This window comes from Tinamus guttatus, unplaced genomic scaffold (assembly GCF_059628265.1).
Source record: "Tinamus guttatus ecotype Peru unplaced genomic scaffold, ASM5962826v1 Tinamus_guttatus_pri_ptg000169l, whole genome shotgun sequence".
NCBI lineage: Eukaryota > Metazoa > Chordata > Aves > Tinamiformes > Tinamidae > Tinamus > Tinamus guttatus.
In genome coordinates, this window is record NW_028288703.1 from 1,692,189 (window position 1) to 1,762,941 (window position 70,753).

The 70,753-nt window shown below is 38.2% G+C and overlaps 4 protein-coding genes across 6 annotated transcripts; 2 read left to right on the plus strand and 2 right to left on the minus strand.

Annotated features, from left to right (window-relative positions):
* The first annotated feature begins 334 nt into the window (after positions 1–334).
* On the plus strand, positions 335–28,872 carry RAF1 (Raf-1 proto-oncogene, serine/threonine kinase). 2 transcript variants are annotated; one of them, XM_088522874.1, is made up of 18 exons: positions 335–468; positions 7,953–8,010; positions 9,989–10,204; positions 10,632–10,744; positions 11,831–11,933; positions 12,557–12,714; positions 13,705–13,803; positions 15,221–15,374; positions 18,505–18,532; positions 18,623–18,750; positions 19,147–19,264; positions 22,191–22,275; positions 23,244–23,420; positions 24,061–24,107; positions 24,673–24,791; positions 25,185–25,316; positions 26,768–26,902; positions 27,697–28,872. In XM_088522874.1, exons 3-18 carry the CDS (start codon positions 9,998–10,000, stop codon positions 27,835–27,837), a joined length of 1,944 nt encoding a protein of 647 aa, XP_088379000.1. In that variant the 5' UTR covers positions 335–468; positions 7,953–8,010; positions 9,989–9,997; the 3' UTR covers positions 27,838–28,872. The 2 variants fall into 2 exon arrangements, with proteins under 2 accessions (XP_088379000.1, XP_088379001.1); XM_088522875.1 differs by lacking the exon at positions 13,705–13,803.
* A 2,777-nt stretch (positions 28,873–31,649) lies between these two features.
* MKRN2 (makorin ring finger protein 2) lies at positions 31,650–38,171 on the minus strand. Its single transcript, XM_088522853.1, has 8 exons — positions 38,141–38,171; positions 37,681–37,809; positions 35,964–36,124; positions 35,000–35,304; positions 34,653–34,867; positions 34,192–34,302; positions 32,427–32,571; positions 31,650–31,824 (listed from the first exon to the last, which is right to left on the minus strand). The coding sequence occupies exons 1-8, from the start codon at positions 38,164–38,166 to the stop codon at positions 31,681–31,683; spliced, it is 1,236 nt and encodes a 411-aa protein (XP_088378979.1). The 5' UTR covers positions 38,167–38,171; the 3' UTR covers positions 31,650–31,680.
* A 378-nt stretch (positions 38,172–38,549) lies between these two features.
* MKRN2OS (MKRN2 opposite strand) lies at positions 38,550–41,217 on the plus strand. 2 transcript variants are annotated; one of them, XM_088522842.1, is made up of 4 exons: positions 38,550–38,663; positions 38,747–38,796; positions 39,252–39,414; positions 40,877–41,217. In XM_088522842.1, exons 3-4 carry the CDS (start codon positions 39,341–39,343, stop codon positions 41,094–41,096), a joined length of 294 nt encoding a protein of 97 aa, XP_088378968.1. In that variant the 5' UTR covers positions 38,550–38,663; positions 38,747–38,796; positions 39,252–39,340; the 3' UTR covers positions 41,097–41,217. The 2 variants fall into 2 exon arrangements, with proteins under 2 accessions (XP_088378968.1, XP_088378969.1); XM_088522843.1 differs by lacking the exons at positions 38,550–38,663; positions 38,747–38,796 and adding an exon at positions 39,089–39,105.
* Positions 41,218–42,195: 978 nt separating this feature from the next.
* TSEN2 (tRNA splicing endonuclease subunit 2) lies at positions 42,196–49,624 on the minus strand. Its single transcript, XM_010217323.2, has 11 exons — positions 49,290–49,624; positions 48,977–49,058; positions 48,229–48,265; positions 46,826–47,360; positions 46,630–46,707; positions 46,023–46,073; positions 45,213–45,351; positions 44,273–44,309; positions 43,485–43,596; positions 42,775–42,864; positions 42,196–42,261 (listed from the first exon to the last, which is right to left on the minus strand). The coding sequence occupies exons 1-11, from the start codon at positions 49,461–49,463 to the stop codon at positions 42,202–42,204; spliced, it is 1,395 nt and encodes a 464-aa protein (XP_010215625.2). The 5' UTR covers positions 49,464–49,624; the 3' UTR covers positions 42,196–42,201.
* Positions 49,625–70,753: the final 21,129 nt, after the last annotated feature.

The following is a 70,753-nucleotide window of genomic DNA, read 5'->3' on the forward strand; positions in this document are numbered from 1 at the left end:
TGCGCACTTCGCAAGGGCGGCGGAGCCGCGCTCCCCAACTGACCGCCGAGGCGCCGGGTGCCGATGTTACCTAACGAAAAGCTGCGGCCTCCGGCCGCCGCTTCACTAAGCTCGCCGGGCTCCGGGGAGCAGAAAGGCGGAGGCAGCCACCGCTCTCCATCCACCCCCCAGCGCGGCACCTCCCTCACAGCTCCCAAATGGCGGCGCGCAAAGAGAAGGGGGGCCGGGTAAGGGCAGGGCCTATCGACAGCTCGGCGCTCCGCACTCAGGCTGAAAGGAGGGGATGAGGAGAACGGCGGGGGGAGAAGGAGAGACAGGCGAGAGGGAAGGAGTCGAGCGCCGAGGGATCGATGGGCCGAGGATAAATGTATCACTGAGTGTGAAGCCGCCATTTTATATGAGGAACGAAACGATCGGTGCCGAGCGAGACCCAGGCCCGCAGGGAGCCGCCGGGGTGCGGCGGCGCAAGTAGGGGCCGGAGCGGGGTGGCGCGACGGGGGGCGATGGGGAGCTGGCGGTTCTGTCTCTTTCCTTGGCTGCCCCTCGCTGGGGAGCTGCGCTCCGGGCTGCTCGCGGCGGTGGCCGAGCCCCGGGCGCCTGGCTTGCGAGGGCGCGGATGGCCGCGCCTCCGCTGACAGGGCCGGGGCAGCGCGGGGGATCGGGGGCTCCTACCTGGCGGTCGGTCCCCCCTCCCTCTGCGCGGGGGCTGCGGGGAAGGGGCCCGGGCGGCGGCGCAGGTGAAGGGGGGGGGCGGGTCCCGCCGGGCGCGCCCCCGCGCCGCCGCCGCCGCTTTCCCGGGCGCGCCGGAGTTCGCGTCCGAGCGGCGTTAGCCGCGCTCCGGCGGGAGCGGCCGGCGCGATGGTGGACACTTGTGCTATTAATTTTTCGTACATTTTTCTGCAGTTTAAATAACGCGTTTTATAACTGCAGCAAGGTCTCCTCGTTGACTGATTTCTCCCCGAACTGTTACAGCTTTGGCATGCAGAGGTGTGGTGGTGTTATTCAGTGCTCTAGGACTATGCTGTTCCTGGACCCTGCTTATCTGCAGGCTTAATCTGCGCAAAATAATCTGCTTTTGCCGATAGCACCTCTCGTCCATTGGCCCCCTTGTCTAGATCAGCAAATCAGACAAAATAACTTGTGCTTTGTGTGTGTGTGTGTGTTATCCTTTAAGTGACATCTGTAATTACAGGGATCTAGGACAATAAGGCCTCACAAACAGTCCTAAAGGAATTGCTAGACCAGGGTCTATTCCTGAGGCGGTTGGAAGTTGTCACAGGGATGCAGAACAAGAAGGGAGCATAATGGAGTAAACCTGAAGTTCCATAAAAACTCGAGCCAACCTGAAATGCATGAAAATAATTTTTAAGAAATTGCACAGAACATTTATTTATTTATTCAAAAACAAAAAAGAAGATCAAATCCCCCCTAAATAGCCTTCATATTGGGGAACTGGGCACACTGCAAGTGAAGATGCCTGTTCTTTAGGGCCTGGGTAGGTGCAGAAGAAAATACTGAATAGATGATTTTGAGTGTGAATGTCAAATGGTTCAGTTAAATCTTTGTGTGGTCTCTCATTTAGAATGGAAGTGGCTTTAATTTAGTGTCTTAATGTTTTCTGTAGGCAAACTCTAAGGCTGAAATTTGCCATAAAAATATGTGGATTTGTATTTATATTCACAAGATGGATCAATATTTGACTGATCTGTTAAGCAATTTAATCTTGGATTGTTAAATCGGAAGAGAACTAGCTTGACTGAGTTGAAGTAGTGGTGCTTTCAAAAATCTGGAATTGTTCTTCGGGTGATTTGTTGCCATACTTAATATGTTCAGGACTGGACAATGTATTGTGCAACACTGCTGACTAACCTGCTTTGGAAGAAATCTGAAACTAGCAGAGAAATTGTGCTATTTTTTTCCAAAGATGCAAAACTGTTATTTTCAGTTAATGCTTTTGATGTTTACATACCGTATACCTTTGGTATTTCTTTTTTGACAACAGCAGAGTCTATCCAAATTAAATATGAAGCTTACAGCTGTCTTAAGGGCTAAACTTACTACAACTCATTAAAATAACCCATATTTTATAAACCATAAACATGACCCACGGAAGTCATTGGTCAGCATTTCTTGGTATGCTAAATCAGCACTAGTTTCTTCTGGGACATACACTCCCCTCCTCTCCCTGGCTTATTTATCTGGCTCATTCACTGTTGAGAAACCAGGAGTTGAGGAAAAAACAAGTTTTCCTTGTTTTCAGTCTTTGAAAACAAATTAAGTGTGTGATGATGAGAGCTGTTGGTTCTGAAACTTTTGCAGGACATGGGAACCAGAGCTCTTGGTTGAAATTATTTATATATAAATGGGTTTTTAATGAGTTTCAAATGCAAGAGTTGTGCTGATAAACTCACCTTCATATTATATATACAAATGCTTAATTTATTTTCCTAATAAAACAAAGCTTAGTTTTATACAGATTTTTGTTTGGGTCTCTGATCATCTCTACTCCAAACGTACCATCTTTCCTTTCCACAATACCTTATGATAGTTATTAGTACTCCTGGCTCCTGTCTTCAATTTTGCTGTGCTTAAACACCCAGCAGTTCTTTTCTGCTCCTCCTCTCTCGTCTGTTACGTGTTCCTTGTCTACGTTTTTGGCTGCCAGCTTGCAAAGAGGGAGCTTTGGCTCCAGTTGGTTTCGTCACGAGGCAATTGGCTTTTACAGCTGGCGCACCGAAAGTTTGTGGTGTCTGTGCTGATGAACAGGCGAATCTTCCTATTTCCATTGCCTGTGGGAATTTCATATCCTTGATGCCTCTGCCTGGTTGGCTAGCTGAAATAAGCTAATGTGCCCGAGAGTTATGGGAGGACTGAAGGGAAGGCACATGGATAGATGGATCATTTAAGGGTAGTTTGCATAGAAAGCAATGCTATATATATATATATATATTTTTTTTTTTGGCGCAGTTTAGTTTCAGTAACTTCTATGAAAAAGTAGCTTAAAACAGGAAGGAAATAGTGTATTATAAAAAATATGTTCATGGACCATCTTTAAATAAAAATACAGAAATTTAAAGACTGGAGCTACGTGAAGAGAACTATAAGTAAGCATTCAATTTCTTGTAAAAGATCACATTGCTTAAGTCAAAATTATCTTTGGTGGAGAAAGTAAAAAAAAAATAGTCAAAGCAAGATTAAAATGTGCACTTTAAAATTTCAAGCATGATAATTTAAGCATGACTTAAGTCAATGTTTTATGTAAGTTTAATTTGTAAGTGAGCAGATGTGTTTATAGCTTCATTGCAACAATTTGATACAATAATTGTTTATACAAAAGCCTTATATATTTTCTGTTATGAACTATATTGGCTCTTTCTTCTGAATTAGAAATTTTATTTAATAGTGGTGTGGAAAAACCCTGTCATCTGAACAAGGAAGAAGAACTGATATAATAGGAAGAAATTAGGTAGAACTGCTACCTTTATGACAAATTAACAAGGTATTTTAGCAATGAGCAAGCATTGGCTAATTAATTTTGAGACCGTGTGAATTACATGTATAATGCTTTGAAAGATGCCCTATTGGTGAAGGAGTTATGTATTTCGTGATGTTCCTATTCTGAACTTTCTGAAAAGAAAGTGTTTTGGACAGAGTTCTGTGAACAGTTAATTTTCAATGGTCTCTTGGCTCTTGCTGCATCTTTTTATAAATAACAGTTTTGCTTTGAAAAGCAGCTGGCGCAAGTTTAGTCTTCCAGGGACTTGAATACTGTGTTTGTACTACAAATGTCATCTGTTTCACACAAAGTTAATTTTATTGCAGCAGTGCACACTGACCTTTTACAATTTAATATAATATGGTCATCTTGTGTACTGAAATGCAGCACTGCATACAGTAGATGAGAATAAACAAAACGCTGTTCTTAACTAATTTGTAAATGAGTAAAGCATGTTTATGGCAGACTTTAGAGGTCAAAATTACAGTAGATAATGTTTACATAAGTGGGTATTCTTTTCCGGGGCTTTGGGTGGCATAGTGTAGTTCATTTTTTTTTTTTTCCTATATATTTTGTTTGTTTTTGTTTTTTGTTTCCTTGTGGGGAATGACATGGGTTAAGATTATAACGTAGAAAAACTTAGGATTCCTGTAGAACAATGCAATGGCACATCCGGGCCGCTGGATTTGTTTGCAGTTACAGGTGTGTCCGTATTCTGCCATTTCTCCTATGCATGTTCTGAATGAATCCTGTGCATGTGCATAAATGATGCAGAGCTAAATCACCACTGTTAGCTTTAACTTCAGGCAAAAGAGTTTTAAAATTGCCTTTCAAGTAATCTGTGAATATGGGGAGCGTGTTAAGTGATCTTGCCTTGTTTTCTTTGTATATATCTGTAAATGGGACCTGTACGTCCAGGTCCTCTGACGTAGACCCTTTGTTGTTCTCAGTTGCATTGCGCTGCCGAGTCATTTCACTTGCTGTGTTGTGGCGCCCTGCAGATGCTGGCTTGCATACTGTAATGTTGCCTGTTTTCTCTTACTACAACATTTTACTGCTTCATATCAGCTTATACTGCATATTTGCTATTGGTTTGACCCTGAAATATTTAATTTCTGACAAGCAGCTGACAAAAGTGTTAATTAATATTGCATTCCAATTGAAATACGTAGTATTGGTTAAGAGCAGTTGGGACATCTCGTGTATTTTTAGTTCACAAACTAGAGGGAGGTTGCTTCACTGACTTGCAGCTGGGTGTGGCATAGGGTTAACCATGTTAATTAAATCTGGCTCAGAGGTTTAGGCTTTAAAAATGGCTCTAAGCCCACATTATATTCTTCTTTTTGCATAAATTTTTCATAGAGAACAATCTGCAGTTCTTAAAATGAGTAGTGCACGAACACCTTCTAACTGGAGAGACTGGCAAGAGTGAGATACAAGGTACTAGAAGAAATTTGCCTTTTTTAAATCACTTTTTTATTTGTGCACTCTTTTTTTTTGGAATTTAACAGATTTTTGTAGAGCTTGTGTTGTAAAACACACATACAGATTAAGTACATATAAAATACCTGAACTCTTTGTGCTTCTGAGCTTTCTGCAGACCTATGTGTTAATTTTTATACAAACCAACAGTACCAGGCCTTTGTGTATAAATAAGAAACATTTTCATTGTGACAGAACTTTCAAACTTAAGCAGTTTTAAACACATTGACGTTCATTCCATTTTTCTCAGAATGAGGAAAATAGTAAACGAATTTTGTGCAAGCTATCGGATGTTACACCTTTTTATACATTTCTTTTCCTTGTGTACAACTTCACTCCCTCCCAACTCCAATAATTTTTAAAGGCTATATTCCATCAATACCAATGTGTAGGTACGAACAGGCTGAAACTTCCTTGTGGTGGTTTAGGTAAGGACAATAAAAATTTCTTTTGAACCTAATTAGAAAGCTGAGCAATTTCAATCATCAGTAAGTCAAAAAGAGCATACTATTAAAAAAGCAGTATTGTTCAAAAAGAGCGTGAATTTCCTTCAGCAAAGCAGCATTTCTGCTTTATCGCTGGCCTTATGAGTTTTCATAGTTGATATTGTGAATGATGCTATCCTTATGTGGATACAGCTGAAAAAAAAAAAAAAAACCTCACAAACCTCAGATATAGATGTGCTGGAATGACTGTTCCAGGGTGGGTTGAATAGAGAGGGGGTCAATGCACAATTTGTCCAAAATAGAGTTTCATAGGAGGACGGCGCATTTGCAGCTGTGGGAAGAATTTAGTAGCTGCAATGGCTTCCAGAATGCCTTGCAGCCAAAAGAACAACCAAAAGAAACAAGAAAGTATAACTGCCCCCCCCCCAAAATATGCTGACATTTAACAAAAAATAAACCCTTTTCTGAATTACATCATTCGTGTTAAATGATTTAGAAGTGAGCGTAAAGCTTACACCGTCAATAATAGCATGCTGAAGTGTTCATGTCAGAGGGATACGGTGGATTGATTTTTAGCTGGAACTGAGTTTCAGGGCCTACTCAGTCTTTAAACCTTTTAAGTTGCCCATGTAACTTGCTCATTGGCAATCAAGAGGTTATAAAAAGAGGACCAGCTGATGTTGCAATCTAAGCAGTGGCCATGTAGTGGAAAGACTCTACTTTGGCATGTTCACTAGTGCTATTTTTACCTATTCCAGTAAGATCTGTCCTTGTGATGTTAAATTCTAGGACACTACCTGGAATTATTTTCTTCTATGGAAGTGCTGTTGCATACTTTGGGTAACACTTTCAATGAAATTAGCAAAACATTTGAGATTTAAAATATCTTACAGTTGAAAATTTTTTTTCTCCTGTCACCATAAATAAAGTTACAATTGGAGCTGTAAGATTTTTCTTACTTTTGTTTGCATAGTTTTTTGTCTGGCAAAGTATTTTCAGTGTTGTTTTCCTTTTCTACATTGAGTGCTTTAATGCCTGCCTCTCTCTCTCTCTCTTTTTGTTTTTTTCTCCTGTCAATCTCTTGTGAAGCTTAGCAGGGAGAATACCTTCAGGAGTCTAGAAAGGCAATGTGAATTTAAAGATAGGAATAATTATAGTATTTTGTTGCTGGGTTTTTTTTTTAACTTTTAAAAAAGACAAAATTGGGGTTCCAATTGTTTCCTCACTATGAGTGGTTTGCTTCTCCCTTAGCTTTGCTGTTGTCTTCGTTAAACCATTCTACTTCTTGGATTTAGTAGAATCTCACATCTGCAAAAACAGCTGGCACTTTAGTCGGCTCACCTGTTTCTTAAACCTTCCTTGTTACCATCTCTGTTAGTAAATGTTCTTAAGGATTTTTCTTTCAAAACTGACAAACATGTCAATTTTTTATTCTTTTATGGCTATTCTGTCAGTTCAGACAGAAGTATTGCATCTGCTTCCTCTGTAACTCATCACACTTGTTTTATGATTCTTGTGTATGTTTCTTTGACAGATCTTGCAACATTAGTGTTTTAGGTTTTCAATCTAGAAAGTCTGTTCTTCCCCAACATTTTTTTTCCCCGTCTCTTTTTTTTTCATCTACCATACTGACTGGTTTGATTTTGTCCAGGTTTGTCCTAGACTGTTTTCAATTTGACTTTCATGTCATCTTTTTTTTTTCTTTACTTCAGGAACAGGTCTTTCCAAATCTGGCCTATTACTTAAATTTGAGGCTTGTAACTGTGTCTTCATTCTTATCAGTTTACTAATTGAAAACCACATTATTTAAAAAACAAAAAAACAGGGCTGTGTCGTCGGCTGGTCCTGTGCTTATATTTACAGTGTTTTGAGGCTTCTCCGTTTCTCTCTGCTTCTGGCCCTCTTGTGATGTCTGGTCACAGTACTTTCTACACCTTTTTTTTTTTTCTGGTTAATCTGTAAACAAATCCAGCTGTTGATTCTGTGTAGGTTATTTTCTAAATACTTTAAATATTTAGAAATATATACATAAATATTATTAAAATGTAAATACATATATTTTTGGAATATCTTTCTCTAGTCTTCATGTATTAGAACGAAAGAGCTCAGCTTTTTCTTTGGTGGGCAGAAGACAACATTCCTCCCCTTCCGCTAGTCTTCTCTTTCTTCCTCCTTGTATGTTTTTTATGATGGGAAACTGCATTCACAATTCTTCGTATGCTGGAATTTTAGTTTTAAAGATTCTTAACCTTGTTTCATGAATGAGATTGTTGTACTGGGATAGCATTTATTTGTCTTAGTGACCATACAGTATGGTCTTATAAAATACATTTCGTTTATGCTGTGACTTTGCATAAAATGATGGAAGGCCAAAAAAACCACTGAAGAGTAGAAAGAAGATAAATTAACTCACACTGATGTATTGCATGAAATAATTAGTTGATTATTAATTTGGTGTTGTGCATGTATGTAAATTCTATGTCTGTTAAAACTGTAAATCTCTGCTGGTTTTGTCTTGCATTCCACAGATGATGCACTTCATCCTTTGGCCATAGGACTTCAGTGACTCAAAGGAAAATTAAAAGCGTAAGTAACTTATTTTAACTTTCCTCGTACCCTTCCCCTCTTTCCTTCGCTTGTGCCATCCTTTCTTCCATGGTCCCTGCATCTTCTCTGGGGGAAGGGAATTTTATCACAATTAAGTGCAGTGCTTCTGTTCCCTGGTTAATAATAAAATCTGCTTTGTTGTTTTGAAAATTATCACAAAACTAGTACAGTTTTTCAGTGTTTGCTTTATGAGAAGTATGCGTTTACCTTAAATCCTTACTTTTGTCTGTCTCCATCGATATTTACTTGGTGGGAAAACTTCTATGCAATTAACATGTTTAAATCTTTGTAATTGCCTGTCTTCTCCAAATAGTTTTTGCCCTTTTTCACACAGCTAGAGATTTGCTGTGAATAGTCAAGACTTGATATAAATCTTAGCTGCAACATTATCTTAAAGTGGTTGTTGATTTTTCTGAATACCTCTTAACAACAAAAAAGTGTTGTGAGGGCTTAATCGTCTGAAGAGAATTTGAAATAAATCCCTGCAAACTCATATAAAGAGTTGGTGCTTTATTAAAAAAAATCAACCAGAACTATAACTTGTGGAAATATATAATTAGATACTGCAAGAGATTGTTTGCTAGGAAAAAGAGAAATAAAGTGGGAAATGATTTCTCTTTGCAGGCCATCAAGGTGCTAAGTGCCTGACATATAATAATTTTATTTTTGTGCAGTCTGTAACTTCTGATTAAATGCAGTGCATATTTTCTGTTTTATGCAGGCTTCTCTATAAATACCTGTGCATGGTAAACAATTAAATAAGTTTAGAGCAGTCCATATAGTTTAGCACTGAAATACTCAAGTATTGCCTTTTTAGGTTTCATTTGTATTTCAGAAACTTATCTTAAATTCTATTCCTAGGTGCATTTATTGGTTATAAATTGGGGGGGGGCGGAGAGGGGAGAGTGGCAGGAACAGGAGCAGGGACATTTATACTATTATAAACTTACAGAAAAATGTCTTCCAATCCTTCCTTGGTTCTGTTTGTTGTGTCCCCTTCCCTATATTGCTATATGACCAGGGTCTTAGAATTGCAGTATTAACCTCCTTGTGGCACTGCTAGTTCTGGGACAGTGCCCAAATTCAATAAATTAAATTTATTAGTTTAAAGCTCCTTTGAATGACTACAGAGAACATTGAACTCTGAGGCTAGTTTAAGACTGGCATGTGGTAGTGTCTTCAGTGTGCAACTGAGAGAGGACAGAGCCAGTATTTCTTTGTGCTGAGATTTTTGGTCACTTTTGTCCCATATTTGAGAACTTGAGTGGGAAGGGCATTTGGTGGATTGCTGACACTTGAGTAACTTTTTCATCCTTGCTGTAAAGTGGATGAGTTCCAGGCAATTCTAAAGACAGTTTGGGGCTTTCATACATGCTTGAAACAATTCAAGCATGTGTAAGTCCAGAATGCAAATAGGCACATGTTTGAAAATGAATGCACAGTCAATAAGGACTTGTGGTGGGAAACAAAATATTGTCCTAAGTCTGTGTTGACTGTTTAATGAAAATATAGGTGTAATCTCATAGCTAATTTTCAATTGGGCATCTGTTTTTTTTTTTTTTAAATATAGTTCATGGCTTCCAGCCTATGTCTGGTTTACAGGACAATTCTCTTGCTAACATTGAGTTACCTTCTTGAAGGCTCCTCAGGCATGGATTAAGATTGTCTGTAAACTGCTCCTCTGACACCATGGTAGCAGTCCAAGTGCAGTTATACACACATTGCTGTTGACCTGTGCATGTACTGAAAGTCAAATGCTTTCAAGATGAAAGCTAATTATGCAGATGTGGGTGAATCATGTATGTGTAGGTCGATCATGTCACAAAGGAGAAGGCAGTTTTCAGATATTTTCAAAAGAGGCTGTGAGATCCGCTTTGTTAAAAAGAGTGAATACCACTTCTTTGTAGCTAAGAATATTGTAATTTTCCCTTACTATCCTAATTTTATTGTTTCTTAGGTTGTATCAATGGAGCACATTCAGGGAGCTTGGAAGACTATCAGTAATGGTTTTGGACTCAAGGATTCTGTCTTTGATGGCCCAAACTGTATTTCACCTACTATTGTGCAGCAGTTTGGTTATCAACGCCGAGCGTCTGACGATGGCAAAATATCAGATACTTCCAAAACTAGTAATACTATTCGGGTTTTTTTGCCCAACAAGCAACGCACAGTGGTAAGTCTGCGTTACCTGTATGTTAGAAATCTGTTGCTAATCCTGTGACATGTATGTGACAATAGAGATGCCAAACTTCAAGAAAAGGTCTTTTTGTGATTAGATAAATTGTCAAGAGTTTAATTCTAGAAGAAATATTTTGAAAACAGTATTTCTTTATTTTGAGAGCTTACATTTTTCTCAGTGCTGTGTTTAGTTAATATACATGAACAAGGTTTGTTTCTTAAATATCTTAAATATCTAACATTCTATATATCTATCACTGTTTTCTTCACTTGGATGCCCGTACTGAATTGTTGTAGCTTAAAGCTGAATTGAAACTTCTTAGGGGATGACACTTCTGTATAAGTGGTGATTTGGTGAGGTTTTTTAATCAGCTTAATCTGATTCTGCTATCACTCATTAATGTTTTTTTCTTTTGTCACAGGTAAATGTGCGAAATGGGATGACCTTGCATGATTGTCTTATGAAGGCGCTTAAAGTAAGAGGTCTCCAGCCAGAATGCTGCGCCGTTTTTCGGCTTCTTACTGAACCAAAAGGGTAGGGGTCTATAATGTTATATAAGAATCTTTTAACTAGGTAATTTAAAAATCTAGTTTTTAGAATAGTGGCAATAATGTCTTCTTCCCCTCTACTGCTAGTTTCTTTTAAGAGTGCAACTGAATTGGAAAAATTGAATTGGAAAACCTTTTTATTGCCTTCCTTGCACCTCTTGCTTCCTGGAGTAATACAAAAAATTAATTTAATTTTAATTTAATATCAAAGCTAAAATAAATATCAAAGATGTGCAGAATTGAGAGGGCAACTTAAGTGCTTTTAGCATCTGGGAGGTTTTTTTTTTTTTTTAATCACACTCTAGGTTAAATAGTGTGGTATGCATTCATATCTGAGCTACAATTCTCTTCTGTGTTCATAGTAGTTCATAAATGTCACTGTTGGTGATTCTTGGCCAACTTGAATGCAAATCCCCTTCTGTTCAATTTTAAGAGTATACAGCCCTCTAGAACTTATCAATGTTTGGATTTAAATCTCACTTCAGATATTCCTTATTTTTTGTAGGACCAGGGATGCTGCTATTAGATACCAAATGATTCTTTTACAAGCTGAGGGAGTGAAAGTATCTCATGGAGTTAATACATTTAACTTCACACCTCAAAAGGCTTGGGCTTAATGCTCTTTTATGCCTCAGTCATGAGACGGTCATTTGTGGGTTTACATTTCTGTGTAATTTGGAGGTCCCAAATAATTTTAGTGCTGAAGCACATCATTTGGATTCCATGTCACTTAGTCTGCCATTCATAATTTATTATATGGTGTTTATAAAGGTATTTCTGTGACACCACCATAAATTCTAAATGCCTTATTTTACGTAAAATAATATATAAATGACTTCTGCGTTCAAACAAACAAAAAAGAGTTGAATTCCTATGTCTTCAAAATTGGTAATTCCTTACAGTTTTTTGTTAAAAGTTGCTGAAATATAGCTCATTGTAACAGATTAGCCCACTTTTGTATTTTTTTCAGTTTATTTAAAGTACAAAAACCTTACATTAATGATTAGACTTTACTTCTTTTTTTTCGCGGTCTCCTAAGTAATTTTTATCTCCCCACTCTTTCATTCTTAAGCAAAAAAGCACGCCTGGATTGGAAGACAGATGCTGCTTCTTTGATTGGAGAGGAACTGCAAGTGGACTTCCTTGATCATGTTCCGCTCACTACACACAATTTTGTAAGGTTTTTCTCTTCTGCACTGTAGTATAAATTGTATCAGATGACCCAGATATTCAGTCAATTATTTTTTCAGGCATTAGGTGCCTTTTGGCTTATAAACACAGGGAACTCCCAAAGTGATGATGCAACTCTCTTTCCTGCATCCCCAGTAGCTAAATACCTTTTGATAATGAAATGCTGGAACACAGTTTGTGTCTTTATACAGTTTTGGAAAATTACAAATACGTTGGTCATCTAAAAAGCAATATTGCTCTCGGCATCTCGAGAAGGCTTAAATTTGGAGTTCTAGAGGCAGGATCACTTTGGTTCTTTTTTTTTTAAATATATTTCTATTTATCTATCTTCAATATCTTCTAATATCTTCAATTATTCAGAAGCTTTGGGAAAACATGTCATTTTAAGATACTAATATTTCCATAAACTGTTTTACTTACTAAGGGTTTTTTTCTGCTTTTCTTGTTCAGGAGGTATTGATCGTATATATGACAAATACATATAATACTTAAGTGAGGCTTTGAGGCACTGATAAATTTTATTTGCTATTTAACTGTTTATGTCAAGTTGTAAAGATGTTAATTGCAGCTAATTAAGAGAGTTGATCATTTAACGTGTTTTTTTTAGGCCAGGAAGACATTTCTAAAGCTTGCATTTTGTGACATCTGCCAGAAGTTCCTGCTAAATGGGTTTCGGTGTCAGACATGTGGTTATAAATTCCATGAACACTGCAGCACAAAAGTTCCAACCATGTGTGTCGACTGGAGCAATATCAGGCAACTCTTGTAAGAAAAAAATCTTTTTTGGTATCAGTTGTAATTTGCCATGACAGAAGAGCATGAGTTTTTAATTGGTGATTATAGAGGTGAATTTGGATTGTTCAGAAGCATTATCACTTTCATCAATATAAAGAACTTCATGAAACAGCCAGCAATGACTGTCTATGCCCAGATGATGAAGGCCATTTACATTACATGCATTTTGTTCTTGCTGTAAATTTAATACTCTGGGACAAGCAAACGAAGGTCTTGAAAGATTAGGCAATTGCTCTAATGCTATATTGTTTCCACACAGGGAGACACAGTAATTCCTCTTGCATACTGCTACTATTTGAAGGTGGGGGAAGCTAATGGTTTGGTTGATCTTTAGCTATTGGAAAAATGAATGGTTCAGAATGACCATCTCTTTTTTTTTTTTTCATTTTGAAAATAAATGTATTTCTGAGAAAAGTGATAAGGAATAATATATTTCCAATATTGATTAGAGGGAAAGTTCAAAATTATTATGGTGGAAGTCCAGTTACACAAAAGTACTAAAACCTGTAATGGAAATGTCAATGATTTAAAATATGTTTTAATTACTGATTGTGTTTTTCTAACTAAACTTTGTCATGTAGTTGTGTGCTTTCTTACGTACACCAGTCATCAGACTACGTGTAGGATTAATTACGTTACGCTGTGCTGTACGGGTTTAGTAGAACTGAATTTAAGTTTGGTCTAGAAAACTCTACTAGGAAAAACTGAAACAGAGTGTAAAAGAGATTTGTGTCTTCAGTATTTAAATTCAGAAATAACTTTTGAAAATTTCCTTTGGGAGTCTGCAGACATAGATTTAGTCATATCACACACAGAGTAAAAAAGCTGCATAAAGGCGAAGCCATGTTCATGAAGTTAACTCTAATGAAAGAATTGGCCCTTTAAATCCTAAGCTTCAACAGCATTGTACAGGAGGTAGTGTAGCAGTTGAAAGTGTAATTGTTTTTGTTGATATTTCAGATTGTTCCCAAATTCAAATATCAGTGACAGTGGTGCCCCTGCACTACCTCCCTTGACAATGAAACGGATGCGGGAGTCTGTCTCCCGGATACCTGTTAGGTAAGCTAGTATTTCCTGTCATTTCTGTTTTGGGAAATACAATTGTTTAAAAACAAAAAATCAAAATGCCCCCAACTCCTCAAAAGTACAACAGTAATGTAAAAGGTCAGGATGGATGTGCAAGAAGGCAAGACCACTTCATTGTAGAGATTATGTAATAGCTTTACTTGTTCTTAGATTCAGGCAAAACATTCATTTGTGATTTTATAGTTCTAGTTTTTAACCTTAAGAATTTAAGTGAGTTATTAAAGGTTTTATTAAAGACTCCCTTTGATATCATGCTTATTAGTTTTGTATGTCATCTGATCAGGTAGTACATGTAAATGTTTGACTTACTTATTTTGCATGACTTGAATGCTTAACCAAAAGTAGTATTCTAATGTTATGCTACAAAGAGGAGCTTAAAAGGAGAACAGTGAGAACTGTGAAAATACGCTCCTCTTAAAGGAAAATCCGAGGTTTTAATTTCCTGTAGATTTATATGCTAAAATAAAAGTTGATTCCCTTCCTAAGGGGCCTGTGTTCTGATCCTGATTTGTGCTTGTATTCTTTTCCTTGACATTTTAGAGCCCGAAGAGGGCAGGCCATCTTTTGTTTTTTCTACAGCCTTTTGACAAATGTTGGCCTATTCAGGAATGAGGGATAGAGCACAAAGCTGACCTGTAAATGACTTTATTTGTTCATATATCTTAGAGGGAACTGCATCAGTAATTGATCTTATGTTCTCTTTGCCATCTTATTCTATTTCCATTGTTGAATAGTGATTGATTTACTTGATATTCTTTTAAGCTTTTTGTGAAGGCTGGCTGACTTCAGTTAAGCTACTTGAGTGTAAATAGGGTTGATTGGCCATAGCCATGATTATTAGCTCTGCTTTAATTGTATTTTACATTGTTGGCCTCCTTTTAACTGGTATTGGGTTTCATGACTTCCTTGCTGGCTGTTCTGTGTGACCCATTGAGCAGTCTTGCAAATCTTCATAAACTTAGGGCTTAGCAGGAAAGGAGCTTTTAAGCTATGCTTTTAATGGGCTTGAAATGAGGGGGTGGTTTAAATTTTGCAGACCTGAGTTAATCCAGCAGAGAGATTTTTATCAGTATATTAAATGTAATTTGATAGGGATTGAGGCAAACCACAGTAATTTTTGTAATGGCAGAAATGTAGAATAGTGTTAAAGATACCAGGCAGGTATGTTGACTGTCAAAATCCTTCCATCAAAATTCTAAAATTATTTCTGAGTTAAACTGGGCATGATTTAGCTGACCAAACAGTTTAGTTGGCAAATAATCCCAGCTTGTCCTCTGTTTGGAATTCTGTGTATATTGCTCTTGGACAGGATGCATTGAACAGTCTATTTCAACTGCTACTAGAGAGAAAAAGATAACCGTAACTTTCCCTTTCTCTGTTCCCTTCTCAGTTCCCAGCACAGGTATTCTACACCTCATGCCTTCACATTCAATGCATCAAATCCTTCCTCTGAGGGCTCCCTTTCCCAAAGACAGCGATCTACATCCACACCAAACGTGCACATGGTTAGCACTACAGTGCCTGTAGACAGCAGGATAATCGAGGTAATACTGCTGAGGGGAATAGTATGTAGTTAAACTAAAATTGCAACTGGCTCCGTAATTACTACTGGTTGGTTTTTAGAGTTTAATGTGCTTCTGTTATTTGCATAATGTGTTCCTTAGTTGTTTGACTGATGAAGAATATAGATGGGATATTTGCCCAAATAGCTAATAGTTCTTTCTTCATGCAGTGTTTATCACCTTTGCTGAAGTTCTAGGTAGGTTTTGGTAACCATTCTTTATAAAGATGTGAGGGATCTTAACACTCAAAAGAGTATATCTAAAATGTTATTTGAAACTTGCGTCTGAATTTATTCTAAGGTTTTTTGTTTATTTTAAATCTTACTGGATGTACTGTAGGTCCACATGTAGTTCACAGGGTCTCCTTCCTTAGACTGGGACAAATGAGGGACAATTTTTTGAAGTCAAGACTAAAGGAGAAGGTTTGTTTGTTTGTTTTCTTTTGAGATAACTTTGACAAAATAAGGAGTGATGTACTGGAAAACCTTGCAGAAACAGTGCTGCAGGACTGTGGAGAGAAGAGTGTTTGTTTTTTTGCTCTGGGATTATTTAAAAATTCTTAAACCGAACAAAATCCTTACACTGCTTCTTCAGTTTAAAAGCTGTATAGCTTTATAGGCTGAAATGTGGCAGGAAAGTCCTTGGGACCTTTGGTGGAGCAGAAGCAAAGAGTGTTACAGCACTACGAAGCTTTCTTGGAATGAAAGCTTTATGTCAGCCAAGTTTCACAGGGCAAGATATCCGACCCTTCTCCTGTTTTCCTAGGCTTGCCACTTGTTTTGTTGCTTCAGGAGCCTTCTGGATGATGCCGTTTTATGGCACAAGAAAGATCATGAAACCGTCCAGGAGAATATTAAATTCTATAATATGATGAGCTTTAAAGGAGATACTTTCTTTATATATTGCAGTAAAGAAATGCTTTCTCCTGTGCCCTTCTCGGTATCATAGAGAATTAAATGGAAGTAGCTGTCCTGTCTTAGGAGCAATACCTACTTTTCTAAAAGGCTTAAAGGCTTAAATCCTTTCTAGTAGGATATGAGAAAGACCATCTTAATAAAGCGATTTCCTGAAGTGTGGCTACCAAGTGGAGTTTTAGATTTGAGGAGGGTTGCTTTGTAAGTTTTACTGCACTAGATTATCATATAATAGCAGATTAGGTTACTTCTTTCATTTATCCTAACTTTTTTTTAAATTTTCTTTTTACACTCCCTCTGTTCTTTTCTTTCATTTGTTACTGTGTTGGCTTAGAATAACAGCCTGAATGCCTCTCCCAGTTCCTGGTGCAGACGATTTTGTCTGAGGGGAAGAGTAGGTATTTTCTTGGTGCCTCTTGCTTACTTGTGATTAACAGGATTGCTGTAACTTGTAAGCCATGGCAGTGTCCACATGAAATGTGTAATCTGGAATTGATTTAATGAAAATCTGTATGGCATGTTTATATTTAAATGTCAAGAACACTAATTGGAAGAGGCAGATCGATAGAGAAGCTTCATTTCTAATTTAATTGGATGAATTTGTATTGCAAAGCTTATTTGATAGTATGAACTTGAATAAGATCAGGTTAGAGATGTATTTGATCTTACATTGTTTCAAGTAAAACCATCTTAAACATATCTTATTGTGTGGCCTTTTTCCTCTGGAAATTATTTAATTGAAATAAAATGTATGAAAACCTAGATTAAAAATATGATATACTAGCTTTATTTCACGTCAAAGATGAGACTACAGCATTCATGTGTGTACTATATGTATTTTAACAACAATTCTGAACAACACTGATTTCATTTGTTATAGGATTTGTAAAAAGGAAGTAATCTTTAATCTAGGGCTGAAGTGCAACAATTTTTTTTCCCCTTAATATATGTAAGGATTATGAATGTAAGTATCAATAATTTAAAACTACTTACTGATTTTTATGAGCTCACTTAAAGCTAAAAGTTTGAAGCTGATTTAGAAAAAAAAATGTTATTAATACCTTTAAAATATTTTATTGCCCTCAAAAAGGACTAAATTAGTAAGTTAAAGTCCTTCATAATTTGTGCAGGTTTTAACTCACTCAAGTGGGTAGAGGAACTCTAGACAAATGCTGTAATATTTAGATTCAAACGTGGGAGAATGTAATTAACTATCTAAGACCGTGTATTTTGTGAAACCTTACAATAAGGGAAAATCTGGGTAATTTGGATGGCTTATATCTAGGTGGTTGTATTCCACCACTTTATGGTAGATTGTAGGCTTTTTCTGTCCTTCTGTGAAATCTTTATTATACTAACTAGTTAGAAAGTTTGAATTTACTTTCATTAACCTTTACAGTATTTAACATTTTTGTAGTGCATGTTCTTGCTTTGTACTTACACAGTACCTGGATATTTTACCTTTCCTGTATGTACTTTGGGATAATGCATAGCAGGTGAGAAAAGTTGTAAAGTTATGTTTGTCAGAGCTTAGTCGATCTTGTGCATGGCTGTAGAATTGTGTCGTAAAGTGCCTGTGGCATGAGGTGAGTGTTGTTGCACTGTATCAGCTGGTGAACTGTGTAAGGACTTGCTGTTCTTCAAATATCAATCTGTGGAAAAATGTTTTGAAAAATCAGATGTTTCTATCATAGAGCACAAGACTTAGCCTTCTGTGGGTTTCAAGTAGTGCAGTATGGATATTTCTAAATATATCTTGATTTGGAGTAGCTTAGAGTCTTTTAAAAGTTTCCCTGTTTGTAACTCAGAAATTTCTTTCAAAATGTGTCTCTTGAACATAGCTTCTGTAATGATCCTGTATCTCCAAATCTAAAATACAAGCATACAGGGTGGGAGTGCAGATAGCTCTTAAGGTGTTTTTTTCCTCTTCTATGCCTTTAAAGAAAGACAAGAAAACACCTTTTAATATCCTTTGAATATTTAAATATGTTGTAAGAATTCACAAATTGCATGTTTTCTAGCAAATAGGGTTTTTTTTTTAATGACTTGAAAATAACCAAACCAGCATCTTTTAGAGCGTACAGATCAATAAAACCATACGATACTTGACCAAAACTGTCAAGAGGTGTTTCAACATAAGCTTGTTCCTTTGTATGTTCTCATATATTTATTACATTTATTGATCTTCTCTGTTTTAGGATGCAATTCGAAGCCATAGTGAATCAGGTATGGTTACCAAAAATAAAATAATATATAATATTTTTTTTGTGCTTTTTTTTTGACTCATAACTTATTTCTTCTGTTTTTATATTTAAGCCTCACCCTCTGCTCTGTCGGGAAGTCCTAACAATATGAGTCCAACTGGCTGGTCTCAGCCCAAAACCCCTGTCCCAGCCCAAAGAGAGAGAGCCCCTGGATCTAACACGCAAGAAAAAAATAAAATTGTAAGTAATGTAGTATTTATTGTTTAAATTTTAAAATTGAATGGAAGTAATGGATTATAAGGACAAATTTCTGTATTTAAAGGCCAGTAAAATTTGATGGTTAACTTTTTGGGTTATTGCACACTTTGTAATACATATGTAGTAATGACAGATTTTTAACAAACTTTTGGGGTATTTAGTATTTTCTTAGCAATTAACATTTCTCCCTCAGTTCCAGGTGTCTTGTAAAACCTCCCCACCCCCTGCCCCCACAGATTACCAGATTATAAAACCTGTAAAGTTTCAGTCCATCTGAGGGTTGTATGGTGAAAAACTTAAATGCCTTTGGAACGTAAATGTATATATATGTTTGATTGCATAAATGTGATTTAAGTATTTATTTCACTTTTGTTCCAGAGGCCTCGTGGACAAAGAGATTCCAGTTATTATTGGGAAATAGAAGCAAGCGAAGTCATGCTTTCTACCAGAATAGGGTCAGGTTCTTTCGGAACGGTTTACAAAGGCAAATGGCATGGTAAGCACTTAACAACATTGATACTGTTTGAAAACATTGATACTACAATCCTAAAAAACAGCAATCATTAAAAAGATAAAACTGTTCTAGTGGTTTTGAGTACTTACAACTGAAATTGCTAGGTGAGAAATAATAATTAGCTAATTTAAAAATAGAAGGTTTGACAGGCTAGATGTCAAAATCTTTTTTTTAACATGCCATTTTGTACAAATTTCTGCAACAAATTATTTTCTGAAAAATGTGCTTACTTTTTATTAATAGGACTTGGACTGAGTAATTTCAAAGTCTCATGCTAAATTATAATTTTAATAGTCTGTGATTCAATTAGCATACCCATATTTATGGTGGCAGTGAGAGCAAATGAGTATAAATATACTGTGGAGCATCTCTAAGGAAAAAAATGGTTGATGTGAGAATTTAATGGATAAAATTAGCTGGAATAGTTTCTAAAAGAGCCACGTCAAAGGATTAGAATTGTGCTCCAGTTTTAGGGCTTTTGATTTAGACGCAAACATACCTCTTCAAACTCTAATATAAGTAACATTGTTGTTGTAAGATAAGCTTAAAAAATCAGCAAACTTGGCTCTTCTTTTTCCCTCTATTTTTAAAGCACAAATACTTTTATATCTTTGAGCCCAAACATTGCCAACATCAGTGGAAGGACTATTCTTATAATAAAGCTAATTAAACAGTTAAATTGATTTTTTTATTATATAAGCAAAAAGAAACACGGAAACTAAAGAAAAAGCAGACTGAGTAAGACTTAGTAATATGAAGTAGTCAATGTAAATTTTTAAGGAAAATGAATGTTAAAATTCACAACTGCCGTTGCTGCATCAAGAATTTCAGAGTGCCAGATAGGAAATGCATGCAGCCACAGGTTTGCAGAGCACTTGTGTTTTTACAGAATGACAGTTTGTAAAGCTGTCTGCTAATTTGATGTTGTAGTTGTGGTAACTGTATGTTCTCCAGATTCCTCTGTAAAGTCAAAAGTTAAACTCCTTCTGATTATACAAATGCAGCAACAAAATATTGCTAAATGGAATTAATCGAAGCGAGCAGATTGCTGCAGACTTCAGTAGAAATTTCACATTATGCTAGTGGTGACATGCCCAGCTGTGAGGGGCTATTGCAGTGAATCTTTGGAGCACTTGTGCAAGGACTGTTAACGAGGTTTATACAGCTAACTATATGCAAACATATTAGGTTTCTAATAAGCTTCCCTCACTTAGTCTTCCAAAGTGAAGGTGAAATTGATAGTGTCAAGGACAGTCTAACCCTGAGCAGTGTGTGTCTCATTGAACAGGTATCTTGCACTTCCATATTTTTCCAGATTGTTCTGATGGTTAAGTACTAATTTTGATATTTGCAACACTTCTGTTACAGACCCCCATTTGGATCCTGTAGTGTCCTGTAGCATGCTCCTAAATTTAAAAGGAGGAAAGAGAACCAAGGCAGTTTAAATGGGTTGGAAGACTACCTATCATAAACACATTTTCCCCTTGACCCTGGTAATCAGTTCTAGGTTTTTGGTGGTGGGGGGTGGTGGAAGATGATTCTCTTCAGATTGTGGCTGAAAAAAACAAGTGCTAATATGTCTCTATTTCTGTAGAGAAACTATTTGGGGAATGCATCAGGGCTACAAAACACTGGCAGCTCAGTAAAAAAGTGTGTTTTGTAACTGTTAGATTAAAAACATCTCTTAATCAATGGAGGAAATAGCAGAGAGCACATCAAAAATAATCTGAATACGTGTGGCTTGTAATTGGTGCTTATAGCAATTTACCTTAAACTCTTCCTAAATTTTTCAAATACTGATAAGTCATCTATTGGTCTCGTACATTAATGTAGTTGTGGCAGGAGTTGGCTAGTTTAAAGCCTCATTTTAGTAGCCTTGTGAAAATGTAGCCTTTCTATTTAGTGTGTAAGTAGAGAAATCTGTAAGCTGAAAATCTGAGATGGTTCTCTTTGGGAAGATTCCAGAAGGAATAGGAAGAATACTATACTGACTGAAGTTAAAGAACGCTATAAATGCGTAAAAATGTATTCAATAATCGTGTATCTTTGACTTCAGATTACACAGCAAATTAAGCAACTGTGATCTTTCTGTGTTCTTTCTCTGAAACTTTCAGTTATTGACTTGCATATCCTTTTCGTTGTCTGTTTGCCACAGGGCTAATGTTGTCTTTTTTGTTTTACTTTTATGTATGGTTGCTATCCCTATTGTATTCAGTTGATTGCTGTATAGAGAGCCAGACTAACATATTTTCACACTTATCTGTGAAAAGAGGCCATCTAAGAAAATAATTGGCAACTATACTAGGACAGGAGTCTGTCATGCTAGAGACTTAATAACATAGGTGATGGTTCAGTAATTCTTCAGTGGCAGCAGCTTTTAAGCTATGGAATAGGCCTATTTTGGAGTATAGCATCTCAGATCTGAGGACTGATAAAGTGTCAGTATTTCTAAGCTCCTTTTGCCTTTCTGATAGAATGTCAAGACAAGTTAATCCCTTGAACTTTAAAATGTTCTGTCCATCCTCAGTTAAAATGAATGTGGTGGTTCCCCTTTCACTGGGGAGCTCGTCAGTACCACTTTCAACTTCTGTTGGAACCGTCAACTCCATTTCACTATTGCACCTTTCCGAATCAATGTGATTCTGCTGACTTCTGAGCATGCATTGCAAAGTTGTTCGCAACTTTATTTCTGTACAATCTCTAAACAGATGGCACCAAAACATCACACATTCCTCTCTATTACCCTTCAACACATACTGGTATCTAAAGCAAACATTAACAATGAAAGCAAATCTTTTTTGAGTAAAATTTCAAGATTTTTAAGTAAAAAGCGTATTAGTGTTGTTTTGCAAAACAGTTTATTTTGTTGTTTGTTTTTTAGTAACTCTTATGATAAATGTATTTTCAGGGGATGTTGCCGTGAAGATACTAAAGGTTGTAGATCCAACTCCAGAACAGTTCCAAGCTTTCAGAAATGAAGTGGCTGTATTAAGGTTTGTGGTGTGTTTGCTAAATTCTGATATGCAAAGGCACTGTATTTAACTACTGCTCCTTTTAGTTATTTTGCCCAGTATACTGTGCTTCAGAGCAAAAGCACTTGTCCAGACAGAAAGAATAAATAAGAGTTCATACAATGATACTTTGAATACTGTTAAAGAACTAAAAGATACCAATCATAATTCGGAGTGTTTCGATGGTTCTTCGCTGTTTCTTAAAGTGTCTGGGTAAATGATACTAACTTCCATAATCTTCCAGGTCACCCTTGGCATGTAATAAAAGATGGAGACCAGTAAATTCGGGCATTATTGTCATCACTGTACAGACTACTTGAACTGTACCTTTCTAAATTGTAGTATAACTTCTTATTCAAAATCTATTTCTGATCCATGTAACTGTTTTCTGCTTTTAAGTAATGTTTCTGTAATATTGTTAACTATAATGTTAGAACTGTATCCTCAAGCTGAAACAGTTAGAAAATATAAAATCAGTCTTGTGTTAATTCCTTTACAGTATATAATTACCCTCCCTATCAGGATTTAATATTCTATCTAAAGTTGTCACTTTTTTCACAGCTTTTGGGGTGTTTTCTGTTAACTTGATCACTTAAACTTTTACTGTTAGTAATTTCAAAAAGCCTGAATTTTCACAACATCTTTCTTTTTAAAGAACAATAATAAAGATGGTTTTAAATAACCTTCTAAACAAAAGTATTTTCATTAAAAGGCAAAGAATCAGCTGATCTTTGTTTTGTGAAAATAGTTACTAACTACTGTGGGATGTTCTTTTTATTTTCAAAAACAAACTTTACATAAACATCCACATACTTCACAATTTATTTTTCAGGAAACTTTTATTTTGGGACTCAAAACACATTCCTTCATCTAGGAATGAATGTTTCAAAGAACTTCAAGGTGTTGTTTTTATAAAGATACTAATTTTTCTTTCTACTATTATTTATTAGGAAGACTCGGCATGTTAATATTTTGCTCTTTATGGGCTACATGACTAAAGATAACCTGGCTATTGTTACACAATGGTGTGAAGGAAGCAGTCTGTATAAACACCTGCATGTGCAAGAGACCAAGTTCCAAATGTTCCAGCTCATTGACATTGCCCGGCAGACAGCCCAGGGAATGGAGTGAGTAGGATAAACAATGGTGGCTATTTTAATTCCTTGGAATGATTTTCCCCCCTTTGCCTTTCCTAAGACACAGAGTTACTGCTTTAAAATAAATAATGGGTCATGAAAAGATGTCAATATTGTGTACAGAGTAAGGAGTTAATCTCTGAATGTTTGAATCAGTCTTTCAGAACTACTTAAATGTTATTTATATCTTAGTTACATAGATTTACAATTGTTTTATGTTCTGATCTGTGTTAAAAGACAGTTAAGAGGGTAAAGGCAAACACTCAAATGAAAAAGTAAAGATTCCGTGCAGTCTTATTTGAGCATTGTGTATGCATGCTTACTTTCATCCTTACTGGTTTTTTGCACGGACTCTTGCCTTACGTTAGATCCATAGTCTAATGCCACATATTAACTATCAGCTTCCTCCCCCCGTAATGCGCAGGGCAGGGGTTTTACGGGGAGCCAGCGCCTGCTACATTTCTCCTTTTCCCCAGACTAGACTTGTCCTGTAAATTGACTAAAGCAAGAGAGCAATGAAAATACAGCTGGGTATATCGTGAACTGACACAGTCTCTATCAGTAAATTAAAAAAATATATATATAGGCATCATGTATGAGAGCACTTTCCTGCTTTTTTTTCTCCCCACAGCTATTTACATGCAAAGAATATCATCCACAGAGACATGAAATCCAATAGTATCCTTTTCTAACTTCATCATATTGCCTTTAACGTGAGGGTGTTTGGTTGTAAATATGGAGTGCTCTTGTGGGGTTGAAATACCTGTTTCGAATGCATGCAGCTTTGCCTAACCTGCATGCTACTTTCCTGATTGTTGTAGTTAAAAGGAAATAAAGATGTGCGACGGTGCTACTTCAGACTTGACCCGTTTTCATCTACTGGTATTTATGCAATGTATTTCTATTATACAGACACCGTGTTGCACTCTTTGCTTGCTGGGGTGAATGCATGCTTATGTGTATGCACAGGCATGTGTTTTGTTGTTGCTTTCTGTATTTTTAATTACTTGAAATTCTGTCAGAAGTAAAGCCAAAAACCATAATGTAAATTTGGGAAAACTGAGGCTTTACCAATATATTTCTTACAAAGATAGGATTTTTTTAATATAAATGGAATAAAATTATGTAAACTGATGTTTTTTTACCTTTGAACATTTCTGCTTTAGAAACTGCTAAACAGAGTGTCTATTGAGATAGCTCCATAAACAGAAATTTTTACAGAATTTCTTTAACAAATATTTAGATATATTTCTCCATGAAGGCCTCACAGTGAAAATAGGAGACTTTGGTCTGGCAACTGTAAAATCCAGGTGGAGTGGATCTCAACAGGTGGAACAGCCCACTGGTTCAGTCTTGTGGATGGTGAGAGAAGTATTTTACTGCTTTTAAATGTTTTCTCTTTGTTAATATGTATTTGGCAGGTGAAGGCAGTAACTCATTGTATTTGTGAAAGCTTTAAATCATAATTATTGTTAATATATACTGTTTATGCTATGTAGACTTTTATTCCAGGGATTATAGCACAGGGAATAGTTGAAAGAATTTGTTGGTTTACTCTCAACTATATTGTTCCTATAAAATGTGGAATAGCAGTGACTGAGCTTTTCTACAGCTGTAGATAAAACTTGTCAGAGGTCTGACTAGTTTTCAGTTGAGTTCCCTCTCTCTGCTTTTCCATTCTACTTCACTTCTCTTGTCCATCCTGTTTCCATGTTATGTTAATCTTTTTTAATTAAAATTTTTCTTCTTCTACAGGCACCAGAAGTAATACGGATGCAGGATAGTAACCCATTCAGTTTTCAGTCAGATGTCTACTCCTATGGAATAGTATTATATGAGCTAATGACAGGAGAGTTGCCATACTCCCATATAAACAACAGAGATCAGGTAGGAATAATTTATTGTTGAAAATATTTCAAGTGCTCTGTTAATCCACTTAGTGTTTAAAGCTTTTGCTAAATCAGTAAAATCTCAGTATTTTATGTATTAGCTCTTACGTGAAACTTCCTTTTTGCTGTTAAGAGTGCTCTTAGAAAAACAAAGTTGGATTCTGTGCTTTTTCACTTACTAAGTGAAAAAAACAATAGCTGTTGTCATTCTTAGTTTGTGTGAATTATTCTTTACTAGATTTTATTCTTACCAAGTCAGTTAACAAGATAACTTTAAAGAAACACATTAAAGATTGAAACCTCAACTGTGCTACTCAGTTGAATGCTTTTGCTTAGCAAGGGTAGAACTAAACACCAAAGCTTTTCTTTTGCAGGGCATGGACTTGAAGTAGATCCCTTTCATCTACTTTGCTGATCCTTGGTGGTCTTTTTTTATTATTATTATTAACAGAGATCTAATAATGAAAACACAGTGGGGGGAAAAAAAACGCTAGACTTTAGTCCATAGGATGTCTTGCATGTTTGTATTCCAAGCAAGAGAGGCCCATTCTGTTAAGTTAGTTTTTGCTATTGGGCAGGTTATCTGCAATTTGGGAAACTGGTGTTTGTAATAGTGAAATTACATGCTAGCTTTAATGATCATTAGCCCTGCAAAATATGTTACACATGCCATTCAAGTAAGTTTTCCTGGGAAGGATAGATTATTTGCTGGAGGGCTATATTAGGACCTGATTTAGCAACTTGGTAGCATTGAACTGGCTCTGTGGAGATGTTAGATGTTGCAAGACAAAACAATGACACAGTTATTTGAGGGTTTTGTTTGCTTGTTTTAAAGGCACTGCTTTACAGCATTGATAGTCTCATCAGTATTGTGTAGTCAACTATTAAGGTAACTAAAAGTCTGATGAAAGTCATAAATAATAATTCTGGTAACTTTGACTCAGAGAAAACAGAGAATGCATTTTCCAACACACACAAAATCCCAAACAAACTCCTGAAACAAAGATGAAAAAACAAACAAACAAACAAAAAAACAATTCATACCTTCATGCTGCATTAGCTGTGATGATCTCCTTCAGCTTGCTAGCTATACATCTGTCCTCCCAAGGTATTTTACTGAAAATACTGGTGTGCTGACAGATTGAGCTGTCATGCCAAATTGGTTGGTGACTGGTTTCTGTTTTTGTTGAGGGATGTATGTCACTATTCTGAATTTGAGACACCTTCACTTGCTGAATTTTATAAGCTACATAATGTCACGTAGATTGAGTTGTGTCCTGTGTTTTACAAAAGCAGGACTGTTCTTTCAGTTAACTTATTTTGACAATGGTGCAAGGCTCTACCTGTGCATGTGCCTTGTGTTTAATCACTTCAGGACATTAAAGCCCATTATCAATGAAACAATTTTTACATCTTTGGTATTTTTGCTACTACTTTGTTCTCTTTCAGATTATATTCATGGTCGGTCGAGGGTATGCTTCTCCGGACCTCAGTAAACTGTACAAAAACTGTCCCAAAGCAATGAAGAGGCTTGTAGCAGATTGCTTGAAGAAAGTTAGGGAGGAACGACCTTTGTTTCCACAAGTAAGTGTTTTGTCACGAAGCCGGCGCTAGTTTCAAAGTGTTTTATTAATAGCCATTAGCTTGTGAACCATTCTATATAGATCCAAGAATCACTTTAGAAAATGAAAGTAGATGCAGGAATATAGTGCAACTAAGCTGACCAATTTAAAAGGCAAGTAAAAAAAAAAGGTCTGTCTTTATATCTGTTTTATTTTAGTGCAGTATTAAGGGAGGCAAGTGACCAATCCTACTTTTCTTTCCCACAACTTGAAGAAGCAAACAAAATCCATTAGGGAATCTAAATGCGTCTTGCAGTTTTCAGTATTTTCATACGGGATACTTTACCTTATCTTGCCCATGCAAGGATGAAGCTACTTTCTTGTACTCACTAAATACCTGAAATTAAATAAATGGTAAAATAGTAAAATGTTACAATCATTTTTTTTTTCCTTCTCTCTGCTGTTTAAAAGGTTCTCGCTAAATTTTGTTTCCTAAACAGTAAATCTTGGGGGCAGATTGTGCAGTTCTTTCTGTGTTACTGTCCTGGAGACCTATGTTGATTCTTGATATTTGATCATGGTGTAGAGAGAAGTATTTTCCCATCCTCTGAAACTTAATGAGCGTCTTCCTAGGAATGACATGGAACACTGTGATTGTTCAAAGTGGCATATTGCTGGAATATTGTTTTAAATGCCTCCAAATAGTGTATTGCTGCTTTTAAGAGATGCTTAAAGCCACAAATAAGATTCAAGACTAGACAGACTTTTCAAGTATCTGTTTCTAACAAGGCTTTTCTTCACTTTTGTTTTCCTCAGATATTGTCTTCCATTGAATTGTTGCAACATTCTTTACCCAAAATCAACCGCAGTGCTTCTGAACCATCTCTGCATCGTGCAGCCCACACAGAGGACATAAATTCTTGCACACTAACATCGACGAGACTACCTGTTTTTTAGGATCGTGCTCTCCTCCCCTGGTTCTCCCCAGTAATGGGAAAGGAACAGAAATAACGGGAGTTGCTTTCAACGCCTCAGTGTACAGGATCAGTGCCAGCAGGATTATCTGCATCCCAGTTTTAAGAACAAGCTGCTAAGGATTTCTGCAGTTCTTATCCTGCAGGACACAGCTCCACATTGCCTTTTTCTACAGTTTCTTTTACTGGGATAGAGTTAACAGACTATAATCAAGAGATCTATTACTATTTTTTTAATAGATGCACTTGAGCCTTATTTTTCCCATACCCGGAAGAGATGGATGTTTCTTTGGCAGTGTTTCTGGATTGATTTGAATCTGTTGATAAATTGGTATTTTTATAGCAAGGATGGCTTGACTTGATATTTGAGAAAAGATAATGCATTATGGTGTTCTTTGATTGTTCCATGCCATATGACACTCTAAGTTGGGGAAGTTTTGCCTGAACTGAGAATCTGCAAACAAGACTGAGGGAAGAGAAAAAACAAAACAAAACAAACAAACATTCTGGAAATCAGCTCCTGCCTAAGAGCTTTCATCAAGCCAATGAAATAAGTTAAAACGCTAATTCAACACAATAGTTTTGCAATAGTTTTGCACATAGAAGAAAAACTCTTGCAAAGGAATGGAATATATTCTAAACTGTACTGCTCAGAGAAGGAAGCTAGCCAGTCTTGCTATGGTCATCTTCAGTAACTTAAGCAGCTTATTTTGGTACTATTGACTTGTTTCTTACAGCCCAGTGAGGGGTCAAGTGCAGAAAGAGGGGCTTTTGTGGCTGAAAAAAAAAAGCTAATTAACATTATCAGTATACTTCTGCAAAATGAGCATAGTCTCCATCCCATCTGAAGCTGTCGTCAGAGAGATGCACTATCAAGAGGAAACTGAGCATATGCAGTTTTTCTTGCTGATTTGGGTTTTAATTTTGTTTTTATTGCTCCTGAGAAAATGCATTTATTGTAAGCCAAGGTTCCTCTGATTATCTTATTTTAATAAAATAAATTAAATTTTAGGTTTAAGATACAGTGTCGTCATTTGTATAGAACTAGTTTTGAAAGATTCAGAAAATGATGTTTGGAATATATTTTTAAAAGTTACTAGGTTAGATATTAGCATTTTCCTGTAAAATCACACTTGATATGGCAACATGTAAGTATTTTTCCTATCACTTTCATTTCAAGATGGTTCTTACTGTACTGTCATAATCTTACAGGAGCATCCACTCATTTAAGATACATAAATTAATGAACTTTCAAGTTAAATAACTGCATTGTTTTTGCTCTGCATTTCATCTTCCACAAATCCGTTTTTTTACCTACCTAGAAGTTAATGTTTTGTCATGCCTGAAGTCTGTAGAAAATAGGTGGTTTAATTTAGTAACTTTTGTTTAATAGCATTCTGTTTAAGTATATTCATTAGAGAAAGAATAGAAGCCAAGTTTCCATTTTTGGACTGGGAGCTTGGGATTTTATGTGCTTCACTGCATATGGGGCTGCTATCCTCATATGTTGCTGAAGTCTAATGAGTGAACAGAAATTATGCCTGTAACCACTGTTACCTGAGTGCAGATAGAGATTCTTGCTGTGAATTTTGCTCACTTACATCTGCAATTCTCAGCTGCCTTTAACAGAGTCACAATAGTGATCTCGGTTTCTTAATTTGCAGGAAGAGGGAAAAAAAAAAAAAAGCACAAAGCTATTATGACTGAAAGAGAAAAACTTCAAGTAATCAAGCTCGTTAAACATGAAAGGTACTTAAAATTTACATGTAGAATCTTTGTCCTCAGAATAAATGTTAGGACAAAGCTTAGTATAGAATTAGAAGGGCAGAATATTAACCCATAGATAATAATAGTGTGACCATAAAATTTGTATGCTAAAAACTTCCTAGAGGAAACCTGTGTTCAGACTTGTTTATGTGATTTAATGACACTCTTGACATTTTAACTGCAACCCTCTCTAAACTTCATTTATACCTCACTTTACACAATATTTTTAGTGAAAGTGATGGTAAAGAGAATTGGAAAGCATTTTAATTTTTTTTTAAATCTCTTAATTTTTAAAACAGATTATGTATCTCTTTAAATACTTTTGGTAAAAGCAAGAAGATTAATTTTGACCAGTACGGGATGTCAGCTTAAATAGATGAAAGCTGTTAAATGACAATTTTAAACAGTCTCATTTTCTAAGCCATATTACTCTTACAAAACTTACCTTGTTTTTCAAAACTGCCTAGGGAAAATATTAAAGGCATTTCTTTTTCCATTTCAAGCTCTCACTACCTGGTTTATGCCTCTCCCTAGGGTAAAGTAAATTTAAAAATATCTTGTTTAGCTGAAAGATAAAAGAACTTGCTCTCCATTGAGTACTTTACAAACCCCTATTCCAGCTTCCCCAGTTTGCTGCTGGAAATACTCTTCGAAACAAATGTGTATGCTAGAAATAAGCTTCACTGGGGAGACTAAGTGGTGCAAGTAATGTGAGACAGAAAATAATGTCTGGGCAAGAATTCTTGAATGTTTATCTGAATCTCACTCTTAGCAGTAATTCCTCTTATTCCTTTAAATACATCTTTTTTTTTTTTCCCCACAACGCAAAGAATTTGTCTCCTCAGCAGTCAAGCTTTCCAAGATGTTTGAGTCCTCTAACATGCCCAGTGCAGAGGAGCAGCCTTTCCAGGTACGCAATCCCATCCCATCAGTTAAATCTGAAAATTATTGAACCCTTACCTGTTGTGCATTAACAGTAACTGCTGGTTGTGCCTGGGGATCGGGGACACATAGAAATGGAGCTATTTAGAGTAAAACAGTTTCAGAAAGACGGATACCTTAGTATGTTAAAAACACAGAGAAGGAAAAGCCTAAGCATCTACCACCCACACAGCTACAATAAGCAACAGTAAAAACTAATTGTTTCTCCTGTAACCAAAATGATTTATTTTGTACAGTTGCAATCTATAAGATCATTGACAGGTCAGCAAATATTTTTGATTACTTCGTTTAATTGTGGCTAATTCATGTAACCCAAACCAAGGTTTTCCTTCATGTTACACATTTCAACTCATTAAACTGAACAAAAGTGTAAATATTGCCATTGTAATGAATATTGAAAGTTATCCATTCACATTATGTACTTTTAAAAACCTGATCAGTATTGTAACTTAATTCTGCTGTTATGTGGTGATTCCAGTGCCAGTTCTACTGCTCTGCCTGTATATATTAACTAGTATAGTTGTATTTATAACGAACGCTCTGAGGGACGCTTCCTCAATTAAGATAAAACAATTGAGATAAAACAATGGTAGGACATGAAGTCTTTGAGAGTCAGGCCTCACTGTAAAAACACAGGAAGCTTTTTCCTTACACTATGGTACTTTGAGGTATAATGTATTAGGCTTTTAAATCTCCTGTTGAAAAAGCTACACTCACCATTATTCCTACTGCATTCTCTTAGATATACTTTAGTTGACTTAGGAAGGAAAAATAAGCAAAAAAAAAAGCCAACCCAAAACAGATTTAGCAACAGGATTATTTTTAACAGTTTAAGCTTTAAAGGATAAGAGGGGAGCTGTATTTACACTACCACTCAACTTACAAGACAGTATGTTAGGCCAAAGAAAGAAAACACGCTTGTGGGATTCAGGGATTTTTCCATGCAATCAAATTTAGGTTTTGTATGGCAACAAAAATTCTAAGATACATTTTAAAAGTTATTTGAAAGATTTACCAGGACTCCACAAGTAAACCACAGGACACATTCATTCTATCTGTGCTGTAAAAAGTAAATAGATAGTTGGATTGCTATACACTAAAGCACCTTTCACTCTCTTTATTGAGAAGTAGCAGAATCCTCATCAGCCCCAGAAAGGTGCATGAAAAGATCTCCCAGTTCTGTTACTTCATCATCTGTGCTGGACACAGTCCTACTTTCTCTGTCTTCAATAAAGTCCCAGAGGCGAACAGAATTGAAGAACTAGAATAGAAGAAGGTCTGATTTAGCAGGAACCAGTGCTTGTCCCAGTTTAAACAAAATACTTTGCTGTAGTATTGTTTCATTAAAAAAAAATATCATGCCTGGAGTTAAATACTAGTGCAACTAGTTACTAACACCCTCCACCCTACTTGCAGTTATTTAAGTTCAAGGTGACAATGAGCTATATTTAACTATTCTTAAATTATTCTTAAATGAGCCAGCCTTGATCATTCAGAACAGTGGCCAAGTGATAGCAAATAACTGAAATGGCTTTAACCATTTTAGCTGGTCACAGACAGCTGTCTACAGTTAAATGAGATCAGTTTTTAATACTACAGATGAAAGCTCTAACTGTGGAATTCCTTTGAAGAAAAAGTTTGCAATGAGAAGGGTTGTTTTAAAAACTAAAATCAAACCAATATTTTTTTCTACTAAATGAAAGGTAACTTCTCCCCTCCTTAATAAGAAAAAGTTGGGTTTTTTCTTTTCTTTTTTTTTTTTTTTGTCTTCTTCAATGTTTCATATGAAGCATAGCCTTAGAGAAGCAACACTTCATATTCTAAGAGTGTTTTGAATTACAGTTGATTTGAGTATTTGCTTACCCGCACAGTCCCCTCGGAGCTGAGCTGTTTCCTTGGCTTTTCAGGTTCAGCTCGCCTCCCATCCGGATAAGCATGAAGGTAAAGACACTTTCCTCCAAATGGGCAAGTTCCCTTTCCTTGTTCAAAGTACTTGCACGCTTTTTTCCTGATTTGATTAGAAGAGAGAGTTATGCCTTCAGGCAGCAAGAGAGCAAATACAGTTCATGTTCCCTCGGTGCGGACATAAATCCCTAGCTGCTCATCTTGTCCTTACTTAGCGCTGCAGGGTGCAGCTCCTATTAACACCAAGGTAGTTTTGCACTGCTCTTTCTCTGATGGCAGTCAAATAAACGGTAACAGTAATTAAAAGTGACAAAGGCACTACACAAGCAGCACCTAATGTCTAAAACTTAAATGATGGATGACACCTATGCTGCACGGAGATGCGTTTTCATCATAAGGAAAAAATTTCTTGCTATTTTTCTAGCGTTCCTTCCCTAGAGTTCTGGCTGTAGAGCACAGTGCATTATTGCACTTGGGCTTTTTTTGCTAAAGCAATAAAGCACTTTATTTATCCCAATTCCCTCTTATGTAAGAGTATGGCAAAGCCAAAAATCCAAATTGTAGCACTATCTGCCATTCTAACAAGACAAGACAAAACAAAACAAAAAAGGCTACCTTATTTAGAACACAGACATTTTAAAACTGCTGAACTTTGAACCCAGAAACCATTACCTTCACACTTCTTAAAAATTTACAACAACACAAGACAGGTGAGATATTAGAAATAAACAGTATCCAAAGGTCCTTAGTCTTAGAGTGATACCGTTCAAATGTTTTTCCTCCATGTAAGATAAAAACAGGCTGAATAACATTTCCTTTGTAATAATGCTTTCAGCATTTTTTTCTGCTAGGTTATAATGTGACTTTAGAAACTTCAAGCTTTCCAAGAAGCATAAACACTAGCGACAACAGCTAAGCACAGATCTGAGCTATGCATATTTGTTCCATAAGAGGCCCTCAAAATAGCAAGTTTAAAGGGTCACTGCACATCAGAGAATAAAACCACACAACCTTTTTAAAAATACTCATGACAGGCTCAGTTCAAGCACCAAACAAACAAAAACCCTACTTGGTTATCATTAAAAGGAGTGGGCAATAAGAGAAATAATGGTATCTTACTGCCTTGTGAGCTAATGAATCCGTATGTATTCCAGGCAAGCAGAGATGTGCAAAGCCCTGTTAAAACTATTCCTTAGCAGAACCTTCCCATGCTCCAATAACCAGACAGATCTTTATTAGACTATAAAGGAAATTAATTCCTGCAATACTTTTTTTCCAGTTCCAGCAGAAATTACAACAGCTCTATGAAGTAGTATCCTATATTCCCAAGAGACCAACATATATATATATACACACACACATATATTTCCTTCCATATTTGTTTCCCTTAGTTACAGAAGGGCCTGGTATTCCAGACAGCAGAAAACACATAAATCCAACTTCAGCAAGTGGACTGAAATAGCCTCAACATTTCAGACCACAACAGGTTAGAATAACTTCTCATCTACAAATCTACAGTTATGGCAGACCTTTGCAGAGCAATTGCAAAGACTGGAGAAAAAAAAAGGCAGGGGGCAGTTGTGCCTCCACCAGAGATTAGAGTTCTGTAGAATGGTTTATAATAGTGCAATGAACTTGCAAAATACTTGTATTTTGACTGACCAAGTCTTGGAGTACCTTAAGCACAAAATAAAAATATAATAGTTGTAGTTAATGAACTTACCCCATTCCCTGCTTAAATGCTTCGATCAGCTTATTCTTCTTCTCCTGGTCTTCCACCCAGTATGCACTAGGAATGACAAACTCCGATATCACACGGCACTCTGGACAAGACCTAAATGTAGCCAGACAAACAGGCAAAACTGTTACTGCTGAGAGGACACAGGCCTCATTTATGATGAAGGCTGTGACAAAAAGTCTGTTTTGGCAAAGGATTGAAAATATTTTCAACCTTTGTGTCAGGGTATTTGTAACTAGAGAATTTTTTTTTTTAAGAGGTATTACAGGAAAATGCCCTAATTGGTTGGAACCAGGATTTTTTTTCTTTGAGTTCAGATCTTAACTAATGGCTATTGCTTACAGCCACAGAGTCCTTTACAACCAGATTTATTTCTGGACACAGAGCACACAGGTGAGTCCATCCCATGGCCCACAAAAAGAACAGTCTGGTTAACCTGAACTTACTTGATGATGGGATTCTCGAACTGCTTGGCACACCTCCATTGCCGGATGCAGGACAAACAGTAGGTATGATTGCAATTGGAAAGAATCCCAAACCTCCTCTCGGAAGCTGACGGCTTTTCATACACCACTTCCATGCAGATGCTGCACACTTTGTCCTGACTTGCCTGAAAGGCAAAGGCCTTCTCCATCTCATGCTCAAATGCCGCCATACACATCTGCCACGGAGACAGGTAACTGGTTATTACGGTCCATATACCAGCCCGAGTCTTGCAAAACAGTGACTATGAAAGGAACGTAATACAGGAGAAACAAAGAACACCAAGAATATCAGTTCATATCAACTTTACCATCTCGTGAGCCTTCCTCTGTTCTTGGTCGAAAGGGTGAAGCACTTGCAAGCCGCAGATTTCACACACGTCTCCGTGGAGGTAGAGACAGTGCTCGCCGAAGTGGCAGGCGCCTGCCGCAGCGTAGGGGCACAGCTGCTCTCCGTCCACGCACGAGCCCCCGGCTACCGGATCTTCCAGCCCGCTGCAAATAGCTTCCAAGTACGAATGGGGCTTCACTTCCACGCTCTCGTTTTTGTCACTGCAACATACCAAATCGCTTGTGGCACTGGGTTTCTGCTTTTCTTCATTTGAGCCACACAGATCTTAAAAAATAGAAACATAATATGAACCATAAAAGTCACACATGAAACTCCACACTTTTTTTTTAGTGATTGCCACCACAAAAACTTCTACAATCAAATTACCCACTGCAAAACCTGATTTTAAGTTTCCTGCAGCAGTCTGCTGTTTAAACCAGGACAAAACTCCTCCACATTCACACGAGGTCAATCAGCACGCCAAACACAGACAGGAGAACAGGGTGGGAAGGCATGCAGACATGCTAGCGACAGGAGGGTTGGCTCCCTTGCCCCGAGACATTAGGCACAAAGTGAGGTCTCTGTGCTTGTGCTCCCGAGAGTGAGTTAGCCCGACAACACAGCAACATCCAGACATAAAGCAGCCAAGTTCTTGCCATGTCAAATGCCTTCGTGTTGAGAACAATATGCAAAAAAAAAAAAACCCTGAACAGTAGGAAATCCTGAAGAAGAAGAAAAATCTTTCAGGGAAGACGAAGTTGGAAACCAGCCAGTTAAAACTGATGTGATTAAAAGGTACTGGCATGGGTCTCTATAGAGAAGGGGCCTCAGGAAGACGGAAACACCATGAGCCCCTCTCTGTCTGACAGGGAATTAACATTAATTAGAGGTGGAAAACTACACAACTGCTATCAAGGCTGGGAGGCGGGAAGAGCAGCACTCACTTCTGTCCCGCAGCACCAGCGTCTTCTTCTCACGCCGGCCGGACTCGCGCACTTTGCTCCGGATGACGGGCGCGCTGGGCTCCGCGCGGGGGCCGTGCGGGGCTGCCGGGGGCCGAGGCGGCGCCGGCCCCGCTGCCGCGGGCAGCCGCGTGTGGTCATACCTGCCGGGGGAGAGGCAGAGCGGACGCTACGGAGGTGGAACTGGGGCACAGGGGAAGCGGAGAGCTGCCTCCATTAACACCTCTGCCTTCATTTAACAAAACCAACCTGGAGAGCTGTCTTGAAAAAAGGGCTGTTTTGACAAGAAGTTGACTCAACAGCTCGGTCCCTTGCAAAGCCAGGCCACAAGGTTGCCCAGTCTCCCTAAAGCATCTAAGCAAATGGATGCCTACCTCACAGGTATTTTCTCCCCAGAGACAGGCTGCATGGCTGGGATAGCATTATTCATGTGCATATTGAAGTAGATCCTCGTCATTCCCCCCCACAAACAGGTTTGCTGACGTTTCTCCAAGAAGCAACGTCAAAAGGCAACGACTGACATTTTGTGATCGCTCGTGTTCCCCACACAAGCAGGGACACAAACTTTGTGCCCCCACAGAAGATGCAGTACTTGAACACAGGCTAAGAAAGGGCTCCGAGCATCCCACAGAGCTCTGGAAATGTTCTCCAGCACCAGCACAGAAGCAATCAGTGCAATACAAAGGCTGGTCCATCTCTGAATGGTCCAGGTGGTATCCATCCCTGAATCCTAGCCTATTTTTGAAGGCAACAAGGGAATTCTCCATGTTTGTTTCTAGCCCGTGTAGCAGCAGCACCCACAGATTTGCCATGCACATGAACAGCTCATGTGCATCAAGTGCCCTCTACAGCAGCAAAGCAGCTGCAGTGAAACACCAGCAGCTGCCATTGTTTCCCAGTCACCAAGCAATGGGGTCCCAGTGAATAATAAACTACAGTTCAGTCAGAGCAGCTAAAGGGACTCTCAAAATACTCTAACATTCACTCACCCAATCCAACCTAAGTACAGCAAAGCTGCTGGAACCACAACCATGTGATGACATCTCTCCTGTGAAGCTACAAAGCTTCTCATCTGGCACCAGAGTTTTTGCATGGAGGAGTCATGAGTTGCCCTGTGGCTCTAATGAGATGTAAAACATTCACCAATACTTAATATTTACTAGAGTATTTCTCAGCGTTGTACCACAAAGGCTTTAGGAAATGGCACATGTTCCACTTTCCCATAAAAATCCCTTGCTCTAACACAGAACTGAAAGTCCTCAAAAGCCCCAGCAGGATGTGAGAGAACCCAGCTGTGCTCTACGTGCTGTGAGCTGAGGGAAGCCCTTCCACAGCTCTGCCACAGCCAACTGCCTCAGCAACAGGGAAAGTAAACGATTCCAATGGGTATTCTTCTGTACAAAGGTACACATCATAGCTTCTGCTTCTAACATTTAACCATTCTTAAACCACTACGAAAAAAGTGAAAATACACTTGAAACCTTAAGTTTCATTTCTACAGCATAACTAATGAAGCTAAAATAGAGCCAGACTGTATTGCATCCATCAGGAGGTTTTGGAAGGGAGAGAGAAAAACACAGAGCTCATTATTTAACACACCGTTTCCTGTCTTCGGCACTTGCGAGTCTCATCCTTCCCGATCTCTCACCCGCCGGAGCTCCAGGCCCGCCGCCCGCGCCCCCGCCGGGTGTTTGTTTACCTGCAGCGGCTGCCGTAGGCGCACTGGCCCTTCTGGTAGTACTTGCACACGGTGGAGGGTTTGCTGCTCGCCAAGTCGTGCGAGAAGAGGCACTTGCTGCCCTCCCGACACACTCCCTGCATGAAGTACCTGCGGGCGCGGCGCGGTCACGGGCGGCCCCGCGCGCCCCGGCCCCGCTCCGCCCGCGGCGGAGCCACGAACAGCAGCACCGGCCCCCGCTCGCCAGGCCGGTTACCGTGGCCTCGGCAGCTCTGCCACGCTCGGGGCCCGGGACGTGGGACAGCGGGACTGGGGGATCCTGGGGCTTGGCCAGAGCGGGACTCGGGGCTCCCGGGATTGGGGCACAGCGGGGTCGCAGGACGGGTCCCGGACGGGCGGGGCGGGGGCGGCCGCGACCCGAGGGCGCCGCGGGGCCGAGCCGCGGGCCGGGGGTGCCGGGGCCCGGCCGGGCCGCGCTCACCTGCAGGTCACCTCCTTGGTGCTCATCTCGGCCCCCCGGCCCGCCGGCGCCGCTGCCCGGCGGCTCGCCGCGCCGTGCACTCTTGGTTCCGCTCAGCCTCGGCAGAGCGCGGGGCTGACCCGCGCGCTCCCCGCCCCTTCGCGAGCCAGACGAGGCGGACGCTATTCTCCGACGCACCGCGCCGCCGTAGGAAGGCGGGCGAGGCCGGGCTAGAGCGCCGCTCAGCTGAACCATAGAAGCGAGCGGAAGCCGGGAGGCGGCGCGCGGGGAGGGCTAGAGCGGCCGGGCCGCTGCAGGAGCCGGTGGCGGCAAGATGGCGGCGGCGGCCATTGTACGGCTGCGGCACTGCGGGCCCGACATCTTCTGCCGACGCGTCCCGGAGCGCTGTCCCGCCTGCGGCCGCCCCCCTGCGCGGCGCCGCGCTGCCCGCCGCCCCCGTGCGCCTCCCCAGCCCCTTCTGCCGCGGGCACAGCCAGCGCGGCGCCTTCCTGCTGCGGCCTGCGGGCGGCGCCGCCTTCCTCGGGTGCGCGGGCCGGGCGCGGGGCCGCCTCCAGCGGGGCCGCCGGCGCCACCGGCAGCGACACCGACCCGCGCTTTCTCTTGCAGGGGCTACGACGGGGCGGGCGACCTACACGTGGGGATAAGCAGCAGCCGCGGTAACGGCCTCGGGAGCGCGGGCTCCGCCTCGGACGGAGCGGCTGGAGGGAGAGGCCGCTGCTCGCGTGGTCGGGGCGGGCCCTGCGGTTACCCGCGTCTTCCACGCGGGAGGTTCCGTGCTCGGCCTGGCCCGAGGGGCTGGTCTCGCTCCCCGGTCGCTCCGGGTTGACCTCCCCGCACAGGCGCGTGGGGCAGCCTGCTCCTGCCAGGCCTCAATTGGGGCAGCGGTTATTTAATATAGAAACAGACTAGTTTGGGAGTTAAAGAAGCCTTCCCGTCCTTAAAGTTGTCCTCATTATTACCACAAGGTATGCAAAACTGCAGTGTTAAAGGGTGATCAGTTCCTTGATTAAATAAATAAATGGGGCACTATGGAAAATCATCAGCAGCACAATCACAGGGAATAGCAGATATATCCAACTCTTCAGTGCTACCTCTTACTCTTCCTTTTCAGGCATCGTATATAACTATGATGAAGAGGGTGTTCACAGAGATGAAACTGGTTGGGAACAGTGTATTAGTGTCCCACTGGTACAGCCAGACATGTTTGGCCTTCTTCACCAGTGGGATAAGCTCCTAGAGGAATTTTCTGCTGGAGAAGACTGGCTACCTCACAGGTAGGCCACTTAGAAGCTGAATTTAATAGGAGGTTTTAGCTTTGGGGTAATAAATAAAAAATTCTGTTTTGGATCTGCCAAGGCTTCACAGGTTTGCCGTTGGAATGCACTTTTCTGTCAAACCAACAGCTCCTAAGTAATCTTGAAACTCAGTGGCCTTAAAATAAGAGAGTATTTTAGAAAGTTTTCATCAGCAACCAAGTAATTTTTCATGGAAAAAAAAAAACACTGAAACACACCCTTAAAGAAATGTAAAGAAAGGCTACAGATGTAGAGAAATCCAGAAAGGCCATTCTATAATTATTTGCTTTAGAATTTAACTGTCTTAGGTGTATTTGGATTTAAAGGTGTTTCTTGTTCAGAGCTTACATCCAGATCATTTGCTTGCTGTCAGAGATCACCTCTTTGAGCTGTGTTTTGTTTTAGATAAATACAGCAAAACTTCCACATAAGTGCCAGCTGGAATGTTCCCATTCTTTGTGGCTGTGTATTAAGTTGATGCCTGTTGATGACGTTACAAGTTATACAGCCCAGCCAAAATGTGCTGCCACATCACTAAGCCTGCTGGTGACAAAGCAGCTTGTGCTTTAAGGAAGCATCAGCTCTAGAACTGGCCCTTAGTTAAGATTTAAAAAAAAAAAAAAACAACACCTATCTGAGCACAAGTCTGTGAAGTGTTTATGTTAATTGAAATAGAAAGTTAGGCCACATTTTGGTGCTTTGCCGACTAGACTGAAGTAAGCCCAGCATTTTTTTGCAGTGTAATTCTCAGAGGTTTTACATTGTACAGAGATGATGGTCTCTTAAAGTTACTCAAGTATTTTGCTTTAATATATTATTTTGGTAAAGTAGGCACTCAGCATGCTAGAAAAAAGCTTTGAAGAGAGCAGTGAACAACCTTTACCTGGAGCCAGACTTTGATAGCAAGTCTCCAGATTTTGCAAAAGCATTCCGTAAATTCTCCAGGCTGACATGCAGGCCTTATACAGAATTTCCAGTATCAACATAGACCATGGAGGCACTGACAGAATGAAGCAGGGAAGGTCTTGGAAGAAGGGGAAAATGACACAGGATGAGGCAATTACAGAAGCATCATGAAGAACAAGCACAGAGCAGTGTGACCAGGTCTCTGTCAAATGCAGTTATACAGGAGCAATGGAAAAAGCAGCACTGTGAGAAATGGAGTAAATTACTGAAGCTGTTAGTGACTCACATGAAATAAATTTGTGTGTGTGTAAAGAGAAACAAACAGAAAAGCCACTGAGTCACAGTTTCCAGCATCCTTGGCTGGAAAGCACAACCTGCTCTATATAGAACATATTTAAGCACCATCATTAAAGGCAAGTAATGATGGTTCTTGAAGAACCTGTACTCCTTTATTTTGCTCAGTAAAATATACTCCTGCACACACAGTATTTACAAGAATTAGTGCTAACACTTACTAATGAGATATTTCTCTTAGGTATGAAGAACATGAGCACAATTGCTACACATATGCACTGGCATTTATTAACAGTGTGCTGACTGCACAAGGGAAGCAGCACATGAGCAAAAGTGAATTCACAGAAAAATTTGTGATCCCACAGACAAAGAGAGCTTCCAAATACATTACTCTGCACCAGGAGTTAATGGCTAGGGAGTTCTATATTGTTCACCATCCTGAACAAGAAAAAACGTGCTGAAAATAAGCTGCTACATTAAAACAGCTACAAAAGGAAAAGGAAGTCTTAGCATCAAACTATCATCATTTAAGATACTGAATCCGGTTGCTGTATTTAAAAATGCAATTTATTACACATACATGGACCTACCTCTTAGGAAAGAGTCCTGTTGTTTGCTGATAATGAGACTAAATCTGCGTATGTGAATGAAATGACGTGTCATTTGCAAACTACTGAAAATCTCTATGGGAACTGTTCATATGATAAAATATTTCTATTTTTTAACTTTAAAATCACTATACAGGATTTTCTATCAAGATATTTAGCGCTAGAAATTGTAATTGCTGTGTAATTAAGGTTTCTAACAAATGAGCTGTGAAATTTCAACTGTAGTAAACCAAAATGTTATTTTCCAAACTGTCATAGTTGTTTTTTGGATAGGTATTAAAAAGCCTGCCTACTGCTGAAGTCCAAAGTTCATGACGTACTGCATGTTCACCACATGCAAAGCTACTTTCATTACTAATAAGTATAATAATAAAAAAAAAGAATCCAGCCTCTTTGCCAAAAAGATTTTATAATTTTTCCTTGTATATGTTGCACCTTTATTCCTCAAACCAAGATAGATCCTTAGTATTAGAAGATAATCATTTAATGTTGCACCTGTAATAAACAGCAGGCTCTTCAGGATTTCAACTCAAAAACAAAACATTAGGACTTTTTAAAGCCTTTTAATTTGTTTTTGTTTAAAAAAGGATCTCTCCACAGGATTTTTACCTATTACGCATTATTGCTGCACCCAATATAGCAGCATATGATTAAGAGAAAATTCTGTTCATAATTTTGTGCAATTTCACTTAATTGGGATGCATTCTCATTTAAGAACAGAGTTGAGGTTTCAGCAACATATACTGAATTGAGTCACAACAGTTTAACACAACTTTTTAACTTAATATACATTACTACAGCTCTGTTATGTTTTTCTATACATCATTCTGTCCAGTAAACAGGATATGTCTTAATAGCATTTATGTGCACCCATTAGAATATCTTAATAGAAACTGTTCTGAGGCACTAGTTCCTCACAAATGTTTTAAACAGATTAAATTCTTCCTCAGACATTCAGTTAAGTATCTTCTTGCTCGCAGCGTTCACGAGAAGAAACCCACCGACTTACAATCAGTTCCTGAAATAAAAAAAAGTAGTTATGATGGACGCTGATGGGAGGAAAAAAGCTACAATCACAGAGGAGTGGTGATTAAACCTCTAGCCAATTGATGTGTGTTACCTGACCACTGAGAAATTTCAGGAGATTATTATCTGATTTTTTCAGGAGATTATTATGTTTTCCTGAAGTATGCTGGCTCTTACACACTCTTCCCTCTTCATTCTTAAACATCCATTAACCTCAGAGTCTCCATATTTCTCCCAGCTTTTCCATGTAAATGCTTATATTCACCGTAAGAGCATCTTTCCAATCTAAATCTGAAGATCTTAGTTTTTAAAAAGCCTTTGAGGATTTTTTGATGTCTCGGTTCATAAAGGAATCTAGGATGGTTTTACTCTAGTTATATGTGCAAGAATGAAAGCATGCTAGATAGCAAGCAACAATCGAAGGGCGAACAGTACAGTAGTTAGCCAGTCTTCCAACTGCCCCAAAGCACAGATACATATGCAAAGGAGAGAAATAGTTATTCACCTGAACCTTAATTCTTTTCATACATTCTGGTGTGGACATCTCTTTCTCAGTCATATCAGACGGTCTAATCAAATAACATAACATAAGTTCCTGTTGGTAAACGGAGAACATATTCACTGACAGCGCCAAATCACGAGTTTCAGCTGATTTCTTTCCATACAACTTTACATTAACTAGAAAGGCAGGTACTAAGGGTCCTACACGATAGCACCTGCAAGCCATGGTGGAAGAAATCTGTGAGTATGCATATTCCTTATCAAATGCATAAAACATTGCTATGAGAAGCCAGAATTGTAAAAAACAGCTGAGTGGCATCACTATGGGAACAGCAGCATTATATATGAGGATCAAACATGAAGGAAACCTTCTGGAACCATTACATCTAGAACTGAAAAGCAATTCTGGAGAGATTGGGAGAGGTTTAAACACAAAAGTGATAAACAAAATACAAGTATCTTTCAGGTCTTTCTACTGCTCCTTTCCTCACAATTTTGGAGGTTACAAGAAGAGAAATAACTTTAATATAAGGCCTCCAGAATTCATCTGGATATCTGCAAACAGAACTCATGTTCCTCCATCAGCAACATGTTCTTCTGCAGACCAGAATCAGAGATTATCTTTCCTATCTTACTCCAATTGTTTTCTTTTTAACTAAACTGTTACATTTATCATTCAAGAGCTATTTCAGAACTAGTGTCTTGCACTCTTACCTTAGAAGCATTAACGGTTGTTCGGTTCAAGCCAGACAAGGACATCCAACTGAGTGATCTTCGAAGAGAGCCTTCAAAATTATCATCAACTAATTCAGCAATGACAGAGTAACTGGAAAACAAAGCAGATAGATAAGACAGCTCACAGAAAGGAAACTATTGTCTTGGGAAGAACATGCAACTTAAGAATCAGAGGCTAAAAATCTGTGATAATTCTGGTTGTCATGGTCAGATAATAAACCAGCAGAAGGTAGAGCAAGTTATGAAACTAACTAGGCAAATAGGAGAAGAGACTAGAACCCATAAAGGCACTGGCTAGCACTTTTCCTCCCCACCCTTCTGATGTTTGTAGCATTCTCATGAATGCCGATCTGACATGTATAACCAATCTACTAATGAAGAATAAAGATAATTATAGTTTCCTAAAACATTGATCTTTGATTTCCCCCCAAATCACAGAAATTATCCATAACCTGTATTTTTAAAAGTCAGTATTACTAAATCAGATTAGTTTTCTGGGTGCATTCTTCCCAACATCAAATATACTTATTTCAACTGTTTTCATGTTTTAATATCATTATGTGAAGTAATTCATACAATTATGTTCTTTTGTACTTTGCTAAAAGAACTCTTGCAATCCCAGCAAGAATTCACAATGCAGAAATATATCTGGCAAAGTATTCTGGGTGAAGAATAATCTGTGGTTAACCAGGGAAGATATTAAAAATTGTGAGAGAAAAACACTAATTTGAAACTAAAAAAGTAGTCAAAAAACATAAGCTTCAAACCTTGCATGATAGAAGGGGGGACCTTTTCGATACAGCACTGAAACAAAAGTGAAACACCTTAGTTAGTCCTAATGGAAACTAGGCCCAAAAGTATTTTCAAAGTGTTTCATAAATGTAATTACGCAAGATGAAACTTCAGCTGCTCAGAATTAAGCTGCCCTAGCAAGTGGAGAGAGAGAGAAGAAAAAGGATGGAAGCAGCAGGGTGACTGAGGACAGGGGAGTGGCAGGGTAGAAGGCAAAGAAGAGCCATTACTGATGCTGTGGGAAAAGGATTTAGGGAGGATTTTTTTCTGCAACACTTAGGCTTTGAATACTGTCTTCAAAACAGAAATTGAACCACCACTGGAGTACAAGTGAAAGATCATAGTAAGTCACTGAGGTTCTTATTGAGACAATTTTTTTCCAAAAATTTTCAGAGAGACAAAGGGCACAAGTACATAGATATTGCCACAATTCCACCTATAGACACTTGAAGTTCTTTAAGTTCATGGGCACATGAGGCATTGCAGCTGGACTGTGGAAAATGACTTAAGTGGTTACAGATGTTGGTATTTACATGCTATATCTATGTGCATGCTATTCCAAGGCCTCTCATATTAGCAGTACAGGGAAGATGTGTGTAGAAGAGGAAAATTCAGAGAGGAATTTCATTGTGATCCGGTATCAATTATTAACCTTATGAAGCAAAATGGCAGGACTTCCAAGATACTGTCTCAGCTGCTGCATGTGTGACGTTATATTTTGCTCATATACCAATTTTAGTGCTAATCTGTCGTGTAGCCAAAGATGCCTTTTGCCAACTGCAAGAAGCAAAGTTTGCTCTGGTCATAAAGATCCTCACTGCAGAATTTATCATTGGCACTAAGGTCTTGCACCAACTGCTACACCTGAAACGGAGTCAGTCATAAACTATTCAATTTTTTAAAGGAACTACTCACAGAGGTCGGTTCCATACTTCAGTCCGACTTTGGGGACCCATCCCTTACTGCGGAAGTAATGATATGCCATGTATGTGGTTTTAAAATCGGGCTTCACTTCGCTGAAGATTTCCCATAGCTTCAAAATAGTTAAAGGCTCCTAGAAACCACACCAAAAGGCATTAGTCTGACAATATCACAGTAGATATAGAAGAGTTTGTTTCAAGCTGCACATAGCAGACCATTAGAGTCATATACTAAATAACATAGTCCCAAAGAAAATAACCTTCAGGCAATACAATATGGAGCCTTACCCTAAGAGACAGAAACTTGATCTTTCCATTCAGTTATTTAAATGTTTCAAAACCAATCCCATAAGGCTCTTGTTTAGAGAGAGATCTGATGAATCTCAGACACAAAGATTTCAATCCTTTCGCCATTTCATATAACAATAGCTTAATATATTTATGCTTAATACTCCCCAAGGAATTTTCTTGTTTCAGGAAAGGAAAGAGCATTCTCCATACTATTTCTCACATACTTACTTTATTTCTTTCCTGAGCAAAAATAACAACTATAGAATGACCCCAGTTATCTGTACTTTTCTTGGTAAACATTAAAATTTTAGACCCTTAGTAGTAGTAGTAATTATATTTCTGTTTGCAAGAACAATTTCCAGATTACTGTGGAATTACCTCCTTCAGAAGTTAACAATTTGATATTGCGACAATCACTAATAATTTAAGACCAAACATATCCAGGCTAAACCAAAACATCCAAATGAACACTATTCCCTTCAGAACACAATAGAAAATTAATAAAATCTCTTACCTCCCCATAATAAATAGTTAAGCATCCTAGAGCATATACCAAGAAAAAAGCCTGGGAAAAAAAAAAGAATAATTTTAATTAATATCCAGGCTATTTCTGTAGTTTATGTTCCATACCAGAACAAAGGTTCAAACTCTTTTTATACCAGAATCCCTATGCCAAGACAAACAAGTGTCCTGAAGGCTTCCTTTGATATTTCTCTATATAAACTTTAAACTGCAACAAACATACCACTTATCTACGCATGGGCTTTGGACTGCTGAAGGCACTGTATTGTATGTAACATAATAACATGTTTAAAATATCTGGAGTGGGCTTTATATAAAAAATATATTCCTGGTATTTCAATACTTAACTCATACGATTGGCCTCTTTGTTATTGGTGAAATTATTCAGTCTGAAGTATTTGGGACTGGACTTTTTTAAAACTGTTATCATGCAATAAATGGTTTCTAAAAATGAGTTTAATCATCAAAACGATTCAAATATTTAGGAGACACTAGAGAATCTTATCTTTAAGGAACAGTATTAAGTCATGTGGTAGCATATACTAATGCTTGTTTTTCAGGTTAAAAGAAAATTAAATTGTATGGTATTTGAAACATACCTCTTCCAAGCTGAGTTGTAAATATTCAAAAATCCTGAATGGATTTCTTCTGCATACCAGTTTTTCCTTCTTGATAGACTGCAATAAAAATGTACTATATTACTAAATTTTTAAACTGCAAAAAGATAATAAACCCTGGAAGTAGCAGTGATTATTATATAAATTTCTAAAAGAATAGGATACTTTTTGGCCTTACATTTTCTTGCTCACCAGCAGAGTTATCTTCAGGGTATAAACTACTTCCTTCCTCCTCTTGCACCAACACATATTCTGGAGCACATTCTTTTGATGTGACCATCTCGCAAGATTTTGGTTGAGTGCTTTCCTTTGCCTTGCAGCCACAATGCACAAGAAAACTGTGCCTCTGGCAAGACACTTCAGCGCTCTCTTTTAAGTCAAATGGTTCCTGTTCTTTAGAGCCACACATGGCCACAGGATCATGAGCTGGATCTCCTTCCACACAGGCTTTTGCATAGCCTTCCTTCTGATTACGACATTCGTAACTTGGAGATACGTTTCCAGCATCTGTAGAAGAATGTCTAGAAAGCTCTACATTTTCTGTGCTTGGGCCCATTCTGTCACAACAATTGCCAATTTGCTCAGCTCCATCATTTTTCATACAGGGCAACTCAAGAGGCTTAGTGTAGTTTTCAAGAATTTTGGTAACTGAATAGTCATCAAATCCTTGCTGTTGCAAAACACTTTTAGCCCACTGGACGTGATACTGGTACCTAGTAAACAAGTAAAGGAAACAGCAAGTTCTAAGACATAACATCCTTCAATTAACATCTTAAAAACAAGCATCTTAAAATAGACAATTCTGCACAGCTCACAGAACAAATCTTAACATACAGCCCAAAGACTGCTAGGTAAAGCACAAGCATGCACAACGTAATTAAACTCCAGTCTTTTGGTCAGAACGCACAGACTAAGCTGCTCAGTATCAGATTCTACTGCTTTTTCTGGCTTTGACATTTAAAATTTCTGTGGCAACAAGCACCAATGTAGAACACGCAAACACAAACTGAGGGCTACCACTACACAGCTTCAAAACCTAAGAGCTTCATCAGGCAAAATTTCCATTTTCCCCCTGGAACCTTAAAGAATGAATTCCCTATGAAAAGATACTAGAAGCAGAGTTTGCATAATGAAAAACTGCAACTAAGACTTCGTATACTGAGGTTTCATAGTCTTTATCTATTATACAGGTAACTGAGAACAGCATCTTTTTTTTTAATGCTTCCAAACAGTAATGCTACAGCAAAAACATCAGTGTAAACATCTAACCAGAAATTATTTTCAGTCTTGCCAAAATCCCTGTATCTCTGAGGAAAAACAGAAAAACTAGTTTAAAATATTAATCTTCATTCTGTCAAATGTTACAGGTAGTTAAATGTAGTTATCCGTATTGAAATATGGAAAAATTTAGTACAATATTCTTTATTTCCCAAAATGAAATTCTAACACAGCTACTACAGACAACAAAATAAATAGCAGTGAGTCATCAACATCTATACAACCAACACGCTGAAAAACAGTGAAATAAAACACAGATTAGAATCACCTTCTTCCAAAAAAAAATAATAATGTAGAACTTACTTCTTTGATGCAATTATGGGCAAGTTTATGTTAGCACCTGCATTAAAAATATATAATGTTTCAATAATGTATATTTTTTAAACACTCATATATTCTGTAACATAATAAGCATCTTCAAAACTGGGTGTAATTTTGGTTTCCCCTCTAATCTCAAGGACACAGCAGAACTAGAAAAAGTACAGAAGTAACAAAGAAGGAAGGGCTTATATAAGAGGGACAACTAAATACACTACTTTCTGCAGCTTTTAAGAAGACAGTTGCAGTGCAATGTGCTAGAATTCCATTTCAGAGGCTTAAAAGTGTCATCAAGAAGATGGATAATGAATGAGTCTTTCTATATATAGACCACAAGCATGTAACAGGCAATTACCTACTAACAGATTCAAAATTGCACATACCCTTGCCATATGATTTCATGGGCACTAAGAAGTTCAGGATGAAAACAAGAAAGTTCCTGGAAGAAAAGTCCAAAACTGCTGCCTTGATATACAAAGGTCCTAAGCAACAAATCAGTGTAGGCTGGAGAATGCACTAAGGAGTTAACAATTATGCTTTCCTGTTCATGTATTTTTCCCTAGGCATCTTATTTTAGCCTCTGAGAACAGACAGGCTTGGTTTGATCCAATATCTAACCTAGTACAGAGATTAGTTTTTTATATGCAATTTATACACGAAAATCATTAATAACAGAGGAAAAATGAAAAATACTATTAAAACAATGAGGGAATTAGAAATGGGGACAATTTACCTTGCCACTTTGTAACCAGTAAAGGATCTGAAATGCTGTACACTGGCCGACTTCTCGAAAGAATACCTTTTCCAAAATAGCCCTTCAAAGAAAAACACAAAATCTTATTACATCATTGGATTATATATATTTATTTCCTGGGCTAAGAATGAAATACTTCTCATAGTTGATAGAGAAATATATATTTAATATTTATTTAAATAGAGGAGGGAGACAGATGCTAAAAGGGGAAGGGAAACAAAAAGATTATAACACATGTTCTGCTCTATGTATGCTCAAAAAATTGAAATATTGTGCAAATAGGGTACACCACCTTGCTATACAGCTGTTCAATATCTTCAGGGTTCCTCACAATGACATTGTTGTTAATAATTTCAGCATGATATATTCTGAAATCCTTCCCATCTATTTCCACAGGAAAGGCAGATTCGTATGTCTCAAAAACTCTTCTTTTCCTTCTTGGGGGTTGGAAAACAGCTTCTGCCATTTCCTAAGGTTTTCTTCAAAAGAGTGGAAAAAGACACATGTAACATTCAAGTTTTAAAGTTCATGCACTTTTAAGTGTTTCAACATTCCCTTCCTGATAGCAAATTACCAAAAAGCCTACAGGATATCCAAGCTTAATTCTGGAACTGCTATGCCAGGCAAACACAACCAAATTATTTCCCACAGTGTTACATGCTACTCTACTTTTGGCCGGTGCTGCCTGAGCACCAGGTATGGACCATCCTCGGCCAGGAATAAAGTTAAGATCAAGGAGAAGTGAACACATGAGGAGCTGAAGTTGTTTTAAGAATAAAACACCTCGAATAAAATAAAATGAATAAGCAGAAACTACAGCACCATGGTATAAAGTACAAATTGTTTTGAATAACTTCATTAATAAGAATATTAAGAAGCGGCAGCAGCTTGACAGGTGTTCCCTCCTACAGCAGGGAACCCTCTAGAGAGGGAGGCCGCACAGCAGTGACCAGCAGAGGGAGCAATGGCCCGCTCGGCCTTAAACCCGGCTCCCGCCGCACGCGGGGCCGCCCCGTCCGGCGACATCAGGACGACATTAGCGCGACACCGCCCGCCACAGCCGCCGGGCGCAGCCCGACACCGCCCATCGCCGCAGCCCGCCCGGAGCCGGCGGCGGCCGCGCCTGGGACGCGGTGCGGGGCGGCCAGGCGGCTCGCGGACCCCGCCGCCATGGCGCCCGCCTGCCCGCCCGTCGCCATAGCGACCGCCGCCCGCTGCACGCACCCGCCGCCGCCGCCGCGCCAGGAGGCCGCGCAGGGCGAGCGCGCGTGCGCGCGGCGCGATCCCGCCTCTCCTGGCTCCGCCCCCTCGGCGACCGTTGGCTGTGGCGGGAGTCGTTGCGGCGCGGAGGCGCCTTCCCTCTGAGGACGGAGCTGGGAGTGTACGGGAGCGGCGTCCTGCCGTGGTGCGACCGGCTCTTCTTCCAGGGGTGGCCGAGAAGGGCAGGGAGAAAGAGGCCTGTGTTCATGTGGAGAGGAAGCCTCACATCCTCTGGCCCCTGTCTTGCCTGCGCTCAGCCCCAAGGTGGAGAGCTCTGGTGAGGGGCCTCAGGGTGAGGGGAAAACAAGTTGGTAGGAAAGGGAGAGCCTGGATCCTGTGGAGGCCCTCCCAGAATCCTCCGCCCTGCAACTCAGTTTCTAGCTGCTGCCAGCCTCCATGCAGCAGAAATGGCTGCAGACCACAAAGCATCCTGTGCTGGCAATTTAAAAGCAATAAAAGAAAATGACATTTTTTTAATGGAACACCCATCCTGAAATGAATGATGAGCTTCATAATGAGGGACATTTGAGATACATGGGTGGGTGAAATTTTATAGCTGTGGGAGGTGAGGGGAAGATATCATTTTCAGCTTGAAGCAATTGTTTTTGGCAGGCTAACAAGCCCCTGACATTGCAATGACTCATACGACTGCTTAGGATAATGCAATACTACTTACACAACTTGTTAACAGAGATACTGTGATTGCACAGTTTATTGCCAGAGTTGAATTCGGGGGGGGAGGGGGAAAGGTACTGTAATTTAAAAAATAAGAAAAAGAAAAAAGGGATCTTACCTGATCTTACTTCAGTAAGATAAAGAGCATTAACACTAGCTTGTGAACAACAGATATTGCTTTTTCACTTCCCTTTTGATAAATGCTGAGCTTGTTATCAGTTTAGGTCTTTTTCACCTAATTCTTCATAATAAATGCAACTACAAGGCAGGAATCTTATTTTGAGGTTATGTTGCGAGGGTCCACTATAAAAAACAAAAGAAGATGAAATTTCAATTCCAGGAAGACAAACTAGCCCAATTTGCATTTCCCTTTGCTTTAGTTGGCTAGTGGCTAATTCTCTGGTGTAATCTCAAAAGACCCCCTTTCCATGCTCCTGGGGTTTTAGACTCTCAGGGGAAAAAAAATGTACTCATGCAAAAATAACATCACAGTTCTGGAGTACTCAAAAAATCTGGGCAGTGCACAGAAGTGGTAATAAGCTTTGCTTACTACCAGTGCCTAGGTCATCCAAGTTCAAAATGCAGGATAATTTTTCTCATTTAAATATAGAATTTATCATATAGAAGTCTCACATCCTTGTTTCAAAATGAAATAGAAAAATCTAGCAACTGAATCAGTGACTGAAAAGGAGAAGCTCAAACTTCTACATTTGCTGTGTGAAACAAGCACATTTTTCAATGTAGTCCTAGTAGATAAGATTTCATTAGCCTCTTTTTTTTTTTTTGACTGGCTAGCAATAAATAAATAAAACCACTTATGAAAAGCTTTAAAATACATCACTCTTACGAGGGAGTGAGTTTCTGTTTTTTTGTTTTTTTTGTGTGTGTGTGTGTTTTACAGACAGAATTGTGAAGCTCCAGGAGAGAGAGGAGGAAAGTAAGATCACAAAGGAAATTGTGAACAAAACCTGAGAATAGTAAGTTGGCATTCCTACACTTATGTCCTACCGAGGTCTACTTCACATACTGTCTGGTGAGTGTAAATTTGTTTTGAAGATTCATTCAAGCAGAGACCCTGTTGTGTTCTTGTTCCCAATGTATACTGCAATGCTCTGATACCTTAAGGTAGAGCTCTGCCATTAAAATATCTATAAGTTAAAGCATTCTAGGTAACAGTGTGAAAACAAGCAAATATCAAAGATACATTTCATTTCAAAATTCCATGAAAGTATGCTGATAAAGTTGTTTTTAAATGAAAGAGTTTATCTAACATAGATGCGTCTGCATTTTCTTGTCGTGTGGGCCTATTACAATGAGATGTACATTACAACAAGAAGTAGACACAACATAAAAAAGCTATAGGTCAGTTGCCTTCCTCCACATCTCATTATCTGCATACAGCCTTGAGATGGAAACCACAGCATACCACATCCAGTCAATTGAACCACACTCATGTTTCTTCAAATAAAAATGCAGACTACGTATCTGCTCCCATTTCTTTTCTGCTTATAAACCAAGATTGTTTTTCAACCAGAAATGTTGCTATCTGAAGGTCAAATTGTTTGAGTCATGGGAATATCTTTTTTGTTAACATATCAATAATTATACAGACATTTTTACAAATATCTGGGTTTTTCTTTTATGATGAAACAGCAAATGACTAGCTAGCAGCTAGACTAGCTAGCATCATAGCAGATGATCAGGCATTTGCTCTGCCCTCAGGATGCCAGGGAGTCACAAATTGGACCTGAGTTTTCAGTGCCATACTGTTGTGAAAAAATGAATCATACTAGAATTTATATACAAGATAGTGTATAAGAAACATGAAGCAACTCATTAGTTCCATGCATCATTGGTAGGACTTCAAATGAAGTACTATGCCCACTTATAAGAATAGTTAAGATAAATGTATAGCAATTGGAAATAAGATAATGACAAGAACTTACTTGATTCCTCTGCAGTGCAGCAGAAAATGCAACACTCTATACTGCTTTACCTGCAGCTTTTGTTAAATCATCTTTCAGATGTCCAGTTCTGTATAAGTTGTACTTCTCAGTGCCTTTGAGAATACACCATTTCATTCTGTGTGTGCCTTATCATTGCTTCTTATGCACAGAATGCTCTGTTGCTTACCGTTTCCTGATGCTCAGGTAGTTTTTCTGTTGATCTGACTTATTCCACTGAATCACTAAATTAAGGTCCAAACCGATACCAGGATTCTGAAAGGCTGATACAACTCTCCAAATCATGATGAGGACAACCTTGTTGTAACCCTTTAGTTCTAGAAATATATTGTCTTAAACTTCAATACAGTTGTCCTTTTTGTGTAATTTTCAGTTGTACACTGCCTGACTTCTACTGTCTTGTTATTCACATTGTCATACTCAGAATTCCCTGTAAAATTGTGCTATTTTTGGGATACTGGAGACCAGTTCATTCATAGTAGTCCTTTTTTTTTTTTTTAAGTTGCTATCTTCTCTATATTGCCATACATGAAAAACAGTTAAAATGGAAGGACATGCTGTCAATATCACGCTGTCAATATCATGCTTATTAAACTCTTTCTGTGACCTCATATGTAGCAATATCTTAATCTATGTGGTTTAGTGTTTGCAGTCATTACTGTCAGCCCTTCTGTAGTTCATGGTGACCTTCTGCAGTAAGTCATATCAAAGAGTATATCTGGAATCATACAGGTGAAATACATAGTACTCATATAATGAGAACCCATTTAATATTACATTAACCAATACGTAAGTAAAAGTTTGCAGCTGACACTATATTTTTTATGCTGTGAAGATTCGATCTTTCATCGCTTCACTTAGCTTAGAGGTGTGAAAAGATCTAATGAATAGTGAAATTCTGGGCACTTGTACTTCACTGATAATAAAATGAAGTTACCATATGCAGGCAAATTCTAAGGAGTTTGGTTATCAAAAGCTGTTGTTTGCTAGATATTTGATGCCTTCTATAAGGACTTTGGAAGTTAATTCCCAGACTTATCTCAGCCAACATATACAGGCAGGTACTCTTGAAGTACATGTTTTACATTTTTAACCTTATTAAAAGAAACGAAAGTGGAAGTCTGTAAAACTATTTGCCTATGTAGCATTTTCTTGTGTCTTCTCAAGGAAGTTAGTCATAAAATTATAAACAAATAACCTATTCTGGTAGTGTCTTTAGTTAATTTTGGATTCCATACAAAAGAAATAAAAGTTTTACATAGAATCCCATGGAACCAAAGTCATACTCTGTCTTTAAATTAATTTCTCTCTCTGGTTTCCACAGAATATTTCTGCAAAGTCTTTTTATCTCATGCTCAATTTTAGTCCCCAAGAGAAATGTTATGACACTTTCTTTAAGATAAAGCCCATTTCTTTCTCACAAGGTGATTTGAACAGTAGTTGGAGGATGGGCTGTAGTTATTTACATTATCCAGTTCCAGTTTCCCCAGACTGACAGAAATTCCCATGGAAATTTTGGTTGCATTAACTTTGACAGAGATATGGGACTGTTTTTGGAAACTTGAAAAAAACAGCTAGGGAATACTTTTCATTTTTATTAATATGTGGTATCTTCATTTTGTTTATTAAAGAAATAAATCAAGGTTAGTTTCTGCTTAGTTTCAGATGCTTTTCACAGGAGACAAAAAAAGAGAAGTCTGACAAATACTGACCAAGCATTAACCCAGTAAGAAATCTCATAATGTCAGAAATCCCGAAGTGGACAGTAATAAAATGAATAGCATGAGAAAAAAGAACATGAATAGTATGTACTTAGCATACTTACTTCAGACATGGAAAATGATTTTGTATTCTTGGAGATTAAACACTCTTCAATGAGGAATTCTTATAAAGCCATTTGATTGAGCTGACATCCCATAAGATTAGTATACTGCTTAAAGGCTCTGTTTTTATCCTCACATCTAGCTGTCAATTTATATTACAAACTACATGGATTTGAAAATTATGCAAGCGTTAATTGTCTTTGCATCAAATCTTTCAACACCCCTAGTTATCACTTTCCTTCTTCCCATAGAAATTTATGGGAAAGATTTGAACTTGCAGTATCAGAGGGAGTTAAAAGCACTTATGGTCTCTGATTTTTGCCCATCACTGGAGCTCCAGTGTCAGATCTGTTTACCTTTGATTTGAGAAGCAGTTGTTCCTTCATGGGTGATTAGCTTTTGCGCTTCATCAATCAACTAGTAAGTTGTTAAATGACACAGAACTTTTATTTCTCCAAGTTCTGACTCTGTCACCTTCACCTCAGGTAACTGAACAATGGATTGGTCAGTGAAAGGCAAGGACAAAGCTCCAGGCTCCAGCAAGACAATCTACAAAAGCCAAATTCATTTTTTTGTATTTCCGTTAGGAAACTCCCCACTCCAGACACACACACACACACAAAGTAATAATCAGATGTTTCCACTAGATGTCCACATTTCAGCAATTTTCAGTTTTTAACTGTTTCAATCAGTGAAATAGTCTTGTACAGAACGCATGATAATGCTATGTTCCTTTGAAAAATATAAATCCAAACAGGCTTATGTTGCATACCTGGCTCTGTGTATACAAAGGCCATGAATCTGGCACTAAAAACTGCCCCCCCCATACACACACTTTGTATGTCTTGTACTTGTTTATTTAGCATTGTAAGGCTGTCAGACTTTTAAAGTATTGAATATTACCTGTCTATGATTTAACACTCTTCTTACACTTTTTAAAATTACTGTGTTTTTTATTAGGGATAGGGATAAATACCATGAAAATCTTTTAAGAGTTTTAGGGTTTTATTCCCCCTCCCCTCTCCAGTTTGGCTTCTAGTTTTTATATACACAGTTCTTTTCTGAACTCATACAGAGTATGAGTTATATCCTCTGTGATGTTCTTGTGATCTGTATGCCCACTCATTAATAACACATGTGAAGCCAATAATTTAGTTCAAATACAAATAGTGGGCAACTTCAAGGAGCTGAAATGAAGGAATTAAAGATTATAATTTATCCAGGCTGAATTCCATTCTAGGAATAAGAATAGGGTGGAGGTTTTTTTTTGTTGTTTTTTTTGTTTTGCTACTTTCTTCTGTTTTTTTGAGACATTTTCAGTTTTGTTATGTGTAAGGATGGAATATAGTTTAGATAATGCTAGAGCAAAATGTACCAGAAGAGAGTGTACCAGATCATTTTGAGACTGAGCTTCTGGGACAAAACGCAAATAAGGTATTGGCAATTTATGTTTCCCATAGATGTGAGTATAATCTCTAAAATGAATTTGTCTCCAGTCTTTTAACCTCATTTACAACATTAAAGATTCAAATATATAAAAAAATAAAGACTATTAAAGAATGGTTTTTATCATGCAACAAAATGAAAATTCAGTGTCCCTCTATTTAATCAAAGTAGAATCTGATTCAGGGAAGTACCTTAAGATAATTGTCTACCTTTAAACAGAAACAATCCTTTTGGGATTCTCATATTATCTGAAATATGTCTGTAATCTCATCCTAATTGCTGTTGTGGGTTCATGTGTCATAACTGACAAAAGAACAAAACAACAATGAAATTAGGATAAATCCCTAAATCATCACATTTTAGAAACTGAAATAAACCACATAAATCAATTTGCTGCCAAAAGTGTATAGGTTTCTAAAGACAAAAAGAAGGCAGAACATCCTCCTAGAGAATATCTCCCAATTCTGAATATTTACTTTCCGTTATTTAATAACAGGAAAAGGTTTGTAGCTCTTTTGTTGAGTTTTACATGTCAGCATCTTAATATTCCTATAGCATTCTTAAAACTTTTACCAAGAAAAACACAGTGCCATGGCCTATACTAGGAAATGTTCTGTTTATTTTAAATGCGTTTATGAGCACAGAAAGGCAAACAATTGCCTATCATAAACTAAGGGAGCAACCTTATAATGACTTGGTGTCTCATTTGTACTTCTTTATATAGTTCTCTGGCTCATTTGTCCCTGCCCTTCCTGTGTTCTATTCATTGCCTCTGTCTACCTTTTGAACCCAACTGTAGATTAAAATCCTTCCCCCCCAACACCTCATTTCTCCATTGCCTGCTGGACACTTGCTTCTTTTGGTGCCTCATCATTTCTGTTTTATGCTAAGAATTGAAAGACATGACCATATAAGCCCCAATCATGCTCCCTAAAAGAAGTGACCTAGTAATAAGACAATATTGGCAACAGGAGCAAATTAAAGAGGCTGGCACAAAATAGAATTGGTCGCTCAGGTCTTTCTGAGCAATACAAGTCAACAACGTTTCAGATCTCAGAGGATGCATTGTAGGTTGAAAGTGACATCTTTTAACCTTTCCACAGGGTGGTATTTCTTGTACTTGATTTGTAAATGTATGGTCTAAACACAGAAGCTATCTTCTTATAGCAGATTTTGCTTTTAATGCTTAAAATGCTGCCATTTTCACCTTGGAATAAATAATCATTTGAACTGTTGTGAAGAGGAGGAAAACTGAGCAGCACTTTACCATATTGTAACTGTGCTAGTACCCAAAAGCACGCACTTGGAGCTAACCTTGGTGTGTTTAGCTTGAGATTTAAGTGAAGTATTTGGTCTTAACTGTGCTTTCAGCTCCTATTGCATCTCCGTGTTACTTATAGCAAGGTGAAAATTGTAGCTTTTTTTTTAGCAGGCAGATAGAGCCTTTTCTACAAGAATATTTTCACACATAATAAAATTTACACTAAGCTACAGGTTTTTTTGCTCAGACACTTCTCATAAATACAAGATGGAGGTGCCAAGTCCGGCCAAGTGATACGAGTGGCTGTATTTGAATATTAATGATCTTATCACAGTACAGCACATTATGAAACTTACTGTGCGATTAATACCCTGGTTGGGTTTCACATCACATAAGAAGAAACTGCTTAATAGTCAAATGATTACTAGATACTTGTATTAGTTTTCAGATCTGTATACACATATATATGTATGCACGTATATCTGTATACAGATCTGTATACACATATATTTACTATGTCCCAGCAAAATTATATATGTAGTGTGTGTAAAGTCTGCTCTACACTCTGTTTTTCATATCCTTTCCCTGACAGGGGCAGAAAAAAATTACACAGCACATCATTTACAGAGCTGTATTGGCTTTCAGCATTTATTGTTTTTCTTTTAAGTGATTTCCATCTTTTGTGTTCCAGAACATTACAGCAAAATGAGGGCTATTTGAATTGCTTATTATCTCCAACCTGTTGCAGTTTGAAAGCTATATCTGTGGATAAATATGCTCTATTCATTGAATTGTTCCTAGAGTCCCACAGGAGAATCACAGTTCTGCAAAATGCCTTTGGGGTACAGGATTATGGATTTGGCTCTTGAGTAAGGAAAAATTGCTTGTAACCAGAGAGTACCCTGCTGAGCACACTCCTGAGAAGGCTTGTGTATTTACTGCAGTTAAGGTCTGGAACAACTTACACGTGGTCAGTCTGTTCTAGATGTATTCGAGTTTCACATGCAGGATATCTGGAAGAATTTGATAAAACTTGCTATTTTGTCAGACCATTGTCTGCCTTATATATACAGAATTATTGCCTGCTGGTACTTGGACCATACTGTGAAGAGACAGTTTCCAATACACTAATGAACATATGCAACATGCAAATATGAAATATATTACATGCATGTTCCTATCATAGCTGCAATTTTGGAACCTAATTCTACGCTTGTGTAAAGACACCTCCATTACATGTAACAGACCATGGACACATGATGACATATGAACTTTATCATCTCCAATACTGCAATGGCTGCAAACACCATTCTCTCTAGCCTTCCTGGCAGTCATCTCATTTACCAAGCTAGTTTTCACAACCACTACTATAGTAGGTATGTCACCCATCTTCCCTTTTGCCATTGATTAGATAGAAATTTTGTGTACTTTCTTCTAATCAGTGTTGGAGTTTAACTTGTGCATGTTCTTACTCTTATATCGGATTCTAAAGGACTGTGGCATGACTCCTGCAAACTGCTCCTTTAGATTTCTTTTCACCTTGAGGTATAAGTTTTCCTGTTAGTAACAGTTAATGATAAAACTATTTTAAATATATCTGCTTTTTTTAAAAAAAAAAAACACTCTGTAGAGAAAATTAACTTATATTTCTGTCACAACAATATAAGGGTTCTCACAAAACCTTTATCTTCTTCTGTCACTTAGCTTATAATATTTACATGTGCCTTGCCTTAGGTTTAATCTTTTCCAGGGCAGAGACTGTTTTCAAAAGCATCCATAAAGCTGCACAGTAAAGTCTTGTTCCGACTTGAACCCTTAACAGGGCTGTACTGCAAATATTACATCAGTATATATGAATTTTTAAAGCTAAGTGATAGAGTGGAAAGTCTCACAGGTCCCAAATTAGCACAACTTTTGCAAACTTCATATTACTAGTCTATGGAATTTATAACAAAGGCACTGAAATCACTCTCTTGCTGAGTCATTTCCCCTAGGGGACAGCTAATGGCCTCAAAAACACCCTCACAAGAGTTCAGGGTACATAGTTGCCATCTGTGCTCTAAAAAACATACTAAACTCTCAACTCTCCTAATCTTAAAATTCAGAATCAAAAAAAAAATCTATTTGTGCTTAATATACCTTACCACCTTGCAAAAATCAAGTCTATTTCACATGCCATTTTCTTGTATAATCTATTCTGACTTGGATGCAAAATAAGTATGGTATTTACAAAATATCTGTATCACCATGAATTTATCTTGCCAAGAGGAGTTAAATGGTTACACATTAAAAGGATTTTATATGCATGCTTTGCCACAGTAAACATTAGTAAATGCTGTTCTAAAACTATTCCTGCCTTTTGTTGGGAAACAAATTATTGAGGCTTGAAGGGGAAGAGTGCTTAGTAAAAGGAAGGAGAATTAAACATACTGAAGTTATAAAGGAACTTGTTTGCTGATTAAGTGTTTTCCACAGAAATGCAACTAATGTTTCCTTTAAAAAAATTCTCAAATCAGGCCCAACTGCCAGTAAACGATTTTCTTTACTGTGGGTAGGGGTTTATTTTTAGTCACAAAGATAACAGCGTAGATTAAGACAGCAGACTGAAAATCAAGATATCTGCATGATAACCTAAACCATCACATGCTTGAACTCTTGGTGTTACCTCCTTCATCTCACTGACTCAGGCTGACTTTCAATTTCTTGTCTTACCAACTTGCGTATCAATCTGAAAGCGATAGTGATTGGCAACTGTTATTATCATCCCTTTGAAAGTTTTAGTGATGGGTACTACAAGCACATTGCCCCTTTAAAACAAAAATGAAAGATAGGTAATATGGTTGGAAACAAGGCTACAAGCATGTCTATCTTACCAAATGTTAGGGTTATTTATTTATTTATTTGTTTTTTTTAAATACACCCGCTGGCTGTTTCTGTAGTTTTTGAGCCGGCTATTACCCTGTTACCTTATTTTATATTGAAAGATCAATTTTTTAAATGACTGGTTTTCCTTTGCTCTCAAAGGTATTTGTGTCCACCAAGACTGTTTACTTAGCTGTAGTTTAAACTGAGCTACTATTTTCCCTTCCTGTTACCCTCTTGTTGAATCAATGCAGCAAGAGAGAAAATAATTCTGGTATGATCAGCTTAAAGTGTTCATACATCATTATAGGGCAGAACCATCCTCTATCATATAATCTAGCTTTTAGAAATGTTGAAAGAGTAAATTGGCTAATGCTCCAGAAATTCCTTGAGATCCATACATAATCTCTGTAAAATACCGTTTGGTTTAAATGAAGTCGAGCTTGATTCAGAAAACAGGATAATCACAGCACTTTCTTTTCAGGAGTTGTACTTTGTTCATATCAGCTGACTAGTTTAAAAAGCTTTTCCCCCCCGCCACACACACTCCCCTCCTCATCCTATTCAGTTAACACGTCTCAAAGTGAGCGAACTGCTAATTTCAGTTCATGTCCTGAAACTTCAAATGTGACGCACCAAAAGTTGTCACAGGAACTTAAGGAAAAATTTTTTAACAGTGAGGGTGACAGAGCACTGGAACAGGCTGCCCAGAGAGGTTGTGGAGTCTCCTTCTCTGGAGATCTTCAAACCCGCTTGGACGCAGTCCTGTGCCACGTGCTCTAGGTGACCCTGCGTGTGCAGGGGGGTTGGACTAGATGATCTCTAGAGGTCCCTTCCAACTCTAAGCATTCTATGATTCTATGATACTGAATTTCAAACAATTACACCTATACAAAGTCACTAGGTGACAGGTTTTTGCAGGGGTCACTGAAGGCAGTTTACTGATAATGACATGGGTGAATTTGAAGTCCTAATTTGACCTGTAGAACTTTCCATTTTCTGACTTGTGCAAGGACCCTGGAAGAATCATGTTCTAGAACCCAAGCTAGATTTGCCAGGCTTGTGCCTGGAAAGAGATGGGGGGAAAAGAGAAAGAGAGAGAAAGAGAGAGAGAGAGAGAGAGAGAGAGATTCTACAGAATTCTCCATCATAGAAACTGTAGTCAGTGTAACTTAATTTACATATAATTTAATAGGCCTATTGTCACACATGATGAAGTCCTGAAGTATGTACATATCAGTCCTTTCATAATTGTTGTCTGCTATGGAAATCATGCAAAGAAGATATTCATAGAGCCTTGCAAAAATCTTACAGATGTTGTATATATTAACAGCATGGTCATGACTGACAGTCTGATGTCAGTCAGTAATGTGTATTAATGGAAAGTCTTGGGTCTAGAAACTATTAACACAATTCATTGCAAGACTGTAGCCTGATTGCATCAATTTTTGCAATGGGTATGGAAATCTCTTGAGTCAACACTGTCTGATTAAAAACTGTCCTTGTGGCTGGATTTGAATACTTGTAATAAATAAAGCAGCAACTGACTGTTATGCAAGGTTTATACATTTTCCCCATGGATTTCCACAAAGATGCCACATTTCTGACACCCTTCCAGCATGCTATTTAGAGACACCGTGGCTCAGGCAGGCAGGATGCTGGGCTACAAATAAGAACACCTGTGTCTTATTCCCCATCCTGACATGCTCTAGCCAAGCAGCACCCCAGTCTCTGCTAAAGAGACTGAAGCCACTTGATATATCATATTGATACTTTAGTATCAAAGGAGGATCAACTCTTTTCAGTTGTTCTTATTTCATATAATTCATTTAAAAATTCCTTTCAAATTAATTTATTTACAAAAATTTATTTGGAAAAGATTACGTGTTCTTTGGAACAGCAGCATCTATCTCAATGCAAATGTACTGCTTCATTCTATTAAGTATCTACAATGCTTATTTTAAATTTCCATAAGCCTCCTTAGTACATAAGGAATACTCTGATCTCATAGGGAAGGAGTAGGAATTTGAAAAGGCTTTCTAAAGTATATTCATGCTCTCTATACAGGTTATAGCAAATCAAAGAGACCTAGAAGATACAGATTAAACTGCTGTTTATTCACCTCTACAATTCTAAACCAGAAGCAATGAAAGAAGTCCAGACTCCATGCTTTAGCAAAGCCCATTCCATGATAGTTCATAAGATGGAGGTCAGGTGTTCGTTCTTGTAACATGAACACATTTTGCTCATCAGTTCTCGAGCTGACCATCATTTGTTTGCATCAAGGAATTACTATATCAATTAAAACATGACAGATCTTCACTCAAACTGAATTTCTTGCTTCTGCTTTCTCTTATTTCTGATCTTACATAGTCAAGTGAAATGAAATCAGAACAGAAAGATGAAAGAAGCTCATGCTCTGTTAAAAGTTTTATGTATGTCCACTCATTTTTATGGATGTCAAATTTAAGTACAGGTAACCACTAATACATCACCAAAAAAACAACAAAAAAAAAACAAGAAACACAGGAAGGGATAGATTGTATTCCAGTATAGCTTTCTCAATACAGCTCAAAAAGACAGAATACTTTAGATTCAGGAAGAAATCTCCCCGTTGATGGCAGCTCTGAAGCCACAGGTGCAACAGAACAGTGGCTTCCACCAAGATTGTTGCACAGAATGAAATGGCTGGATCTGCCATCTGAGACCCCCAGAACCAGCCCTGCTTCACTGCTGCTTGCCTACATGCAGTCTTTTCAGATGTGCACAATAACCACATGCATGGCAAGTACTGTAAGGCTGAACATTATTCAGGTTATATACTCCTCTAATTTTTTAAACTAGATGCTCAGTATTTGGAAGGATCTGGAGTTCATATCTGTAATTTAGACTTCTGCATAAAATATCCATGTATATAATCTCACCAGTGTTTGCTTTACGTATCAGAATTTCAAGGCAACCTCAACTGTTTAGTCTCTGTCACTTTGCTGCAAAGTTAAATAATGGCAATGTACATAACAAATACACGCATCCTACTACCTGTGATGTAATAACTTCTGTTTGCAGAACAAGATATCTAAATTCAAGCTTCTAACTGCAATTTGAAGAGAACAGTTGATAGGTGTGATAAACCTTAACATTTCTGTGAGGCAGTGTTTGTTCAGAACTGGATGATTCGAACTATCAGGGAAGAGAGGAGGTAGCGAATATCAACTTACTTCATAAGAAAAGCAGGCGTCTGCTGTATCTTATCATTGTATAGCCAAAACAAAAAGAAGGTGCCAAAGTACTAGCTTTTTTTCCAGAGATACTACACTGCTATCTGTCTAGTGCCATTGAACAAAAGGATCCAATGCCATTTCAGCCTGACTGTGATATACCATGTTTTGGTGACATTATCAGAACATGCCACCCTATGGAAGCCAAGGGGATTTGTAATTTACTACGTGTTTGCAACAACTTTGGGGAAATAATTTTTTATAGCAGTCAGCTAATATTGACTTTAAAACAAAGCAAATGTTCTAGGAATAGAGGAAGCTTAACTTCAACAGGAAGTAGAAGCAGTCACAGTAGAATTAATGTGTTAAAACTGTGTAAGTAGTATTAATTCCAGGATGTTTTGTCACTGGAGTGGCCAGAACCTTCAGTTTATGAAACCAGTACCATAGTACTTATAAGCATAAGAAGCGGCAAAAGGGGCAAAAGGTAAGCCTACTAAGAATTGCTTTCTAAATAACATTTCTAACATTTTATTTCATTGTATTTAAGTCTATACTGATCAAGAAAACCAAGAAAATTATACTGAACTGTGGGCTGGAAAGAAAACCACATCTAAGTCATCATCCAGTCTTTTTGCTTGGTCTTCAATGTTTAAAATCTTTCAAGAAAAGAAAGTTTACAGCGATTGCATAATTCTTTGATTCTGATTGCTGAACTGCCCATAAATGAAGCCTAGTAACACACCATGAAAAGACAATCACCAATTCAGCTGTTCTCAAGCTTATCCCTCTTTCCTGTAATAATTTGGCTCAGGCAGTCACAGTGTTTGTGGGTTGTCCAAACTCACAGCCTTAAGTCTTTTCCCCTCTTACTGACTAAGGGACATCAAGTCACTCTGCATGTGACTGCCAGAGGAGGGAATTTTGAAAGGAAGAGCAGTGGGTAGAGAAAGTTGGGTAAAGTAGAGGGACAAGTCTTTTTTTTTTTTTTTTTTTCCCTCCTCCTTACAGTTTCTACATTCCCACAGTACATACTGTTCATTCTTCCACCAAAGTCATTGCTTTTTTTGAGAAACTCTGGTATATGTGAGCAAAACATGTTAGGAATATTAAAGCAGCTTTAAGGTTGACTATAAATGAGTTTAAATTTTCTTTTAAAGTTCCAAGAATAGAATTAACCATGAAAAAGTTTTCTTCCCTATGGTGTCTCAGTTTTACTTCATTTTTTAAAATTGTCTTTCTTCATCATGTTCTGTTAGTTTTGGTTCCATTTTGCAAACACCGTGCTTCCTATCCATTCTTGCATGAAGCTTTATTCATTTTGAGGAAGAATCCAAAAGTAACGTCTTAATCAGCAACATTTAGTCACCCTACTTCATTACTTTCACTTTGAAGGCAGTATGACAGACACTCAGGGCAAGCAGGTCTTCCCTTTTTCGGGGTAGCACAAAAAACTCTGCTATTCACTAACTTCATGCAATTTTATCCAGCCCTGAGGTGAAATTTCTGTTGCCTTTTTCAAATACAGGCCTGTTACAGCATTGCAAGGTCATGTTGCATCGATGCAAGTTTCAAAAAAAATAGTAAAATCAGCTTAGCTTCAGATTATTTATTTAGCATTACTGTCTAAGAGGGCAGCAGTATTTCTGACACATCTGTCCTTAGCTTTCCACTGACCTTAGGGGAGAAACCCATAATCCACATATTTTAAATTTCATTGGGGTTTGTGGGCTGTAGAGGGATGGGAATGTGGGCAAGTATATTTCTGGAGTTATAATAAATGCTACTGGTGCGTATGTGAGCTATGTAGCAGCTTCATCATTGTGGGAATTATGGAGTTAGAGAGATGTGGATGCACTGGATGGAGAAAGGAAATTTTAGCACTTTCACTATCTTTAATAGCCCGTGTACCTTGGAAAGGCTCTCTTAAAATACAGTAGCACCCTGGCAAGAATTATTTTAGATTTCTACAGCCTGAGGATTATTCCAAGTATGTCCCTAGAGCTTTTTGGCTAGTTAGATTAACCAGGAATTTGAATCTGAGGCAGCAGAAGTCAGTCTTTGATAAACAACATTTCCACCCCCCCGCCCCAAGTCATTTTGGCAATAGATGAGCAGAAGCACCAGAGTGCCCTGCCCACCGCTGCCACTTCTGGGGACACACTGCTGCTCAGCATCAGCCCCATTCTCCCAGAAAGGGAAACATTTTGCAGCTACATGTTTCATTTTGTAGCAGTTAAGATAGACCTTGGATAATACGTACTATAAAATCTCTTTTGAAACTTAATTTAAAAACAGCATTGAGTATTTCAAAGTTTTCCTATAAGAAATTTCTTCAGCATCATCTAATCTGATCCTCCATCAATACAGACTCTGTATAAAGTTTTAGAATGTGCTGTGGCACCAAGAAGAGAGAGGGAGAAGAAAAAACAAATAAAAAAGCACACTTCACACAGCATACCAGAAGCATTCTGTTATCATAAATGTTTATGCATATGCTGGTGTTCATATTGTGACACCAAAACCAAGCGTTTCTGCAGAAGTGTCATCTGACATCTTTCTTATTTTTGCCTGCATCTCTGCCTCTTTCTGTGTCCTGGTGCCATAAGATGGTGCCATGCTGAGTCATCTGTGAGGGGACAAGACATTGCATAATATTAGTGAACAGGTTTGACTTGTAAGTGCTTGTTAAAGGTTTGCTTCAATTTCTAGGTGCACTACTTAACACAGATGAGCTGCAAAAGATAATCCTCCTCTGTGGCTAATCAGAATACATTAGTTTATTTGCCAGTGTAGTTTCACAGAATAAAAGTGACTTACATTCTCTATCATAGCCCAGTTTATTAAAAATGATGGGTAAAAGGTAAAGGGAAGATTTGCCATTTTGTTCCCTCAGTTCCTCTCCTATCATCAAAAGGACACTGCCTCATACTTCATCCCAAATTCAAGTAACTTATTTGGGTTCAAAACTGCCTTTATCACAATCATATATATACATATAGATATAATTTGCTCCAACAAGAAGCTATTTGATTTCTCCTCTTACAAAAGCTTAAAAAGTGCCACAGAAATCATCTGCCTAGTCTGTCTATAGTCTTGTGGTCTGCCTGTGTACTTGTCTGCAGTCAGCAGCAATTCAGCTGTTGTCTTATCTGCAGCTTCTAATATATACAATTTCAGGGTCCAAATGTCTGTGGTTCCCCTGAGAGTCTGGTAAGCTGACTAAATGCAATACTGACTGTTTTCATTTACAAAGAGATTTGATAAATAGTACTGTGTTAAATTACAGTAATTCCTGAAGAGCTTAATCCTAATGTTGAAAAATAAGCTACTGCTAACTGTACTGAACTTTGATACAGTAAGCAGGCATTATTGTTCTATTTGCACAAGTGTTATGTACCTTGAAAAATACTTTGTTTTGAACACAAACCAAGTAAACTTTAGTGTACCTAACTACCAAATAGTGCAAATGCACTGAAATAGGGGCCCATACCTGATGCTGCAGTAGAAACCATGTACCTGTTGCCAGGAGGAGCAGGCTGAAAATAACCCCCTTCTACCACCTATCATTTTCAGAAAGCTTGCTTGTCAAAAAGGCTTTGATCTAAAGGCAAACAGTTGAATTCTTTAACACAAGGAAAGAGCCTACACTCACCTGCTATTGAACAGTAATTGTACGAAAAACTGCTGTCTCAGGCAATAGTTACACAAGAAATTTTGAATGTTTCAGAATTTTGTCGAATTGGGAAAAATAGCAAGTATTTAATGAAAAAAGCAGTACTGCTCCTATCTTCAAGAGAAGGATAATAACCTCTAGCCATAAATTCAATAATGTTCACTTTTTAATAACTGGAGAGGCTCTCCCTGCTTAGGGACAGCCACATAATGATTATCAACCACAAAAATTATAGAGCTCAGAACTGTACAGATATCTTTCCCAGGCAAAGAACAGGCAGGAAGAGAGTCCAGGACACAGAGCAGCTTGGCCAGCTTAAGCTGTTCAGATGACACATACCTGTTTACTGATGCAACTGGGAGTCAAATGATCAGTCAAAAATCAAGACAGTCAGCAACAGGGGATTGACTAGGAATGCAGGTCTACACACTTAACTCATTCCGTATTTTTAGAGCCAGCATAACAATTTGCAGAAGGTTAATCAGAAGGATAATCTTCACACTGCAGTTCTGCCTACAGACCTGTCTTAAACCACTACTGCATCAGAGATTTCCAGTTATCTCTCAGTGATGACTGGCATGTGGCCTGTCCTCCACAGGAGCTCAAGCTCTGCTATCGCTTTTTCTTCTGCCAGCTCATCTCTTTCTCTCACTCTCAGCTAGCAGGTAAGGCCACTGCCCTACTATTCTTACATGATTAACATACAGAGAAGGGAAAAAAATACCTTTTTGTACACAGAAGGCAGCAGGATGGCTGCATCTGAGAGCTTTGCCATCCCCCTGTGACTGGCCTAGGAACATTGCAGGGTCTCCTTCAAACTGGGAGGGCTTCTGCTACCATCTGAGGATATTTGAGCAGAATGAATGTCATGTGATTTGAGGCCAATCTCAGCTGGGAATTTCAATTAATCAAAGAAGAATGAGAACATTTGTCATAAAATACTCCATCCTGCAATGAGTAGAGAATTATCTAACAGGGAATAAAGGCAGCATTTGCTTTTATTAAAAGTGTTTCTGTTTCATTGCTTTTGGGTGGGTTTTTTTTTCAACTGTAGAAACACTCACATTTTGATAGAGAGCAGTTCTCCCTTACATGTTTTGCTTGGCCTGTCTGAGGCTGAGAGGAGCAAGTATCATGCCTGTGAAAAGCTGTGTGCACCTTGCACATCTGAACAAAGTAAAATGGGCAATAGAATTGAGATTCTCTACAGTAGATATGCATGGTGCAATATCCTAATTCCAGGGTCTGGACAGGGAAAATAGTTTGCATGTGTAGTCTGGAACATGTGTTTGAGGAGTGTCCCAACAAGATTTTATAAGAGGATTAACTACTTTGAGTTAATTCTCATTGGTTAACCAGAGGTGAAATGCTGTATTCACGTGTGGTGAATACAAGGTCCAAGTAGTATTTTGCTCTGAGTGTTCTTGTTTCCTGTAGAGCTACTCGTGGGAGAAAGTGTGTTGGTATGTGGGTGGCAAGACTGTGCATGCAGGGGATAAGAGTTTACCTGTTGGAAACAACCATTAGTTATTGAATTTTGGGGATAATGCCCATTTCTGTATTGCTTATTTCAGAATAGGCATGGGACCGTGCCTGGCCTTAGTTGAATATAGAGCTGCTCTGGGCAGTCACAAATATGGCAAGAGGCCGTTCTCTTCACTCTGAGCTGTCTGTTTTAGCACTCATTTGCTCTTCGGTTAATCAGTTACGGGCTCCTTCTAGATGTCCGCATTCTCCAGGTCAGTGCCAAGTGGTTTGGTTTGATTCAACTGTAGTTACACATTTACCCAGTTCTGTACTCCCAAAATGGAGTAATAATCAGGCACCAGTATAGTCTGTAAGTCACAAAGTTCTCTTGCTGATAATTTTGTCATTTTATTGTCATCTGGTAATGAAATGCTGCTATCAGTTTGGCAGGATTTGAAGCAGTGGTATTCTGCTTAGGGTTTGTCACTCCAATATTTTGTCTATATGCCCAATCCTACACAAACAAGCCAGGGAATTTTGCTAACTCAGCTATGGCATTTACACTTTGCAAAACTCTGTAAACACCAGTTCCCAAAGAAGAAGTCCAAGAGTACACTGCAGCAGGGAAAAATATGTTTTAAATATATTTAGTGAGAATTACTTAAGCAGGTCATCAATCAAGTGGCAGATAAAAATTAAGAACTTTTTCATAATCCTTCTTTGCATTGGGTATAGTAAAAGGTTAGTATCTGGCAGGAAATTAAATGGTATTTTATTTTTCCACCTGCCTCTTTGTATTATATTTTGGCTAATGGTATGTAGTCTTAGTAAATTCTAGAACAGGTCCCAGGGCAATGTGGGAGTATTAATGAAACATATTTTCTGGGAGTGACTGATCTCAAGCTGATCTCAAGATTGGAGGTTCACTTCTGCTATAGGCTATTGCATATATGCTTCATCCAACTTAAAACAAGCTGAAAAATAGATTAACTGAAAAATAAATAAACTGAAAAGTAACTAAGCTGAAAAATAGCTAAACATTTATTTCATTTATTTATTTCAGGAATATATTTCCAATAGCATCTAGTCAGAAGAATGATACTTATTTACAGTGTTTTTTCATCTTTTAGAAGGGTTGAATTTTATCATATAATCAAAACCTTTGGTCCTTACTAGGCCCGAATCTTCAGCCTTTGCTATATTAGTCCAGTTGTATTGTTGTATTTTATATTACTTTTAAACAGGCAAAAATAAATTAGAAAATTCAGTAATATAAAGGATTAGAGGCAAGACTGTATTCTATGTTGTTTCCACTTTTCTTCCAAATGAAGTAAATAATCTCATTGCTCTAAAGAACAAGAATTTAAAGAAGCACTTGGAGTTCCAAGGCTAGCTGCTACCATTTAAGAAAAGTGAGCATGGAGGTGTTGGAGAAGAATTTGAACCTTTCAGTTAGAAGCAGAGAAATAGAAATATAGGGCCAAGATATCTTCTAATCTATTTCCATGTTCCGAGGCAGGATCTGTGTGACTTGAACTATTCCTGATGAAGTGAAGAGAGAAAATAGATGAGGCTTGGTAGAAGGACTTGAAAGAGTGACTGCTGTAAAGGAGTGTTTCTGTATAGCTCACCTCTCCCTGAATTAGGTTTATTTGAGGTCAAGTGTATAAATCTTTGTGTAACAGATGCTGTTGTACAATGGCAGGTGTAGCCTGCGCTCCTGCAAAATCTCATGCTCTTTATGATCAAATCTGTAAGAACTGCACATTCGCACAGGCAATTAAACATAGTCTGTTTGCTGTCTCAAAGGAAGGGTTTTATGGGCTTTGCTCCATGTTTGAAAATGCTATTGCCAGTGAAATGGAAAAAAAAAAAACAAAAAACACCCCCCCCACACACACATTTAAGCTAAAGGGAGGAAACACACTTTTATGGAACACAATTAACTTGTGGCTCCTGTTGTGACAGGACTTTGTTTGTGACATTTACTTGGTAAGCTGTGTCTTTCCATGGATAAACCTTTGCTAGTAAGGATAGTATGGACACATACATTAAATAAGCATTTTTCTTTCTGAAAGTAATTAATAAATAGCTCATTCATTTA

Bases quoted from the DNA above. Each gene is read 5' to 3' on its own strand.
- TSEN2 (XM_010217323.2), bottom strand. From the start codon at position 49,463: ATGGCAGAAGCTGTTTTCCAACCCCCAAGAAGGAAAAGAAGAGTTTTT. The intron at 42,865-43,484 runs GTAAGAGTGCAA...GTTTACCAACAG, and splicing joins CAACCGTTAATGCTTCTAAG to GAACTTATGTTATGTTATTT. The intron at 42,262-42,774 runs GTGAATAACTAT...TTTTTATTTCAG, and splicing joins TGAAAAGAATTAAGGTTCAG to GAACTGATTGTAAGTCGGTG.
- MKRN2 (XM_088522853.1), bottom strand. From the start codon at position 38,166: ATGAGCACCAAGGAGGTGACCTGCAG. The intron at 37,810-38,140 runs GTGAGCGCGGCC...CCGCGCCCGCAG, and splicing joins ACCAAGGAGGTGACCTGCAG to GTACTTCATGCAGGGAGTGT. The intron at 32,572-34,191 runs GTAAGTTCATTA...TAATCAAATCAG, and splicing joins GCATTTAAGCAGGGAATGGG to GAAAAAAGCGTGCAAGTACT.
- RAF1 (XM_088522874.1), top strand. From the start codon at position 9,998: ATGGAGCACATTCAGGGAGCTTGGAAGACTATCAGTAATGGTTTTGGA. The intron at 23,421-24,060 runs GTGAGTAGGATA...TTCTCCCCACAG, and splicing joins CAGACAGCCCAGGGAATGGA to CTATTTACATGCAAAGAATA. The intron at 25,317-26,767 runs GTAGGAATAATT...GTTCTCTTTCAG, and splicing joins ATATAAACAACAGAGATCAG to ATTATATTCATGGTCGGTCG.
- MKRN2OS (XM_088522842.1), top strand. From the start codon at position 39,341: ATGTTTGGCCTTCTTCACCAGTGGGATAAGCTCCTAGAGGAATTTTCT. The intron at 39,415-40,876 runs GTAGGCCACTTA...TATTTCTCTTAG, and splicing joins GAAGACTGGCTACCTCACAG to GTATGAAGAACATGAGCACA.